This window comes from Anolis sagrei, chromosome 1 (genome assembly GCF_037176765.1).
Source record: "Anolis sagrei isolate rAnoSag1 chromosome 1, rAnoSag1.mat, whole genome shotgun sequence".
Lineage (NCBI taxonomy): Eukaryota > Metazoa > Chordata > Lepidosauria > Squamata > Dactyloidae > Anolis > Anolis sagrei.
The window spans coordinates 317,659,754-317,731,842 of NC_090021.1; the positions used below are offsets into that span (position 1 = coordinate 317,659,754).

The following is a 72,089-nucleotide window of genomic DNA, read 5'->3' on the forward strand; positions in this document are numbered from 1 at the left end:
GAAGATTAAACACTTGGTTCACTATCTAGAGCCCTTTTCCTTCTGACTACCTGTCAGAGACTTAAACTACTTGGTCTAGCTCCATATAATTAGAAGCAACCATCCCTTGGCTCATCTATCCACCAACTGACTCTTTTCAAACTGTGTTCGTTCTTTCAGTCGCAGTTAGCTCCACCTCTTTCTCTTCTGCCTGGAGGGCTATGTCGACACAGCAATGCCCCAGCTCAGGCCACTCACCAGCTGGCCTACTGCTACATCACAATATCAATAAACATATGTAAAACCTACATTTTAATTAAACATTTCATTACACCTGTCTCTCATCCTTACCAATTGCACTTGCAAAGGGGGTGGGACCAAGAGCTGTGCCTCTTCGGCAAATCTTAAAGCTATAGTAGGCTCATAAAGGGAGATACATTCAGACAGGTAAGTGGGACCAGAACAGTTTAGGGCTTTATAGGCCAAAGCCAACACTTTGAATTGAGCCCGGTAGCAAACTGGCAGCCAGTAGAGCTGACATAACATGGGGGTTGTACACTCCCTGTAAGGCGCTCCAGTAAGAAGGCCTTAACTTTCATTCCCAACAATCGCATCTGGGAATGGGGCAGGACTGAGAGCAGGGCATCTCCAGACAATCTTAAGCACCTAGATGGTTCACAGGGAGAGATGCATTTGGGCAGGTAAACTGGGCTGGAACTGTTTAGGGCTTTAAAGGGTAAAGCCAGCACTGCTCCTGTAAACAACCTGGCTACTGCCCGTTGGACCATTTGAAGCTTCAGAACAGTCTTCAAAAGTAGCCCCACATAGAGCATGCTGCAGTAGTCTATACGGGATGTAACTAGAGCATGGACTACCATGGCCAAATCAGATTTCCCAAGGTATGGGCGTAGCTGGCGCACAAGCTTTAACTGTGCAAAAGCTCCCCTGGTAACCTCCGAAACCTGGGGTTCCAGGCTCAGCGATGAGTCCAGGATCACACCCAAGCTGTGAACCTGCGTCTTCAGGGGGAGTGTGACCCTGTCCAACACAAGCTGTAACCCTATGCTCTTGTTCGACTTTTTGACTGACCAAGAGTACTTCTGTCTTGTTGTAAGGAATGAATGTTTGAATGCATGTAGAAGAGAAGAAACAGGCCTAAAGAAAAACCAACATGGAGTTCTCGCAAGGCATGATATAGGACGGCCTTGGCAGTTGATGCGAGGAGGCAGTAAGGCATAGCTGAACAACAATAGACAATAAGGTGTGTGACCAAGCATGTAAGGAGTGTGCAGGTGTACCCCATAAGTCATGAGGCCTGGAATGCGAATGTACTGAACTTGAAAAGAACAAGGACTTGAAAGGGACAGAACAGACTGATTATTATATGTGTGTGCATGAATATGCGTGAATGTGTATGTGCACGAGAGCTCTCCCTTGATGTGATTCTGATATGATTCTGTGATGATTGTATTTCAATAAATGTTACATGAATAGTGTTTAAACCAAATTTGGTCTCTAAAGTGTCTCATTGGTCTAAACTGCCTTACTATTCCTTGAACACTCTGCACAAAAGAACAGGAACCTCTTTGGGTTCATAACATTGTCTGGATTCAGTTTCAATTTGTTCGCCCTCATCTAGTCTGACACAGCAGCCAAGCATCGGTTCAGGACCTGAACAGCCTCCTTAGTAGTAGCTGGGAAGTAGGTGGGAAGGAATTACAGAGTTGGACGTCATCTGCGTACAGGTGACACTCCACCCTGAAACTCTGGATGACCTCCCCCAGCGGCTTCATGTAGATTTTGAACATGAGAGACAGTATTGAGCCCTGAGGAACACCACAAGACAATGGTTGTGGGGTTGAACAGGTGTCTCCCAATAACACCATCTGGGATTAACCCTCTAGGAAGGACCAGAGCCACTGCAGAACAGTACCTCCAAGACCCATTCCCATGAGGCATCCCAGAAGGATACTGTGGTCAATGGTATCGAAGGCTGCTGAGTGGTCCAGCAGAACCAACAGGGACACACTCCCCCTGTCTAGTTCCTGGCATAGATCATCCATTAAAGTGACCTAGGCTGTCTCGGTACCATGTCCCAGCCTAAAGCCAGACTGTGCCAGATCCAGATAATCTGTGTCTTCCAAGAATACCTGGAGTTGTGAGGCCATCACACATTCCAGGACTTTGCCCAAGAAGGAGAGATTAGAAACAGGCCGATAGTTAACGAATTGAGTGGGGTCCAACGATGGGTGTTTTTTTTCAACAGCAGTTTTATCACAGCTTGTTTTACGCTCGCTGGAATATTACCTTCCCAAAGGGAGGCATTAACCACCACCTTTACCCACTCAGCCAATCCCCCTCTGGCTTCATTTAAAAGCCAGGATTGGCAGGGGTCTAGGATGCATGAGGTTGCTCTCATTCCTCCAAGTATCTTGTCCACATCCTTGGGCTTCACCAATTGAAATGAATCCATCAAAATTGGACAAGCAGGTGCTCATGTTACATCCTCAGAGACTGCTGTTAACATAGTGACCAGGCCAGAACGGATCAAAGTGACTTTGCCCGCAAAGAACCAAGCAAATGCTTCACAGCGGGCTATCAAATTGTTAGGGCTCCCATCCTGAACAGTGGGATTTAATAGGAATCTGACAACTCGGAACAGCTCCACCAGACGGTTCCTTGCAGATGCAAAATTGGCTGCCAGAAAGGATTTCTTTGCAACCTTTATTGCTGTGGCATATGCCCTTAGGAGGGCATCAAGCTGTGCTCAGTTTGGTTCACCTGGATCTGAACACCACAGGCCCTCTAGTCTCTTCTTCCTTCACTTCATTGCTGCCAACTCTTCATTGAACCAAGAAGCTGATTTAGCTCAGCTACTTGAGAGGGGACATTCCAGTGCAATCATGTCTATTGCCCTAGTCATCTCCCCATTCCAGAGAGTGACCAGAGCATGATCACCAACCGACATGGCGGGAAATTCTGCAAGAGCCATCAGGAATCCATCAGTCCTGATAGGATGGACTCGGCATGGATGTTGACATCCCCAGTGCAATGAGCCATTGGGACTCCAACAACAGGCTCAAGACCACCCTGGCTAGCTCAGGTTAGAGGGGACGTGATTTTAAAAAGGGAATTTTCTGAGATGTTCCCAATGCCTATATGTCACAATTTACTGCCATATTGGCCTATTTCTGCAGTAGGCCTATGTTTATTTATTTGTTTATTTACTTTATTTGTATACCGCACTCTCTCAGCCCGTAGACGACTCAGTGCGGTTTACAACCAAACCAATATACAAAGTGCACAACATTAGCAATTAAAACAGTAACTAAGGCAACTACATCAATATAACAATACATCAGTACATCAATATAACATCAATACATCCATATAACTAATCCATCACGTCTCATCAGTAAAGTCGTAATCCGATCTCCTCGTCGATTATTCCAAGTTCCAAGATCAATCAATTAATTGCACTGCTTAATTAAACGGCTGTTCAAAGAGCCAGGTCTTCACTCTTCTCCTGAACGCCAGCAGGGAGGGGGCCGATCTAATATCTGTGGGAAGGGCGTTCCACAGCCGAGGGGCCACCACTAAGAAGGCCCTGTCTCTCGTCCCCGCCAGCCGTGCTTACAGAAAATGCTGATTGTTTGAGAAATCAGTGCTCCAAAGAAGAAATTACTATTCAAGGATAACAATATATCCGGACAAAACCAGCTAGCTGATGGCTAGTTGGAACCCCCAAGTTTCCCAGTCGCTCTGGAGCCATGTTTGCAACAGACTAACGGATGAGATACAGTCATGGTCAGAAAACAATGGACTATAGTTATGTTATAGTTGTGCCATTGTTAGGATCCCACGTGTGCTATAATGTCAATCAAAATCATAAACAACAAATGAACAACTGTATAATCTAGATTAGACCAATGAAATTATTTGTCTTTGGGAACCAATGAAAATGTATGTTCCATTTACTATAAAAGCTCTGCAGCCCCATTGTGGGTTGCAACAAACCCTTTGATTGCATCCCTGTATGCTTGTTTGTCGTTATTGCTAGTTCTTTGCAGTTTAAAAGATTCAGCTTTCATGGTGTCCATCCTTGCCCTCCCTATTAGAAAGGGGGCTTTTGTCTTTTTTGGGGGAAATATTTTGGTTTCTTTGCCTCTACAAGGTAGAGAGAGTGTAGTGCAGCGAGGTGGATGGTATACTAACAGAATCACTAGAAATGTGGCTCCCAATTTTGTAGCATAACATAAACAACCTGTTGTTGTGGAGCTATATCAACCTTCTACTTTGTGGAGGTTGGTAAATGTAAGTAAACAAAAGCATTACCACAGTTTTTGAACCAAGATATGCCCTGCAGTATAATAAAGTGTCACTCAGGGTTGTGTAACAAGAAACAGTATCTTTACTTCAGTTCAAAAGTCAAACAGGGCAACAAATATAGCAGTCTCTCTGAGTTCACACAGATAACAGACGGAATGAACAGTCCTTTTAAACAGTCTTTAAATTACACTTCATGCCTTTAAAATGACCAGGCTTGAGAGAGTTGGCAGCCATTTCCTTCCTTGCTGATTCCAGTCTGTGCTCTTCACTCTCCAAAGTGACAGTGGCAGTTAAAACCATTTGTCTCAGCAGCAAGCCAGAGACAGCAGCTAATTAGAACTCTGGCCCCTGGCATGCTCAGCCAATCAGCTGCCGACACATGTCTTTCCAGTTAACCCACCATGTCATGGCATCTCTTTTCAAATCCTCATGTACTTGGCCTAAAGAGTTGCAACTTGCTGTCATTTCCCCATTACGCACTATGCTCACCTATTTTACCTAAAGGTAAAAATTAAAAATTGCACTCACTCTCCAACACCAGAAAGAATTTCTCTACATTTTGTGTTTTTACAACTCACAAAAAACACATATGTGGTAACACTTCGTGCATCTGTATTTTAGTAGGATATATTTTGAGAAGTTTACCTTTGAAACCTTCAGATTCCGTGTCCAGGAGATTCCAGACAGGCCTGCATTGTTTGTAAATACTTCATTAATTCCCAATTTTCTTAACATCTTCTGAACATCATAGCTACCATCAAGTGAAAACCTTGGTAGGGTGAGATCTATGATCCTGTTGATGGAAGAATCAATCAAGAGTGTAGTAATGAGTCATTCTGAGGCAAGGTGGAAAAATGTGGTCTTTTAATTTTTATTTTATTATAACAAATCACTTGGGTTTCTCCCAGCATGGGACCCGAGGCAACTTAAAACAGATCCTTTGGACTGCAACTCACATAATCCTTTGCTATTGGGCTTTCTGACAAAGGCTGATGGGAGTTTGAATCCATCCATACCTAAACCCCCTAGGGGAGATGGGGGGAATACAAATAAAGTCTTCTTCTTCTTCTTCTTCTTCTTCTTCTTCTTCTTCTTCTTCTTCTTCTTCGTTCTCGTTTGCTTAGTCCTACTCTAAGACAATATATTTTACAATTTAGCTACAGAAAAAGGGGGCGTACAGAGAAATTCATTTTGCCTCAGAGCAGAGAACTTTAAGAGTAATCTTGGCCTTCCCAATAGGATCAGGCAAAAAGAAACTGCTGCAGTCTCTCTTAACTCGCATTTTCTTCCTCATTAATAACCTTTGGAATGGAAATTCCAATGCTGTTCGTTTTCAATTTTATTCAGTACAGCACATTTACTTACTCTGGTCTCAGTGACTTCTCCCATTTTAGTAGAACTTTTTCCCCAAGGGTATCTTCCATGAGTTACAGTTTCCCCGGGTCAGGCAGAATGAATAATGCTGAAGCATTCCCCTTGTATGGAAGCTGCACCACCTGGCAGCCCAGATCCTTGTCATAGTAGGCATTAAAAAAACTGTTTCTGCTCATCATAGGAACTTTCACAGTGGTTTGTTCATCCACAAAGAAGTTGCCTTCCTTCGTAAACTTGTAATTGAAAGGTTTTTCCCAGTAAGCTTACAGAGAGAAAAATACGAGAATGAAGATTATTTTGGCAACATATCATCATGTCATTTCACACAAAGTCTAAGTTAATTCCTACGTCAAAATCTGAAACTTGAAGCATTCCAACTTTCAAAATGCCGTGTGATATTCAAAATTTAAGCATTTAAATGAACAAATGTGCTACATTGTACATAGGATTTCCTTGGCTGAACCCTGTTTGGAAAACCTTCCTGAGGACTTTATTCCAGAAAGATGAAAATATATCAATTTAGTGAAATGGGAGCATGTCCAATCTAATTTCAAAACAAGATAATTGCTGATGGGGTGCTTTTCCAATTGTGGGAAAGGTATAAAATGAATTTTAATTGTCTGGTTTTGAACATAATAGAAGTGAATTTGAATAAAGAAGACCTCACAACCTGGGGATGCCTGCCATAGATGCAGGTGAAATGTCAGGAGAGAATGCTTCTGGAACATGGCCATACAGCAGGGAAAACTTACAACAACCCAGTGATTCCGGCCATTCTGGGGATTTTTCTGGAGATTGGCAATCTGGTGATTCCAGGGATTCATGGGGAGACCTAAGTCTTGACAAGAGGTGGAAGAGTTGGAGGGATGGGTGTTGGCGCTCAGCTGTAAAGGGTAAGGCAGCTGACAGCGATGAGGAAAGAGTGGAGGGCAATTCATCAACGGATGATGAGTTGTAGGATAAATGCACTGAAAGAATGGAACTTTGCAGTAGGCAAAGTGTTGGTTACGTGCCTTGGGTCTTGTTGCTGCTGCTTCTCTTGTTGGGCTTGGGTCCTGGAACTGCAGGTTGCTGTGTTCTTCGTGTGCTTGGATTCTCGTAAGTGCGGATTTCCCCTCTACTTGACCACGGACTGTTTTTGACGACGATGCTGCTTTTTGGACTTCGGTATTGTCAACTGGGACTTCTTCAACTTTGGACTGCTTTTGGACACCGGCTTCTCTTCACAGCTTTTTGTTTAAGCTTTGTCTTTGAACTGTGTGATTTTGGTGCATTTTGCTAGAACTCTTGTTTAATTCAGATTTTTTGCCAGTTTAATCCGGTTTATTTGCTAAATTCATTTTTCAAGCTGCAAACTGCTGCAAACTTTGAGCTTTGGCCAGAGACACTGAAGGAAGTGTCTCTGAGTCTTGTTTACTTTGACTTAATAAACTGTTGATTTGATTACATTATTGTGTCTGGCTCTTTAAGGCATCTGAGTTCCGACACATCCTTTATAAGGAATTCCAAAATTTTCCAGAATCATCAATCTGCATGGCTGAAATATCATACTTTTGCTTTTTGATGCTTGTGTATAAATATTACTTTATACACAGATGCACTGAAATGATAAAATGATAAGGTGTATATGAAACATACATTAATTTTGTGCTTTGACCTGAGTCCCATCTCCAAAATGTATGTGTGTGTATACACTAGTCATCCCCTGCCACACGTTGCTGTGGCCCAGCCTGTATATATGTTTTGTGTGTACTTAGGCGATCCCTCGTTGGACGAGTAAGATGGTCTTCCATCATGTGTTTCCTTGTGGGTCCGCATGTGGCTGTGGAGCCCTATTCTTGCTCTGCATCTTCTTCCGCAGTGAGGGCATTGGTTTCCAGGTGGAAGGCGGTCCCGGTCGGGGTTGGCTTGACGCGCCTTCCTCCTGGCACGTTTCTCTCTTTCACCCTCCACTCGTGCCTCCTCAAATTCTGCAGCACTGCTGGTCACAGCTGACCTCCAGCTGGAGCGCTCAAGGGCCAGGGCCTCCCAGTTCTCAGTGTCTATGCCACAGTTTTTAAGGTTGGCTTTGAGCCCATCTTTAAATCTCTTTTCCTGTCCACCAACATTCCGTTTTCCGTTCTTGAGTTCGGAGTAGAGCAACTGCTTTGGGAGACGGTGGTCGGGCATCCGGACAACATGGCCTGTCCAGCGGAGTTGATGTTGGAGGACCATCGCTTCAATGCTGGTGGTCTTTGCTTCCTCCAGCACGCTGACGTTTGTCCGCTTGTCTTCCCAGGAGATTTGCAGGATTTTCCGGAGGCAGCGCTGATGGAATCGTTCCAGGAGCTGCATGTGATGTCTGTAGACAGTCCACGTCTCACAGGCATAGAGCAGGGTTGGGAGGACAATAGCTTTATAGACAAGCACCTTAGTATCCCTACGGATGTCCCTGTCCTCAAACACTCTCTGCTTCATTCGGGAAAATGCTGCACTTGCAGAGCTCAGGCGGTGTTGTATTTCGGCGTCGATGTTGACTTTGGTGGAGAGGTGGCTGCCAAGGTAGCGGAAATGGTCGACATTTTCTAATGTTACACCATTAAGCTGTATCTCTGGCATTGGAGAGGGGACGGCTGGTGACTGCTGGAACAGCACTTTGGTTTTCTCGATGTTCAGTGACAGGCCAAGCTTTGTGTATGCTTCTGCAAAGGTGTTGAGAGTGGCTTGTAGATCTTCTTCTGTATGCGCACAGACGACATTGTCATCAGCATACTGGAGTTCTATAACAGATGTTGTTGTGACCTTGGTTTTGGCTTTCAGTCTGCTGAGGTTAAATAGCTTGCCGTCTGTCCGATAGATGATTTCCACTCCGGTGGGAAGCTTCCCATCAACAAGGTGAAGTATCATGGCGATGAAGATGGAGAATAAAGTTGGGGCAATAACACATCCCTGTTTGACACCCGATTCCACCTTAAATGGGTCACTTTGGGAGCCATTGCTGTCCAAGACTGTTGCCATCATGTCATCGTGGAGGAGCCGCAGGATGTTCACAAATTTGCTTGGGCACCCGATTTTTTGGAGGATGGTCCAGAGAGCGCTGCGATTCACTGTGTCGAATGCCTTTGCAAGGTCGATGAATGCCATGTACAGAGGTTGGTTTTGTTCCCTGCATTTTTCTTGGAGCTGTCGTGCAGTGAAGATCATGTCCACAGTTCCTCTGGAGGGGCGGAAGCCGTTCTGGGATTCTGGGAGGGTGTCTTCTGAGAGGGGCAGAAGGCGGTTTGCAAGGATTCTTGCGAGGATTTTTCCAGCAGAGGTTAGAAGGGAGATACCTCGATAGTTTCCGCAGTCTGTTCTTTCCCCTTTTTTGAAGAGGGTGATGATGGTGGCATCCTTGAAGTCTGCTGGGATTTTCTCGGTCACCCACACTTTTTCTATGAGCTGGTGGAGTTGGTGTGTCAGCGCAGGTCCTCCCTCTTTAAAGATTTCAGCAGGGATCCCATCCGGTCCGCTGGCTTTGTTGTTCTTTTGTTGGCTGATGGCATTGCTGACTTCTTCCAAACTAGGCAGTGCTGCAAGCTCATCCCTGGTTTGTTGTTGCGGGATTTGTGAGAGAACCTCTTCGGCCACACTGGAGCTGCGGTTCAGGAGGCTTTGGTAGTGTTCTTTCCAACGTAGTGCAATTGACTTTTGGTCTTTCAGGAGCTTGGTTCCATCTGATGAGCGTAGAGGCTGTATGCCATGGTTTCTTGGCCCATAGATGACCTTTGTGGCTTTGAAAAATCCTTGAGCATTATGGGTATCTGCCAGGTGTTGGATTTCTTCAGCCTTCTTTGTCCACCAGATGTTCTTGAGTTCTCTTGTCCTTCTTTGGACCTCAGCTTTTGCACTGGCGTAGATCTTTTTCTTAGCAGCACAGTTGATGTCTCTCTGCCATGTTTGGAAGGCTTTCCTTTTCTTGTCGATTAGCTGTTGGATCTCGGTGTCATTTTCGTCAAACCAGTCTTGATGTTTCTTGGCTTGGTATCCAATAGTTTCTTCGCAGGCTTGGATGATGGAGGTCTTCAGTTTGTTCCAATGTTCCTCAACATTTTCGGGGTGTACTGTGGGTAGATGGTCCTTGAGTGCTGTTTGGAGATGGGCTCGCCTGGAGGGCTCCTGAAGGGCTTGGGTGTTCATTTTGCGCCTTGTCTTTCTTCCTTGGAGTCTGCGCTTGGGGGCGATCTTGATAGCCATCGTGGATCGGATTAGCCTGTGGTCGGTCCAGCAGTCGTCAGCACCTGTCATGGCTCTTGTGAGGAGTACGTCACGGCGGTCTCTGGCACGTGTGATTACATAGTCTAAGAGGTGCCAATGCTTTGACCGGGGGTGCTTCCATGATGTCTTGAACTTGTTTTTCTGGCGGAAGAGCGTGTTGGTGATGACAAGGTTGTGCTCCGCACATTTGGTGAGAAGCAGGATGCCATTCGAGTTGCTGTTTCCAACCCCGTCTTTTCCTATGGTGCCTGGCCACAGGTCGAAGTCTCGCCCGACTCTTGCATTGAAGTCCCCCAGGAGAATGATTTTGTCCTCCTTAGGTATCCCCGATAGGACGGTGTCCAGCTGACAGTAGAATTTCTCCTTGATGTCTTCATCAGCGTCTAGTGTTGGTGCATAGGCACTTATGATGGTTGCCCGTTGGTTTTTGGCAAGATCAATTCGGAGGGTGGAGAGTCGTTCGTTGATGCCAGTGGGTGCTTCGGACAGATGTTTCATCAGGTCATTTCTTATAGCGAAGCCAACTCCGTGCATTCTTTGGTCTTCTTCGGGCAGTCCCTTCCAGAAGAAGGTGTAGCCCCCTTTTTCTTCCTTCAGCTGTCCCTCTCCTGCTCTCCGGGTCTCCTGAAGGGCTGCTATGTCGATGTTGAAGCGTCCCAGCTCCCTTGCAATGATGGCAGTTCTGCGTTCGGGGCGTTCACTGCCACTGTTGTCCATCAGAGTCCGTACGTTCCACGTACCGAAGTTCATTTTTCTTTTTTGGCCGCAGGATGGTGACCCCACTGGACGCGGCAGTCCAGTCAGGGATAAGTGAGGCAGACTATGTTTAGGGCACCTTTTCTAGCCCCCTCCCCGTGTGGGGTGAGCAGAGTGGGTCCTCAATAGGGCTGCTCAGTCGCGGATACAGCTGCCGAACTACTCAACTGCCTCGGACCTTGAGGTAGAACGACTGAGTCCGTACCTACCGCCCATGTGCCAGTCTGTGACTAGGGGCTTCCAGATTTCACAGTCCTGCCCCCGTCGCCACTCGCTGATCGCCATGGGACTTTGGTTGCTTGGTTTTTGTTTTCTTTGGAAGACGCCTGTGCGTGGGTTTTTTTAATGTGTGGAGGTCAGTGCACAACTGAACAACACACAGTCTTCACAGATGAGGTTCCACTGGTGATGTAGTTTAACACAATGACCATGGCTTCTCAGTCTGTTGCAGCCTTCTTCCGCCTTCGCAGCCGTTGTAACATGTGCCATGTTATCCTCCGCCTGCTCCGCCGTTGAGGTCTTTGGGTCTTCGGACTGTGCTTGGTCTGGGACCTCCCCCGCGGCCACTCCTGGGAGTGCACGACTCCAGTTGTTGTGCCCACAGGTTCATCGGAACACGCAAGCCCCCTCACCACGACAAGGTGACAGTCCATCGAGGGGGGTTTGTGTGTATATATGTTTTGTATGTATATATTTGTGCATATGTGTATATTGTGTATATATGTGTGTTTGCATATATATGTGTGTGTGGTTTTTTTGCATGCGTTGTAATGTTGTTGTTTTTTTGTTGTTTTTTTTTGGCTTTCTAAATCTCTGTGTGCTTTTCTGTGTTTTTATGAGAGATGGTCACTCATTGTCCTGATAGGTGTATTGTGTCCAAATTTGGTGTCAATTCATCCAGTGGCTTTTGGGGTTATGTTAATCCCACAAACTAACATTACATTTTTATCTGTATAGATATAGGAACACAGTTAATTCAAACTCTGAAAAAGTCTGAAATCCAAAACACTTCTGGTCCCAAGCATTTTGGATAAGGGATATTCAATCTGCATGGAATTAAATTTTTTGAAAGCTGTCTCAAGCCCAATGATTAAGGGATATAAACATTTGTCCAACTTCCATTTCTCTAGCTGTCATTAGTGAAAAAGACATCCCACATCAAGAGGGAGGCACAGTTGACTGGGACAGGAGAGAGACCTCACTATAATCCTGGGTGGTTTATATTCTGATCTCCAGGGAATCAACTAAGCCTGAGGACCATGTCAATAGCCCAGCTTAACATGAGGACATGCAAGGTGACAATGTAACTCAATGTAACAATTAAGAGATTTCCTTACCTTTTAGGAAAACGTAGTTTACAATAACTGTCACTACCAATGGATCAAGATTCTTGACTACATCTTTTAATTTTCCATTGGTTTTCTTCTCTATGTAGCTATTGATTTGCTGTTCTGCTTCTTTAAGCTTCTTGAAGTTAGTAGGAAGTATCTCTGACTGATAAAATGTTTGGCATCCTTCAAGACCTTCTGCAGAAGTTTGAACTGATCGTGTGTGAAGAGGGCATTTCCGACGTTCAATTCAAGTTCCGCCTGAGAATGGTTTAGCGCAAGGAGAAGATGACGAAAACCATTGTGTATTTCTTGCTCGCTGATCTCCTTCGGGTTAAAACTAAGCCCTGACAAAAGCTGGCTTAAAGTGTTTCCTTTAGCCCCCAGTGACAGCAAAGCAAAGGCAATGGAGATGCTCATAGGAGAAAAAACAATATTCTTATTGGCAGCCTCTGAAGCAAGCTGGTGGTAGAATTTAAAGGCAAAATCGGCATTGAACGGTGCTATTTTCAGTGAGGGGGAAGTCTTGGGTGGTTTATGTTCCATGACACCACAGCTGCCAACAGCCAGGAGCCCAGCAAAAATCAGCCATAGACTGAAATCAGACATCTTGTTCCCTTGAAAGAAATCTGTAAAGAAGGAAAGATATTGCGTAATCCCATGATATAAGGTACAAGCTGGGTTAATGTGAGACACTCAAGCTCTTAACTCAAATCACTCTTATGTCAAATCAGATTATCTATTGACATGAATTGAAATGCTATTAATCCATTCCAGCTCCCCTAAAAGTACACCATTAAATTTTTGTTACATGTTTTTAAATAAGAAAAATGTACTTTATAAATAACAAACAAGGTATAAAAATGATACAAAGAAAAGAGAATGTAAAGACATATTTCTTTATTGACCTTATTTTGACTAGAACTGTTTCTCTCTGCTTTAAATGCTCCAAAGTAAATTCTAGTATCTATCAGCTGATGTTGTGCTACTTGTGTGCCACTATAATAATAAGCTTGAAGGAATGCGCTTGAATCCCAACAGGCAGTTGTTTCAATGTCTTGACTTCATTCCCATCCTTAATGGGAATCCCATCCTTAATGGGATGAGGTCCTAAGTTTGGCACAACTTTACATGTCATCCTTCAATGCTATGGAATCTTGGGATTTGTAGTTGGTAAGGCACCAACACTCTATGGCAGAGAATGATAAAGACCTTGTAAAACTACAGCTGCGGTCTCATTTATTCACCACAGATGGGGGTGGGGAGAGGTCATACTGTATATCTTTATCTGCATTTTCTAATATTTTGGGTGCATTTGAAAGCTATTTTCTAATGAATGTGGGATTTTTCTGCACATTGTGAAAAACACACATTTTGTGTAGCCATTAATACAAAATTTCAATTTTTGAGAGCAGAAGTTTGAAAATGTATGAAATTTAAATAGCCAATTACTTGCTTGCTTGATCTGGAAATAACAAATGTATATGTTCAAAATAACCAATAAAATTAATGCAACTCCAAAACATCTCTATCAATGAATAGTTCTTATTGGGACCTTGTTCTACTTACATCACTTTTTCTTTTATATGAGCCTGAAAAATAGCAAAAACCGCATTGCTGAAGAACCAACAGGTTCATTAGCATGTTTTGTTGCAAACAGATAAAATAAGTATTGTAAATCTGTCTTATTAAGTAGTTTTGAGCTCATGAGGCAGATTTTCTATGAACCAGTTAATTGGCCTTGGCAATAACTTTTATTATTCCTGCTTTGAATTTATACCAATCTGTAATGGTATTTAAATACATGCTGCATCAATTCAGATTTATTGCAACCTAACAACACATTACGCATGACTCAGTTATGGGATGTGAAATTCTATGAGCTCTTCAGTCTCCTCTCTCAGAGAACTCTGGTGCACCAGCAAAGAATCCATGGCAATTAAAATGGTATCAAACTGCCATAATTCTGCAGTGTGGATGATCTCAAGATGACCTGTAGTTTTTCCTTGGGAGATAAAGATTTCCTTATCTCAGGAATGCCCCAACATATAGGAAACAATAGCCTTCATAGCTCTTTTTAGATTATGATGCTCAAGAATAAAACAGACCCACAACATTTTTCAAAATAAAAAAATTAACGTCTTTGTCAGTAGAATATACTAGTTAGAAAGAACACATACAATTCCAGACACAGACTTATACTTTGCTCACCTTGGTTTTGTCAGATTGTTATTCAGTCCAGTAGAATGCAATGAAGATGACTTGGACACTGAAGTAAGAGACAGACAAGACTGAGCTTGCTGCTCCTTCAACAAGATGCACAAAGTAATGCTGAACCAGTGATGCACAGCACTGCAAACACTTTGGAGAGTGATGTCTCTCACCGAGAAACTGGGCTTTTATAGAAAGAAGTCCTCATGCCAATCCTTGGTTGCATTTAGTTGGTTTCCCAAATGGCCAATCCTATTCTGTAATATCCTGAAATACTTTTGTAAAGGGAAGTAATCTTATTTCAAAGTGCCCTTATCGTAATTTGTGTTGCCCTTGCATTATACAAACCGGGAACTGATACAATCAACTGGTATGATTCCATTTTCCCATTTAGGCTTTTACAAGGTTTCATCACTTCATATCATTTTGTTATACAGATTTCCACTTTGCTCCTGCCCCATTTCAGTTTGCTTTGAAGTAGTCTTGGGACACATCCACACTGACCACTTAGGCCAGATGAGCCCTGGATTAGTACCATTGCAGCCAAATGCTATGTAGAGCTGGTCTGGGCTAATGCAGGGCAAGGCCACCTTAACCTGGCCATTCCCTGCATTAACAAAAGCTGAAGAATGTTAGTCCTGGAACATAAATGGCTTGATTTATGGGTTCTCAATATCACTCATGTTTCGCAGCCTGGGGACATGGGATGGCTATTACCATCCTCTTCTGCTCTCCATGCTGCAGGAGTCTCCAGTTGAGACACAGGTCCTACCTGTCGGCTGTCAGCTGCAGTGATGTTGGCCAGGGAAAAGGGGCAATGGGATTAGGAAAGCGAGGGGGATAAGAGGGGAGATTTTTCTCCCCCACTTCCCCCTCCCTTGCCCCCCTCATCACTTCAGATGATGTCAATACAAGCGACAGCTAGGACTCATGTTGTGACTGGAAACCACACCAACTTGGACGACAGCAGAAGATAATAAGGGTGACTGTCCAGTAGCATTTAGCCATCAGCCCCAGTTTACTGGATCAGTGCAGATCTGCCCTTAGCATTATTGAGACCTACTGAGGATGAAATCTGCTAAGATAGTAAGTGTGATTTTGACCTAGTTTAGTTTCTGAGGAACAGAAGCCTGCTAGTTGCAGCTTGTTTTGGTCTTTTGAGCTTGCTGTCTTGGGCTAGCTTGTTTAGGTCTGGTTAGGAAGTGATGGTGATGGTCTGAAATAGAAAACTGGTGTGAATAAGCTGGTTTTTCAGTGATAATAATCACTCAGATATGGGCAAAATGTGGCCTACAGCCACATGCAACCTTGCAAGGTGGTTTTTGTGATCCATGGGGACTCCAGGAGGACCAAAATGTCTTTTTCAAGACCTAAAATGGCCCAATACAGCCCCAGAACATGGCAAAAATAACTATAGGTGTGTACATGTGTGTATGTATGTTGTGTTCATTCGTTCAGTCGTCTCCGACTCTTCGTGACCTCATGGACCAGCCCACGCCAGAGCTCCCTGTCGGCCGTTACCACCCCCAGCTCCCTCAAGGTCAGTCCAGTCACTTCAAGGATGCCATCCATCCATCTTGCCCTTGGTCGGCCCCTCTTCCTTTTGCCTTCCACTTTCCCCAGCATAATTGTCTTCTCTAGGCTTTGCTGTCTCCTCATGATGTGGCCAAAGTACTTCAACTTTGTCTCTAGTATCTTTCCCTCCAGTGAGCAGTCGGGCTTTATTTCCTGGAGGATGGACTGGTTGGATCTTCTCGCAGTCCAAGGCACTCTCAGAACTTTCCTCCAACACCACAGCTCAAAAGCATCGATCTTCCTTCGCTCAGCCTTCCCTAAGGTCCAGCTCTCACATCCGTAGGTTACTACAGGGAAGACCATGGCTTTGACTAGGCGGATCTTTGTTGCCAGTCTGATGTCTCTACTCTTTACTATTTTATCGAGACTGGACATTGCTCTCCTCCCAAGAAGTAAGCGTCTTCTGATTTCCTGGCCACAGTCTGCATCTGCAGTAATCTTTGCACCTAGAAATACAAAGTCTGTCACGGCCTCCACGGTTTCTCCCTCTATTTTCCAGTTGTCAATCATTCTTGTTGCCATAATCTTGGTTTTTTTGCCGTTTAGCTGCAATCCGGCTTTTGCGCTTTCTTCTTTCACCTTGATTAAAAGGCTCCTCAACTCCTCCTCGCTTTCGGCCATCAGAGTGGTGTCATCTGCATATCTGAGGTTGTTAATGTTTCTTCCAGCAATTTTCACCCCAGCTTTGCATTCATCCAGCCCCGCACATCGCATGATGTGTTCTGCATACAAGTTAAAAAGGTTGGGTGAGAGGATGCAGCCTTGCCGTACGCCTTTCCCAATCTTGAACCAGTCTGTTGTTCCGTGGTCAGTTCTGACTGTTGCTACTTGGTCCTTGTACAGATTCCTCAGGAGAGAGACAAGGTGGCTTGGGATGCCCATCCCACTAAGAACTTGCCACAATTTATTATGATCCACACAGTCAAAGGCTTTAGAATAGTCAATGAAGCAGAAGTAGATGTTTTTCTGAAACTCCCTGCCTTTCTCCATTATCCAGCGGATATTGGCAATTTGGTCTCTCGTTCCTCTACCTTTTCTAAACCCAGCTTGAACATCTGGCAACTCTCGCTCCATGTATTGCTGGAGTCTTCCTTGCAGGATCTTGAGCATTACCTTACTGGCATGAGAAATAAGGGCCACTGTACGCAGGCCCGTAGCCAGGATTTCGTTTCGGGGGGGGGGGGGGGGCTAAAAAATTTTCAGGGGGGGTTTCGGGGGGGGGGCTGAGTTTCGGGGGGGGGGGGCTGAGTCTGAGTGAAAGAGGGTCTAGCCTAGCAAACCTTTTGTATCATTACCCGAATACCCCCATGCATATGGGATATATTGAGTATGGTGATCAGATCATGATATCAATAAACATAACAGTTTAAATAATGCACCAGTAAGGCCTTTTCGCGAACCACCATGAGAATTTTGGGGGGGGGCTGAAGCCCCCCGAGCCCCCCCCCCCCCTGGCTACATGCCTGACTGTACGGAAGTTGGAGCAGTCTTTCGCATTTCCCTTTTTTGGTATGGGGATATAAGTTGATTTTTTCCAGTCTGATGGCCATTCTTGTGTTTTCCATATTTGCTGGCAAATGGCATGCATCACCTTGACAGCATCATCTTTTAAGATTTTAAACAATTCAGCTGAGATCCCGTCGTCTCCTGCTGCCTTGTTGTTAGCAATGCTTCTTAAGGCCCATTCAACCTCACTCCTCAGGATGTCTGGTTCTAATTCATTCACCACACCGTCAAAGCTATCCTCAGTATTATTATCCTTCCTATACAGATCTTCTGTATAGTCTCGCCACCTTCTCTTGATCTCTTCAGCTTCTGTTAGGTCCCTGCCATCTTTGTTTCTTATCATACCAATTTTTGCCTGAAATTTACCTCCAATGTTTCTAATTTTCTGGAAGAGGTCTCTTGTCCTTCCTATTCTGTTGTCTTCTTCCACTTCCATGCATTGCTTATTTAAAAATAGTTCCTTATCTCTTCTAGCTAACCTCTGGAATTGCGCATTTAACTGGGCATATCTCCCCTTATCCCTGTTTCCTTTTGCTTTCCTCCTTTCTTGGGCTACTTCCAGTGTCTCAGCAGGCAACCATTTTGCCTTCTTGGTTTTCTTTTTCTTTGGGACGTACTTTGTTGCCACCTCCTGAACAATGTCTCGGACTTCTGTCCATAGTTCTTCTGGGACTCTGTTTACTAAATCTAGTCCTTCAAATCTGTTCTTCACTTCCACTGTATATTTGCTAGGAATGTTAGTGAGATCATATCTAACTGGTCTGTGTATTTTCCCTGATCTCTTTAGTTTTATTCTAAATTGGGCAATAAGAAGTTCGTGATCTGAGCTACAGTCAGCCCCAGGTCTTGTTTTCACCGACTGGATGGATGTCCGCCACCTTTGGCTGCAAAGGATGTAGTCAATCTGATTTCGGTGTTGACCGTCTGGTGAGGTCCATGTGTAAAGCCGCCTTTTAGGTTGTTGGAAGAGAGTATTCGTTATACACAGCGAGTTTTCCTGGCAAAATTCTATCAGCCTGCGTCCCGCTTCATTTTGTTCTCCCAGACCATGCTTGCCTGTGATCCCTGTTGTAATTTGACTTCCCACCTTGGCATTCCAGTCTCCTGTAATGAAAATAATGTCTCTTTTTGGTGTATTATCCAGTAGGTCCTGCAGATCCTCATAGAACTGATCTACTTCTGCTTCTTCAGCAGCTGTGGTTGGGGCGTATATTTGGATCACTGTAATGTTGAAAGGCTTTCCTTGCACTCGAATTGAGATCATTCTGTCATTTTTTGGGTTGTATCCAAGCACCGCTTTAGCGAATTTCTTATTAATTATGAAGGCTACTCCATTTCTTCGATGTTCCTCTTGTCCGCAGTAGTAGATCTGGTGGTCTTCTGATGTGAAGTGGCCCATTCCAGTCCATTTCAGTTCGCTGACCCCCAGAATGTCTATCTTTAGTCTTGACATCTCACCAATAACAACATCCAATTTGCCCTGGCTCATAGATCTTACATTCCAGGTTCCTATGGTGTGTTGATCTTTAGAGCATCGGATTCGTCGTTCACCTCCAGTACCGTCGGCCGCTAGCCTTCCTTTCGGCTTTGAGCTAGCTGCGTCATCACATCTGGGGCTAGTTGAACTTATCCTCTGCTCCTCCCCAGTAGCATTTTGGCCATCTTCCGACCTGGGAGTCCCATCTTCCAATGGCATACCGACATATCTCTGATTGTACTGGTCCATTTAGTTTTCTTGGCAAGGATACTGGAGTGGTTTGCCATTGCCTTCCCCAGGGATCACGCTTGGTCTGACCTCTCTGCCACAACCGTCCCGTCTTGGGTGTCCCTTCACGGTTTCGCTCATGACATCATTGAGGTGCTCAAGCTCCAGCGCTCCGACAAGGCGGTGATCCTTTGCTGGAGGTGTATGTATGTACACTGTTAAATTTCTCCTACAGTTTGTTCAAATTATAGTCCAACAGGAAGCACCTAAGGTAAGGTTTTGAGTATGATCTCAACATCCCTGTTTCACAGTGAATACACTTTGATAAAACAATTTGGGTGTATCTTAGGCAAGGTGACCAAAAAGATGGCTATGGTGCAGATTGCTGGGCCATTTTTTGGTATCAACTGTGTCCAATTGCATGGTCTCTTATCCTGGGGATGGTTCCCAAACAGAGATCTGGTGAACGCATCTGATCAGTTTATCTGACAAGTGAGTCATCCTTGGACTTCTTCATATGCACCGCTGGGATTGCGGCGATCATGGCAGCACCCACCTAGGGATGTGGGGACCTATTATAACACGCCCTGCATGTCTCAGCTTTCCCCCCACCCCACCACATCACATGGGGGAAAGCCTTGGTAAGCCAGCTCAACCCATATTTCTTAATGGAAAAACGGGGAGCCTCTGGTCAAACATTACCGCCAATTTTTTGCAGGTTTTTTGTGGCAGTTCAGCCATGGAGCCACCCCAGAAGTCTTTTTGCATTATGTGATGGAAGCATTTTGGCTCCATGACAGAACTAATGAACACCTGCTGCCGCAGCCACCAAAATAAAGCCTGTGTGAAGAGGTCCCTTGTTTGATTATGTATGGTGTGGTACACATCATTCAATGCTTTGGTGAACAGAGCCCTGTGTTGAGAAATATGGGCTAAAAAAGTGAAGTTCAATGTCATATTGAATACATCCCCTCATCCTTTTTTTAAAAAAACCTAAAAAGATTTATATCCAATGACATCATGGTCAGCGTAGATTTTATCTACAGGAAATACAGGAGAAAATTTCACATTTGAAATTGCCACATCAAACTGGTTTCTCGAGCTTCTCTGATTTTATGCAAATGCATTGCACTGCCTCTTGATAAGAGAAGCACATTTGTTACACCAAAAAGTCCCAGAAGATTTTATCTCCTCAGAAAAACTGCAATTGCCACAATCAACCTGCTCTACTTCATTCTAATATCCTTCTAGGTTTCAGCAGGTTGCATCAGTTTAGACACTTTTCCTTTGAGACAGTCCCACAGCTCAGTGATGTTCCACATGCTTTGAATGAAAATTGCGGTTTTACACAGAATAATTTGGAGATGAAGAAATATGGAGAAATTGCCCTCAAACCATCTAGGAGGCATTGTTGAGCAAAAAAACAACACCAAAATTGTTCTGCCTGTGTCCACTTTATGATGCCAGCAGTATATCTTATGACAGGTATGGCCCAGGTGTTTATGGGCTTGATGGTATTGCCTCCATTGAGCTTGCTTTTGATAATTTTTCTGACCCTTTGAATGTATTCTTTGCTGACCACATACTGAATTAAACTGTTTTCTCACATCTGTTCATAGGCTTTCAGTTTATATTCTGGTAAAGTTTGCAAAGTTTGAAATATGTGGCTGTGTATGTTCCCTCATAATACATCGTGGGTGCATGTGCACAACAATATTTCATTTCACGTATTTGAAAAAGAGGAAAATTTCAGGAAATAAACATATTTTAAGTAAGCTATGGTGCCACCTTGTGTTAGGAAACAGTTAGTGATCATCCTCCACTACCTTGAGAACAGTTTAATGGTTTATATTTTGAAAACTGCCTTAATAACTGCACAACAGGGTTAATGTTGGGGAAAATTTCCAGACTTAAGTGTGCAGTCTTCAAAAGCTTCCTAAAACTCAGACTTATGGTTTGTTGTAACCTGTGTCCAAGCATATTTAGCTAACCAAACAGGGTGAATTTCTCAGTGGATATTAAATAAAATAACTATTTCAATTATTATAACTTCTTTCTTTCTTTCTTTCTTCTTCTTCTTCTTCTTCTTCTTCTTCTTCTTCTTCATCATCATCATCATCATCATTTCAATGTTGTGTGCTTTATATTATGTTATATGCCATTCCTTCCAGTACTCCATATTTTATAAACAATGATACAGGGATGTTTAAGAAATTAGACATTTGTTGCAAAAAAAAATGAGAAAAGAGACATCTGATTTTGTTTGAGTTTTAATTATTTTTTTCATTTTTCATTTCTATTTTTTTTCAAGACAAAGAATGTTTATCATAATATAAATTCCTAGTCATAGAGAAACTGTGACTTAATTTTGTTTCCACTTATACTATCACCAGTTATACAAAAATTAAACCATCACCAAAGCAGCTAAGCTGTTTGCATCTTAAAAGAGGAAAGAAAATATATGGTAGGTTAGAAAATCCAAATAATAAAATATCTTAGATCAAGGACTCAATTTCAGTGCTACCAGAAGCTAATATTATGCTCTTGCAAAATCAATTGTAGTTCTTGTGTGTGAGTGAGCCTTCCACTTGCATATTGACTTCTGATGACCTCATGAATTTCATAGGGTTTCTTAAGCAAGGGAAACTAAGATTTGGTTTTGCCAGTTTCTGCCTCTAAAATATGTCTTATGCCACTTAGTATTTCTTGGCAGTCATCCATCCAAGTCCCAAGCAGGGCTGATCCTACTTAGTTTCCAAAATCAGACAGATCTGGTGTCTTTAAGGGATTAATGCTATTGTTGTCCTTAAGAAGATTCAAACTGATGCCAAACCTATTTTTCTTGGCTAGATTTGTTCAGAGCAGGTTTTCCTGCTTTCTAGCATGATTTGGGCGTTGGATTAGGGCTGGAATTCTTGCTCATTTATGGAAACCCAGTAAGTGACTTTAGGCGAGACAAACCCTCTCAACCTTTGACAGAGGTAACACAAACCCCTTCTAAGCAAATTCTGCCAAAAGTTTGTTTTCCCTAGAATTAACTTGAAGGCACCCAACAACAGATAATTTTCCCATTGCCTTCCTCTTAGGCTGAGAGAGTCTAGCTTGCCCAAGTGCAACCAGTGGGTAATAAAAAGCTCCATAATTCCTTTTCCACATTTTCAGGGAAGTCATAATCTTGCACTTTTAGGAGCCATAAAATTTGTTAGAATGTCATTGTATAAGATTGTCTGAACTCAGAACTTTAATCCATGTAACACTCTTTCTATTGCGCAGACCTGATCCATCTGAAAGTGATGAACGTCATATCTAACCAATGATCTAACTAGATCTGTATTATTTGCTCTTTTGAGTCTTATTCTGAGTTCCTATTCTGAACTATTCAATCTTTTTGATTGAAAGTAGGAAGCATTAAACTTGTAAAGCTTGTATGATATTGTGTCATTAACCTATGATTCATCAGGAGCTGGTGAACAGTGATGACAGTATGCCCACATTTTTTGTGAGTGTCAATGGGTTCAGGATCCTTGTGAAAATGGGAAAACATCAATATAGGGCTTCTTATTTCCTGATAGAACTTTTGGCTGTGTGCACAATTCTCATTCTTCTGAATAGAGGTGGTTTACCAAAGTTGTTCACCATAATTTCACCTAACACCAAGCCTGAGATCCACTCTGAGCCAATAAGTACCAAAGAGCTGTTAGTGAATAAATGAACTGTTTTGAGACTGTTATACTACACAGTCCACTTGCTCATTCTGCACTAAAATGAATGGCTTTTTGTGTATTTGTGTTTAAACCTTAAACACGGCTAAAAGATAAGATCACAGAAAGAAATAAGCAAAAGGCAGCTTAAGCTCCATTATGCCAGAGCTCCAGTATCCATGTTATGAAAAAATAGAATCTCAAGTAGAAAGTAGAATCTACATGTATGCTTCACTCTTAAAGCATGTGCAAGAAACTTAAAGTCATTTCTTGCCGTTCCCATGATGATTTCCAACTTCTGGTGACTTGGATTTTACAGGATAAAACAGACTTTGTTTTACTTTGAGCAAAGTCGGTGATATCCTGGAGTTTACTGGAAACTCCTGTATCCTTCAGTTTGGGGGGAAATCTGGTTCCAAATTGGACCAGTCCACTGTCCAGACAGGCACTGGCACCATTCCCATTTCTCTTTGCTCATCAGTCCGTGCCATTACCACTGCCACTCCCAGCCAAAGTCCCAGCTTTGAGAGCTCCTGGAACATCATGGCAACCTCATTTTGACATTAACAGAGGTGTCTTGTATGACCAAGAAAAAGGAAGGGGAGTCAGTGTTTAGCTTTCTGTTAGTAACACAGGAAACTGTTGATATCAAAACATAAAATCCACAATGGCCGGGAGTTATTACAGAGCTATATGTCTGGCTGGAAATGGCTGCAAGAAAGTGGCGTATCAACTTTGGCCTGGATGGACTTGTGGACACCAACGCAATACCACAGTGAGTTTGACTGTATGCATCTGGTTGCCTCTAGGGCTTGCTGAAAGCATAAATACTCTAGAGTGGTCCCAGATTGAACTGCCAATATAAACAGGCCCCTAACTCTACAGTTGTATGTTAAAATGATATCCTCATTATCAGTTTATTTATGTATTTTTGGTATTATTTGCAAGACTATTAAATGTAAAGCATCTCCTAGGTAAGAAAGGGGCTTCTTAGGGCAGGAAACGCTGCTCTATAATATTCCTTTATGGGGTATTTGCTGCATTATAAGGAGATGTGGGTAACCAATGGGAGAAATGTAGTGCAACTCATGCCTGTACAATTTGTGATTCATCATGCTGGAAAACAAATACTTTTCTCAGCCTGACATTTCCCACCTATGATTAACTATATCTTACATCACTCCCATATTGGCCAAAGACTTGGGAGGTTTCTTTAAATCTCACATTGATAATTTTAGATTAGGAAAGATTGGTACATAGTACAAGCATGCCACGTGGCTGAGGCTGAGCTATATACAATTCAAGGGCTGCTGGTATTGCCACAAATCACACAGGCCTTCTAGAGCAGTCTGTGAGCATACAAAATCTATGTGGTAACTGTAATTTAAATTTATAAAGTATGATAATGAATGTTTGTAACTTTCCAATGGATAGAAAAAGCATCTCTCCTATTGAAAGCATTTTTCTGTCTCTAACTATTTTGCTTATATTTGTACTTAGTTCTCTCCCCCCTCCCCCCTCCAACCCACAGGGAAAAAGATAAGGACTGCTTCTAGCAGAATGTTCAGAAGATGAATCTCTAGTTGCCTCCAATGGAGAAAAGGCTACTGTCTGAAAATGCTTTTTTAGACCCTGCCTTGGTATAGGAGAAGAAGGCAGTTTGAGCAGCAGCCAATAAAATTTGGCTTGGAAGCGAATCATGCAAGTTTGGCTGTTCAACCTGTAGACTCAAGCTGGAATCCTGTTGGTGAACTACACTGGTGTAACTACTTTGGAAAAGCAGCTGACAGCAAGAAGTGCATTGATGCAAGCAGTAGAGCTTTGAAGGAAGTAGAGTACAGGAGAAACAACTGGATGCTGTCTTCTCATGATCACTGTGTGACTCTGGTAAAGAAACAATTGCTAGCACAGTTCACCAACAGGATTCCACTTTAAATCCACATAAATGGGTTGATAAAATCATCTTCCAGCTATTATGTAGTAAGGTACTATGAGAAGCATTCAAATTCTGACTTTATATGGATCAAATGTCTTCCTTGCTCTCCCTAGTTAGTTGAATACTGCCACACAACTGAGGGGACAACAGGAAACTTAGTCTAAAATAAGTCAACATGTTTCTTAAATACATGCCAAATAATAATAATCAGGTGGATTTGGGCTCTCTAGTTCTCATTTGGATTCATAATTGTTGCCATGAAGAGGATACTCTCAGTATTTTCTTCGACAACCATAACTATGAAAGGCATGTTAAACTTCAGAACGGAAGGTGTAGACATTGGTACCAGGTCCATGGAGGATGCTGCAGCAGCTTCTGTTCCTCTCTCATCTATCAACATCATTGCTTTATGAATGGCCTAAAAAAGAAACAGAAACAAAAATTGTGAATAGATAGGACCTGTCAATGGATAGGTAAGACTTCAGTACATTCTTCCAGACTGTTAATGAATGTCTTACAAATAAGTCTGATTATATCACTTGTTTTCTATGCATTTCACAAATTTATCTTTAAGATTCTATCAAGGCAACATTAGTCCACAATTCCTTTGGAGCTGGTGGCTTTCATGTCAGGAATGTGGTAACTTTGATCCAGGATTGGACAGCCAATTGTCAGGAGTGCTTTGATGTATTCCTTCATGAAGGGTTAGATTGTAGAGCCTTCTGGTTTCTCCCACCTGTCTGGACCTTATCGTATGAAGCTGCTGTTCTATGGAAGTTGTGTGATCATCAATTGTGGCAACATACCAGGATTATCACCCTCACGGTCACACCTCTCTGTATTCATACAATTGCTCTGATTCACTGATTCATGACCCCATAATGGTAGTTCCAAATAAAGATTACACCCTGCTTTCCTTCACTTCTACCTCTCCATAGTTTTAAAAATATTTTTAAAGCAATATTGTAATTCTGGTTAAGGTTATTTTTAAAAATCTCAAATAAAAATTAAAATAAAGTGATAGAGAGGGGAGAGATTGGAAGAGGAGGTGAATCTCACCACCTGATGTCACTTTAGTATGTGATAAATTATATTAATATGGTGCGTTCTTTGGCTATAGATGGCTTTTCCTTGGGGATGAATTTATTATAGGGTTGAGTTTGACAGGCAACAGGATGTGCATTACATTATGTAATAATCACAGTTTGCTTCCCTCCTACAATAAAGTTCCATGTTTCTATTGTCTCTATGAGTCTGTGTGGACTTTTTAAGATGTCCAAGGTGTTGATCAATATTGAGGACAGATTTCAGGATCTTAAATAGCATCTCAAAATCAATTTTTTTTATAAAACTCTGAAATAGCTTGGCACATTTTCATTATACAATTGTGGCTGTTTGGTATCACTCTAACTGCTGTGGCTCCATCCTAACATACTTCCTTTTACCACAGCACTAGGAGCCCCCAGTGGCACAATGCCGGCAGGACTGAAGACCGATAGCTCAAAGGTTCAAAGATGGGGTGAGCACAAGTGAGCTCCTGCTGTCAGCTCTAGCTCCCCATGCAGGGACATGAGAGAAGCCTCCCACAAGAATGGTAAAATGTCAAAATAACTGGGCATCCCCTGGGTAACATCCTTGCAGACAGCCAATTTTCTCACACCAGAAGCTACATGCAGTTTCTCAAGTCGTGCCTGACATGGGAAAAAAAAACACCTAGGGTCCTCTAGCAGAAATGTTTAAGTCCCTCATCTTATTACAAATTCCAGAATTCAGAATGATGTAGCTTCACAGTTAAAGTAAGCTCAAGTTGTTGTATATGTAAATACACCTCCTGTGCAGTGAGGCATTGAAAAATCACTTGCTGTTGTGTGAGTAGTCTGTTTTTACTGTTGCTTCTGCCAGCAACACCACTGATCAGCTGCCACTATGTTTTTACTGTACCCAACATGCAAATTAGAGTATTAATATCCTTTCTTAAATCCTGTTTAGTATGAATGAAGTAGCTGTGCTCCTGCAGTGGGCATTGGTAATCATCATGTCATGGGTTGGAAGGTGAATGGAGAAAAGAGGACTTAATTCCCTCACAGGTTTTTGTTCTACTCTTGCCATCATTGAACTTTTGTGTTTCCAGTAAGTATGAGAAAATTAGAGTTCCTTTAGATCATTTGGGGCTCATCTGAATTGCAGTGAGGGAATACTTTAAGACAAATCTCTGAAATGAAACCGAAGGATTAATCAGAGCAAAAGTGATGGGGGTGGAAATATTGTACACCACCACACTGGAATGGCTACAGCTTTGAAAGGTTTTGCAGAGTACAACTGTCAGAATTGTCCATGCAGAGTCTCAGAGAACAGCAATATAGAGAGGTATATTTACAAATGTATATTTATTCTAAAGACGTTATTATCGGTGCAGAAAGAAATCTTGATGTAATTGATTTAATTTTGATGTTCATATTTTGATGGATTTGCTCTGTTTTTAATTTGGGTCCAGCATATTTACGTGACCACATCTCCCTCTATGAACCAACATGAGTCTAAAGCTCCTTGAGCGGGGGGCCTTGTCACAGCCCCACCACCCTCACAAATACGGCTTGTGAGAATGAGAGAAAGGACCTTCTTGGTGGTGGCCCCTCAGCTTTGGAATGCTCTCCCTAAAGAAATCAAACAGGCATCCTCTCTAGTGAACTTCAGAAAAGAACTAAAACACCTCGATGTGGAAACTGGCTTTCGAAAATGGTTGATTACTCTTCATTATGGTAGTGGTCTTTTAGCCTTGTCATCAATACCTATTGGTTTAAAACTGGTTTTGCCTCAATAGTGCAAAATGTTTTTAAACCCAGTACAGTTTTTAACTTGTGTACTTATTTATTGTGGTATCATGTTTTAATTTTTTGTTTATAATTATTGGTTATATATGATGTCTTGTATTTTTGGTTTCTGCTTATGTATGTACATTACTTTATTCTGTGGAAAAGGAGTGGGATATAAATAAAGTTTATCATCATCATAATCATCATTATGCTTGCTGTTGTATGACATAAGTCCTTATATTTTGAGAAAGGTGGGATAAAAATTAAGTAAGCAAATACATAAACAGACAAATTTCCATTCTTATATGAAGTGGGTAAAATACTGTCAATTTACCTCTGAGAGCCTGTGCCGTGGTTGCCCCGTGATTCCAGAAAGATCTGCTTTGTCAGTGAAGACATCCACCACACCCATAGTGTACATTATATCTTTCAAGTGAAGTTCTCCAATAGCCATGCACTTTGGAAGATACACATTGACAGAGCTATTCAGTAATAAAACAGAAGAGAAATAAGGAGTTGTCGACTACATGTGAAAACTGATGCAATCCAAGCTTGTTATACATTATGATCCCCTTATTCACATATTCAATAACCACAGTTTTACTTACCCATCCTCCAAAAAAAAAATCTCCCTTTGCTTGGAAATGTTTGAGAGCCTCTCTAGGTCCTTCTATGCAGTTTTATCACATCCTTCAGGCCCAGGTATAGTCAAAATATAGGGTTTGTTATTATCCATGTTTTTAGGTAACCACAGGTGATCTTGCAATATATCCCCTGTGGATACATTGATCTTCTTGAACACCAGAATGAAGTGATAAAATGGATTGCCCCTCTTTTAGATTACAAAGAATCATTGTATTTTGTATGTTCTCCTGCATTTCAAATCTCTAGTAAAGAAAAGAGGAAGGATATTCCACACAAGCAACATAACAGTTCCACATAAATTTCTTTTCTTCTGAGAGTGATGCAGATAAGCTCAGGAAAGACTCCCAAATAAAACTGTAGGGAGATGCTGTCGGGTGTCAGTCATTATTGGACAGTGGTTTGGAAACATGTGGACATCCAGATTTTGTTGGACTTTCAAGGTTTTTTTGGTGGAATACAACAAAAGTATGGCCCATGATCCAGGATGATGGAAGTGAAAGACTGAAAAAAAGTTGAAGAGCCTCAGATTTTCCACCTTGGCTAGGCAGACCGACAGATTAATTCAGTAGTACAACACAGCTTCCAAACCTTCTGCGATCAGACTGCTGAATTACATTAGCTTTTAGTCCGATCCAAGATAATTTTGTTTTGTACTTTCTGAAAGGTTAATGATTTGCAATAAAAGGCTTGTTAAATTTCAGAACGGAAGGTACTGTAATGCTCCTTCAGGGAAGTCTTCTCAGTTAGTTGTTATGAGCAGAATATTATGTTTGCCTCACACTTTGCCCAGCAGAGCAATCCTGTATATATCTATTCAGAATCAAGACCTAATTTTTCAATAGTGTAAACTCCCATATTAATATGCAAGAACAGAAAAACAAATAATCTTGGTATGTTTTTTTTAAAAAAAAGAAGCCCACACACAATAATTTGTATCACATAATAGGTATGGTATCAGTTTTCCTAATCTTACAAAACCTTGTCTTCAAAACATTGCCATTTTAACCTTCAAACAAAATCCCTTAGCACCAAAGTCCAAACCTGAAGACAATTACCTCTTTGTAAGTATTTTTTTCCATGCCCTCAAAGCTCCACATGATAAGCTTCTGGCCACCTTGTCCAGTTGCCCTTTGTCAGGTAGAATAAAATATGCAGCAGCATGCCCTTCATAGGGCATTTTCAAAACAGTGCAAGAACGCTCATCGTCACGGCCAGCTTCAAACATGCCCATCTGGAACATCGTAGGCACTTTCACTACATTGTAGCCATCTATATAGAAGTTCTGCATTTCAGTGTACTTGGGATTGAAAGGCTTCTTCCATTTAGCTGGCAAAAAGAAGAATGTATTAGTGGACCATTAATTTAAACACTGGAATTCCTACTAGATCTTTTTGTATGCAAGATACTATGAACTCAGAAAAGAATCATTTGGGGAATACAACATTTCCAGACCTAACTTCCACCTTTGACTTGAAGGTGCAACATGGAATTCATTGTTTTGGGTTTGTTTTGTTTTGTTTTTTACTTTTCAGATTCATCCATCCAGCTTTTTGCTTGTAATCTCTAAATCTCGATAGTTCTTTCCTGCTTCCCTCCATTTTTCTCTGTTTGTTGCTTTTGTTATTGCTGCTGGGGCTAATGTTTCTGCTGTTGTTCTCTACCTTCCTCTTTCTCTCTATATCTCTGTCCATTTCTAAGATAGTAATACAGCTTGTTCATGTGACTCTGACTGTTGGAACATGTGCCAATTCATATGACCATAACAGCTGAAGACCAGAAGTTTGAGGGATGAGGATCAGTTTGCATCATGCAGATCTCATGATACAGAATATATGGGTTTGATGTATTTGAGAGTAACTCGATGTGTGTTGGAAACAATGGAAATATCTTTCCATTGTTTACTATGGAATAAAATTTCACATCCTGACCTCTTCCAGAGTTCATCTCACTTAGTGGCAATTGTACAGTAGTGCCATTGATGGACAGCCTGAATTCAGCTAACCACATGAATTTGGCATTACAAGCTGAAGCTATGAGTATATCTCAGACACTCCTTCTCTCTCTCTAAGTATTTATCACATACATAAATACATGTTATAAGCTAGCTTTCATAAAACTTCCTAAGGCAAAATAAGTATCAATACGAGTCTTGCCTCCTGAAGAATAAGGAAAGACTTCCAAATTTTCACTGGGTTCATGCCAAGAGGGGAAACAGATAAAATCACCTGCTGTTCAGGTATGCACTGGATTCAGATGAAGCCCAAAGTCTGAAATGACTTTGGAAGCCTTATCTCCCTGCTGATTTGTGGAGGGAGAAGTAAACAGAAAATGCTAAATGTTGTTTCTGTGAAAACATTCTCAGGTTGTAGGGGAAATGTAGGGAAAGGAATAGCCTTGGGTGACTGATAGCTTCATATTCTAATCCTAGGATATGAAGCTATCAGTGAGGTTTCCTTAACTTCTGTTCTTTAAGGTGGGGGAAAAGATAAGACTGAGCTGTTTTTCTATTTTATTTGAACTCATTTTCAAGTATTTGAACTCATTTTCAACTCCTTGCAACTTTCCTCCTTGAGCACCTCTATGGGGACACATGTCATTTACAGAAACAAAAACCCATGCTAGGGAGGGAGGTAAACCAAAATGCCTCCTCCTCCACTTGAGAACTCTCCTTACACAAAAACAACTATACAAATTGGGTATTCTTTATCTGAAGGAAGTGTTTTGGATTTAGTTTCTTTTTCAGACTTTACAATACCCATATTTCCAAATATGTGCATAATGAGATATGTTGGAGATGGGAATCAAGTCTAAACAAATATATACATAGCATGAAGGGAATTTTACATAAAATATTTCTAAATAATTTTCCTCATAAAATAAAGTTAGTGCACACCGAACCTTCAGAGAGCAAAAGTGACCATCTCAGTCACCTTTTTAGTCAATTAAAAAATTCCAGATGACGGATGTGCAATCTGTACTTAAATTTGAGGGTTTATTTCATAGGGAAATTTCCATTAAACCATTCTCTGTTTTCGGAACAAATGCCAACAGAAAACATATAGGGAATAAGTACATCTATATGGATAAACTGGTACAAAATGGAGAACACAACATTGAATATTCTTCCATGGAAAACATTATCACCATATAGCTCAGAGAAAGGGAAACTGTTGGACTTCAGATGTTTATGAATGATTATGAACTATATCCCAACGTTATGAGTAGGATTATATATGGCCATTATTGTTTTTTAAAGGCCTTCCTCCTGTGAAATGCCAAATAAATAGAGATGCCAAGTGTCCCAGGGGGTATCTGAACTGTAGAATGAATGCAGTTTGACATCACTTTAACTACCATGGCTCAATGCTATGGAATCATGGGAATTGCAGTTTTACAAGGTCTTTAGAATTTTTTTGGCTTGTGCTTCACCAAACTACAAATCTCAGAATCCATTGACCAATGATAGTTAATATGGTGTAAAGCTGTATTAATTCTGCACAGTAGATGCACCCCTGCTGTACCTGTTCTCATTCCTTGGCATCAAGGCATGACATGAGGCTGATAATAGCCATTAGTAATTCACAGAAATAATGCAAGACATTTAAAAAGCCCTGCAAATAGCAAAACAACAGACAACAAACTATTGTCAAGCCGATCAAAGTCATTCTTGTTTAAAATCTAAAGAGCTATGAATTAAATAAATCCTTCTTCTGACAGAGGCTCTCTGTATAGTCTTGGGCAAGCCACTTAATTTCTCTAAACACCCATTGTTTTCTAATCTGTTATATGGGAATAACTATGGTATGCTTTCATGATTAACAGGTATGTTGCTGGGAATTCATTCATTAGTGCTTTGAAGTGCTATGATACTAGACGTGTGAAAAGAACAAGTAGCTGCATTATGTCTATAATTAATCAATCACTCAAACTATAAAAGCGTTAAATGCCTACTGCCCTAAATAGCTAACAAAGCAACTTTAATCCCATGTTCTCAGATGAAGGTGTCAAAGGAATTAATTTCACCACAATACAAAACAATGAAGGGTGGCATTAAAAACGAAATCCCATTATTAGAAATGGTCCCTATCTTTTCCGGCTTTCCTTTGTCCACTTCCTCCTTTTCTCTTGTTATATATTATTTACAATGCAATTGAAACAAGAGATACTGTAATTTCTATTATTTTAAGTATCTTTGGATGTTTTTCTTGTTGAGTATGTGTGTTTCAAATAAATATTTACTCTAACATGCAATCTTCATATCCAGTCAGGAATAGCATGATCCAGGAAGAGTTTTATTGTTTTGATTCTACTGATGGGTCACCTACTAGGGTGGTTTCTTTGTTTTAATTTCATGTTTTCTCATTTTTCCTAACCATCCTCTATACCTCAGTTCTTGTAACTGAATAACAACCTTTCAGTCCACAACAAGATCTTTCAATTCTTAAATCTACATACCCAACTGAAGTTAGAACTTCAGAATTTGTCTGATTTCTTAAAATCTAATAATTTTTTAATTCCCTATGCTCCATCCAAAGTCAATGCTTCATCCCACTCCCTTAAATGAACTTATTCCAATAGGTTTTTATTAAAGTTAGTAAAGATAAAATCATAGCGTTGGAAGAGACCACATGGGCCATCCGCTCCAGTCCAACCCCCTGCCAAGAAGCAGGAAAATTGCATTCAAAGCACCCCCGACAGATGACTATCCAGCCTCTGTTTACAAACCTCCAAAGAAAGAGCCTCCACTACACTCCAGGGCAGAGAGTTCCACTGCTGAACAGCTCTCACAGTTAGGAAGCTTTTCCTAATGTTCAGGTGGAATCTCCTTTCCTGTAGTTTGAAGCCATTGTTCTGCATCATAGTCTCCAGGGCAGCAGAAAAGAAACTTGCTCCCTCCTCCCTTGGACTTCCCCTCACACCTTTATACATGGCCATCATGTCTCCTCACAGCCTTCTCTTCTACAGGCTAAACATGCCTAGATAATTGTGAGCAATATTGGCTTTCTTTACTTTGCAAATGCAGATCATTAAATATAGCAATAACTTCAATCTTTTTAACCATAATCTCTAATTTTCCTTGTTTTAGTTTAAAACCATTCTTTTCTGAGACTATGATTCAGCTGAAGAACTTCTTTCTGAAATTGTTTGCTCTTATGGCTATTGTATGTTTATCATGATCTTTCATTAAAATCAATGCAAATTAATCATAGAATCATAGAATCAAAGAGTTGGAAGAGACCTCATGGGCCATCTAGTCCAACCCCCTGCCAAGAATGGGGTTGGAAGAGCATGAAAGAGCATGCATGAAACCCATCCCAGTGAAACCCCCAATTGCTCTAACAGTAGTGAGGAGAGAATTCTTATCCTTTCTCATAGTCTCTGGAAATTGTCTCTTGGTAGAGGCCTGTCTGGCAAGGAGACCTTCTACATAGGTCAAAATGGGACATGAAACAGCATTAAAAATTTGCAGCCACTCATTAGCTGGTAGCTGGTTGTTGGTCAGCTCTCCCACGTGTGCTGAATCCCCCCTTTGCTCTCCAAAACTCCATAGCCTCATATTTGAGAATCACAGAACTACAGGGAAGCTTCCTGCATGAGTAAGCATGCTTTTTCTTTAGTTTCAGGGCTAAACAAGGTGCAGAGAAAAGAAAATGGCACATCCCACCCACACCCACACCCAACCCCTTGGCTGCCTGATCCCTGGGAGAGTATCATGGCCATGAAGACTACCATTGGGGATCACCCATGGCAATCTCTGATAGCAATCTCACACTCCACAGCCATGGGACTACCAAAGGTCCAGATCTTGCTGGAGCTTCCTGGAAGATCTGAACCTTTGCTGATATTTTCAAACCTGAAATAAACCCAGATTAACAGATTGATCCCAGATTAAATCACATTTGCATGGGGTGTCATTTGGAGGTCCCAGGCTAATATGCCCTCTACACTGCATTATCTGGCAGTGTAGATGGGCCCTAGGATACTGCAATACTGAAATTATTATTGCTGATATAATTTTTAAGTCTCTAGAGACAACAAGAAGGAATGAGAATTCTTGATGTGGGTCCAAGAGAATGAGAAGAGGACAGTTTGGAAAATTCCAGCATTTTTAATCCCACCCTTGGTCCTTGGTGTTAGAAGAATTGGGGTTTTACTTAGGGCAGGGTTTCATGTAATGATAAGCATCTAACATTATCTGCAGATAAGATCACAATCTTGTCTTACCTTTCAAATACATATAGCTAACCAATAGTATTTCAGTAATTGGGTCCACCCCATCAACAAGCTTGGCAATCTTCCCATGGGTTTTCCTTTCAACATAATTATTGATGTGCTGTTCTGTTTCAACCGTGTTCTTAAAGTTTTCCAGATAAATGTCTCCTCCATAGATATTTCTGAGTCCATATAAAAATTGCTCTTGTGGATGCAGCTTCTTTTCTACAAAGAGGCAATTGCCCATCTCCATCTGGAGGCCAGGTCCTACATTGTTTAGCATGTAGATGAGGTCATGGAAGCTTTCATGGATTGTTTTTTCCTGGATTTCTGATGGCCTAAAATCCAGTCCTCTAAGGATCTGATCTAAGGTGTTGGCCCTGGCACCCAAGGCCAGCATGGCAAAGGCAGAGGAGATGCACATGGGAGAGAAGACAATGTTCTTCTTTCTGGAATTATACTGCTGACCTCTGTTGGAAGAAACCTCCCTGAAGAACTTAAACGCAAAGTCAGAATTACTGTTGACTAGCACCTGGTTTGGCGTCTGGCGATTTCTTTGGTTGGGCTGATTTTCACGATTACCATATATTTCATTTCGGTAGTTGTTGTTCCAATTGTTGTTATTGTTGGGATGACCAGAACTGTCTGGATAAGGATTGTTAGCAAGGCTCCCCGCAATTAAAAAGAAAGGGAAGAATAAGATTTTCATTTTGCCCCTTTAGCAAAACAAGAGAAAGAGAGAGTGTTAATTCTTATTGACACATTATTTTTTATCAAATTCTTCTTAGCTGGAGGTTATCTCAGCTTCTTGGAACATTGAACCCTGGCAACACAGGTTCTTGAACCTTAGCAACATAGTGATAGCTCCTATTTCTCATGCTATGTGGTCTACCACATTTCATTATAGACTACCAAAATGTTTAATCCCAAGGAAAAATGAAGCTCACTAACAATAACCACACTAAATCATGTGATTCATGTTCCTGGCCTGCTGCTCCTCCCAGAACCTTTCATCATGGGATCTGTTCTCCAAGCCTCTCATTTTATTTGCCCCACTTACTGGTATATAGACACACTCTAGATTGCTAATATTATACTTAAACTAGGTGACTTTGGATGTTATCACATTATATTTGGGATTCACCACACATCATGAACCCATTGCCCCACACTCCTTATTGCCCAACATACATGGAACCCCATCCCATCGGGGGAAGCATCTGCCGCTTGGTTTCCCCCCTCCCCCCACTGTTTTAAAGGTAACACGGGAAGCCCCCCATGTTGCTGTGGCAGTGGTATATGCCACTTGTTCTTCCCTTTCACCACAAAGCCTGGCTGGAAGTACATGTGCATTGTGTAATGGGCTCTATGGCAAAAGAGAAGAAGTAGTACACAATGGGCAAAGTAGCCTGTCTGTTGAGGTCATAAGTATTGCAAGTCTGACAAAATAAAGTCAGACAAAATAATTATTCTGTGCTTCTCTTACCCTTTGTTCTTATACAGTATTTTGATAATATTTGCAATAGCTGTCTATAGTAGGCTGCAATAAGGAGACGTTGTTGATATATGTTTTTCATTGGTTCTGTATGGTTTTTATATATATGGTAATTGTTTTAAATTGTACTTTATGGTATTTGGGCATCAAATTGTTGCTGACTGTAAACTGCCCTGAGACACCTTCAGGCTGAGACAGACGGTATACAAATATGGTAAATAAATAAATAAATAAATAAATAATAAATATTATTTTCCCTGGGGCAGGCAGAACATAATCTGAGAAAATATTTTCTGCTACTTCAAAAACTGCATTGTGGACTTCCTGTGCTTACTAGTAGCTAGCTACAATGCTATTACAAGTTCCAACCAGTGGATGACACCCTTGCTCAACATAAGGTATTTCATGGAGCTACTGTGAGATTGAATTAGTTACATACAATTCCATGCCTCTGCCATTGGCAAGAGGATGTAAAAGTATTGTGGTTGTTAACTGCCATAACATATACGCTTGCTCAATTTGTGTAGTAAATGACTGATAGAAAATTGTAGGACAAATTGAAAAAAATATATATTTGAAATGGTTTTCACAATTAAGAGAAATTGTTTCATAACTAACAGGAATAATAAAACATAATAATAGAAGAGCAGATGCCCTAAACATTCTCATAATTAAGAATGAAAATGAAAAACATAGGAAGTATTTCTTCAGAGTTGGAGCCAATGTTTCCCTTTCCTTCTCCATCACAGGAAGCCTTCAAAAAATGCCAGAGGATCTTCTTGATATCCTCTGAAGATGCCAGCCACAGATGCAGCTGAAACGTCAGGAGGAAATGCTGCTACAGCCTAGAAACCACAAAACACCCCAATCTTCATTATGCTTTATCTATATTTTAATTCTGCCAAAGCTAACACTATATCTTCCTTGTTCTTATTTGCCAGAATTCAGTCGCAGCTTATACTTAACTAAGTACCTAAATAAGTTATTTCTCTTGGTCGGACTGTTGCAGACCTGGTGTAAACATCATTCAGCCTAATGGTGTATTTGTAATAATTACTCACTGTATATACTCATGTATAAGTTGAGCTTGTGTATAAGTTGAGGGCCAGTTTTGGGGGCCAGCATTATGGATTTGGATATGACCTGTTGATAGCAAGCCAAAGAAACTGTGGCTAAGTCAAGGGTCATTCTGTGGACAGAAGAAAGCACCAATGCGTCTTCAGAGCACCAGACACCCCTGGCCACCATTACAATTTTCCCACCCATTCTGGCATTCAAAAGGGCAAGAAACGTTATTTTTTTGCCACCTTATTGAAATAAGGAATGCTCCTTTTTAAAAAGGCACATTACTAGCATTTACCATTTTGGGGCATTGATTTTCGGCTAAAATTTCTAGATCTATACATGGGTATATAAGGTAATCATGATTTCAATACTATTTTACAGGGGATGAATTTCTTGGAGGGAAGGTCTATTCTGCTGACAAGTTAGACCACTGTGGAATGATGTTTCAATATGGATTGAGTCAGGCCAGAATAAATTGCTTAGCTAAGTACTTAAACGCATAAAAGATTCTAGCTTCTTTCTATATATATAAAAAAGCCCCCTTCAGATTTCCTGAAATTGTTTTGGTATTTTTTTATAGTTACTTTGATTAAAGCTTCATGCTCAGAATATGTCACAAAATATTGCCTTGTCCAGATCGACTGCTGGAGATGCAAATATCCCTGCTACGCCTTTCTGTATTCTTTACCAATTTTTATATTCCTTTATATTTCCCTCTCCCTCCCCCCTCTCTCTCCCTCTCTCTCTTTCTGAAATCAAAATACATGCCTCTTCTTCCCTTTAATCTCTATTTTATTATTCTCTTTCTCTATTTTTTGTATATTATTTCAGTTATTGTTTATATTCCCTGCTCCCTAACTTTCATATTTTCATTACATTAAAACAGCCATTGTAGGGCTTGTCTGCAATAGACAGAAAACCTGGACTGTCTATCGTCTGCAATAGACAGAAAACCTGAATCCATCACTGTATCCATGCCACACTGCAACTTCCAGTAAGTATCCCAGGTTTTCTTGCCTTAATTTGACTTTGTCCCACTTTAGGCACTCCACTCCAGAATTTACAGGAAACTCCAGAGTTTGCTGGAAACTCCTAAGTATCAGCTTTGTGCCAGTTTAGCCAGTGGATCTGGTCCATTTTGGACTTCTCCCTTGTCCAGGCAGACACTGTAGGCATCATCTTTGGACTAAGGGTTTCTCTGGGCCAGATTTTAACTTTCCAGTGTAGATGTGATCATTGCCTCCAATAATTGAACTCGTCTTAAAATATTGGAATAGCATTAAAATGAAATAATCTTCCTAATATTAGATTAACTGCTATGCAAACTTAGAAATTTACAGATAAGCCTACATTTCAAACAAGCATTTTTGTGAATAGTTAATTGTCCAACACTCACAAATACCAGTCTAGTTGAGAAATTTACTTACAGCACAGTCAATATTGCTCTGTTTTCTCCGTGTTTGCACTGCTCCCTCTTTGATCCTTTTGGTTGCTAGAGTGAAAGCAGAGCATCCTTTTGGTACCGGCAAACTAGTTCTGAGTCTGACTCACCCAGACAGAGAACTAGTTTTACTGGACACTGAGTTCTTCTAAAAGGTACATGTGACTTTGTTTACATTGTGACACGGGAACGTCTGTCTCCTTGATGATTGGGAACTACTTTTCATCTAGATGAACTTCTTCAGAATGCACAATTAAATCATCAATCAACATTTCAATTGTTGCAATCTCCCAACTCATTACAAATGAATTTTTTTTTTAAAAAAAGCAATGAAACCTAAGTGTTTTGAATGAGTTGCGTAAAAACAATCTATTTAGAAGGCATCAGCCCTGTGTTCCACACTTATGCATGTCATAGGCTTATTAAGGGAAAGTTGGCTTTGAATGCAAGCTCAGAGAAAGAACAGCATTGATTAATGAGTGATGAAGATTTCCAGTCGTAGTAGTAGTAATACATTTTATTTCTTACGTGCCTCTCTTCAAGGCTTGAAGTGCAGTACAACATACTTCAAATACACAGATTGCAACATAAACGCACATATATTAAAAGACAAAGATTAAAACACATTAAAATGATTAATTAAAATATGTGTTTTTGTATGCTATCAAGTCAGTTTGTTCTTATGGCAACCCTATTCATAAGTTAGCTTCAAAGTATCCTGTCACCAATAGCCTTGCACAGGTCTTGGAAACTCAGGGCCATAACTTCCATTGTTGTGTCAATTCAACTTTTAGTTATGTCTTCATCTATTCCTATTGCCTTCAACTTTCTCCACTACAATGGAACTTTGGTCTCCTCTAAGGTTTGGTTCCAGGATTCACATGGATATCAAAATTCTCAGGTCCCACTATATATAATACTGCAAGACGCTTCTGATGTATTATATATAGTGGGACCTGAGCAGTTTAATATACATGTGAGTCTTGGAACCAAACCTTAGAGGAGACCAATGGTCCATTGTAGTGGAGAAAGTTGAAGGCAATAGGAATAGATGAAGACATAACTGAAACCTGGGGATCACAACCAGATACAGTGAAAACATCTGCCCTTGTGCTTTGCTGCTGCTGAATATTTATTTATTTATTTATTTGGGGTTCTTTTACCCCGCCCTTCTCACCCCGAAGGGGACTCAGGGCGGCTTACAAAAGCAAGGCACAATTTGATGCCTGCATCATAAAAACAATCATACACAAAATTACATCAATACACAGTTAACACCAAATATACATTATAACCATAAAATCAATAAAATCAATAAAACCAAATACAAACCCAGTTTATCCTCTTACATGGTCAGCGTTCGCTACTCATAGATCTAGTTTTACGTTCCACTTCATCAATCCTGCTGGTCTTACTCACCTGGTTGTCTGATTTAATTGCCGGAGTGCCCAAAGGCCTGGTCCCATAACCAAGTCTTCACCCTTCTCCTAAAGGCGAGGAGGGATGATGATGCCCTGATTTCCCCCGGGAGTGAGTTCCACAGGTGAGGGGCCACCACTGAGAAAGCCCTGCTCCTCATCCCCACCAGCCTCACTTGTGACAGTGGTGGGGTCGATAGCAGGGCCTCCCCAGATGATCTCAGACTCCGAGGTGGGACGTAGAGGGAGATACGGTCGGACAGATACACTGGACCGGAACCGTACAGGGTTTTGTAGGTCAAAACCAGCACCTTGAATTGTGCTCGGAACTGGATCGGCAGCCAGTGGAGCTGGCACAGCAGGGGGGTGGTATGCTCCCTGTATGTCACTCCGGTGAGCAATCTGGCTGCCGCTCGCTGGACTAGTTGAAGTTTCCGAACAGTCTTCAAGGGCTTCAATACATGTGCCCAGTGCGCAGAGGAGGCCCTAGGTAATTTTCAACAATAAGCAAACAGTATTTTGCCCGCCCCCTGCCCCCCCCCCCCCAAACCAATCACTGATATATATTTTTTCTCCATTGTGGGAGTTCTGTGTGTCATACTTGGTTCAATTCCATCATTGGTGGAGTTCAGAATGCTCTTTGATTTTAGGTGAACTATACATCCCAGTAACTACAACTCGCATATGTCAAGGTCTATTTTCCCCCAAGAGCACCTAAAGAGCGCTCTGGGCAAAATCAACTATACTGCAAATGCTTACTTTGCGTAATGGGTTGAGCCGCCCCTGCCAGTGTGGAATATTTCTCACCACATTAAAATAGTGGATATGGTTCTTAATGAGACATGCCACATTATCACAGGATGTCTACACCCAACACCACAGGAGAAATGATACTGTTTAGCCAGTACTGCACTACCTGATATCCGCCGGGAACTAGCATCCAGCAATGAAAGGACCAAGGCATTGACATCTCTGGCCCATCTTCTGTTCATATATCAGCCAGCATGCCAATGACTTAAATCAAGAAATAGCTTCCTAAAATCTACATTGACACTCACAAAAACATCTCAGCAAGCAAGAGCCCAAAAGTAGCAGGCTAAAACCCGGAACCTCAATCAGTGGCTGATACTTCCTCCTGGGTACACAGAAGACTGGGTACACAGAAGGTACACAGAAGACCGGGCAACCTGGAAGGTGCTGAACAGACTATGATCAGGCACCACAAGAGTCCATGACATGCCAGTGTGGAGAAGAGCAAACCAGTATAATGCCAAGATTTTAAAAACTTTGTTTGTGGTTTTTATACATTATAACTGTATTCTCAATTTGCTTCTGACACAAGAAATACAATATATGTAATGGTGTAGTAAAATGTACCCCTTTTTGAATTTGTTTTCTAGTTGTGAATGCATATGGAGGCCCAACTATATCACTACTGGAGAAACTGGTGTGCAGTCTGTACTTTAGTAACTTCAAAGTATTGTATTACAAACAGGTGAGTGTGAAGGCGTTTCTCTTTAACAACTTATTAGGAACTGACTAAAAGGACAAGCTCAGTGGGAGGACAAAGAGAATACCTGAATAGTGATATTATGCAAGCTACTGTCAACATGGTTCATTTCTCCCACAAGGCATTAAAGCAGGTTCAATTTAGGGAGCAATTGGCATGCAAATCTAAGATATATTTGGGAGGTTACAAATAAATATTAGGTGACTGGAAAGCTGGGAAGCATTTCTGAGAATGTGACAGAGAATATTTAATTCAATCTGAAATACCTGTTTTTATGATAATATCTACAGATCCAAAATGCCTAACATGCATGGTGCAGACGTACACCACTAGAATCCAGGGGTCATTCACTGAAAGTATATTTATTTATTTATTTATTTATTTACTTCATTTATATACCACTTTTTTCTCCTAGGGGGACTCAAAGCAGTTTCCAACAAATGTCTTATAACATAAAAAACCTAGTATAAAAGCAGCTGAAACATATAACTATAAATTAAATTAAACCATATTAAATAGAGAAGCAACAACATCTAGACATTTAAACATGGAATTAAAAACATATTAATATAAACATTAAAATCACATAATCCAGAAGCCGAAGTCCAAGGCCTTTCCAAATGTCAATTGCACATATTCTTGTATGTTTCTTGCTTTGCTTACTGCTCAAAGGCTTGATCCTACATCCATGCCTTTACTTTCTTTCTGAAGACCAAAAGGGAGGGTGCTGATCTAATTTTGGTAGTGAGGGAGTTCTACCACTGAGAAGACCCTGTCTCTCATCCGTACCAGTCATACTTGCAAAGGAGGTGGGACTAAGAGCAGGGCCTCCACATATGATCTTAACCTCCTAGATGGTTCATAGCAGGAGATACGTTTGGACAAGTAAACTGGTATGGAGACAGCATTCAAGGAGCATAAAATGAAGAATTGAGTTACGCTCATGAGCAACTGGTGAACTTCTTGTGGAGAATGGATCAACCATTGCTTGAACAGAATGTGGAATTAAATAGACCAGTGGACTGATCCAACACAGGTCTTCTTCTGTTCTCATGGCTTAATAGCTCATTCCTATAGACTCTTGACAAAAATGAAAACCTGTAAGAACTTCTATATCTGTGAACCGGTTCAAAGCTTAATGTGGATAATTATTAACAATAAATAACTGGTTTAAATACTAGGAAGAATCAAATTACAGGAGAATTAAAAATAAAGTTGTTGAAGAACCCCTGGGGTGCTATGACAGGTGACAGCAAACCACAGTTTACAGCTGTGGGAAACATGGAAGGAAGATTTCGTTTCATGAAATACAAAACCCTTTCTTAAAAGTGTGCCAAACCCAGGGATGGCCCAAGTGTTCACATGTACACAGTGAGAATTTCATGCCATGCCCTCCCACTGAAGCCACAGCATCTCCCCAGAGCTCTAATTAAAGAGGGAGGCAACAGCTTCTGGCAAGCCAATCTGCACTAAGCTTCAGCTTCAAGGAGTTGTGTTTTCATGGTGGCATGAAGAGATGCCAAGTCTATTGATAGCAAAGTGCTGTAGAAATAATATACAGAAGTAACACAGGAGCCTTTGGTGTATTTTTTCCAGATGATATAGTTTGTACCACCCTCCTTGCATCAGTAAATCAGTCCTCTTGAAGTCAACAATGCATGGCAATCCAATGATTTGGAGGATGAAAGATGCTCAATGAAAACCCAATTACATTCCATGTGAGTTCGGAAAGATGCTATAAAATGGGCTGGGTCAGGTGGAGAAGAAAGTTCAATCTCAAGGTGTGGTTTCAGTGGTATCTTTGAAGCATTACACAGGAGATAGATAGAACTTTTTATGACACTCCCAGATCTTAAATTTAGTTTCCTCTTTCAACACAGCAGCAAGTGCTAATAACAAACACAAGAGGAAAACTAGATGGATGGAAATAGAGTAATAGTAGTTGTGACAGAAACAGCTGTGGGCACATCAGTAGTAAAAATGGCAGAGTTGAAAACTGTAAGTCCCAGATCTCCCAGTATAAAGTTCACTTTGAACTGGACTATATGGAAGTGTGGACTCAGATAATCCAATTTAAAGCAGATATTGTGGATTATCTGCCTTGATATTCTGTGTTATATGGCTGTATGGAAGGGCCCTTAGAAAAAATGTAAAAAAAACGTTGCCATTTCCTTAATGTGAACAGGTCACATAAACAGCTGGATGTTGGTGTTACCAGGGAACACTTCCCCCATCTCCCTCAGTGCACACTATATTTGCACTTTGAAACATTGCATCAATTGATGTAAGCTAGGGAAGATGGGGGAGAGAGAGACAAAAACTAGATAATTTTAAAATCATCTGAAAAAGTGGGATGACAGAAAATAACTGGAACGGTCCCTGTCAAACTGGGACAATTGGAGGCAATGCCTTCCCTCTTGCTGTACCTGGGGGAGTTTGGATGCATCTACTTCCTCAAACACTCAGGTCCCTTCTACACAGCCCTATATCCCAGAATATCAAAGCAGAAAATCCCACATTATCTTAGCAGAAAATCCAACATTATCTTAGTGTGGACTCAGATAACCCAGTTCAAAGCAGATATTGTGGGATTTTCTACCTTGATATTCTGGAATATAGGGTTTTTTGAAAGGGCCCTTGTCAGGACATCATTAGTATTAACACACTTTTAAAAAATCCAAAACATATTGGAAACTTGTAGAGATAAAATCCTCAAATGTACTATGAAGTCAATAGAGGGTTATCAGCAAATTATTACTTACTTTAAACCTTATCTGATCCATGCAGAACCTACTAAAGCCTACTAGCATGGTAAGGGAAGCTGGTTCAATGCATAATATAGGAGGCTAAAACCCTGTCTATCAGATCAGTTAACAAAATTGAGACTGAACAAATTTATAAAAGCTTGAGAGAAACACCTTCACAATATAAAACCCTCTTAAAAAGGAACTAACTTGAATCTGACAGGCAAAATTGGAATATGGTGCTTTCGGGGCTAAGACCACTGCAACCTCATTTGGAGTCTCAAATTTCAGCTCTTACATGGCAAACATATTTTGGAGGAATTTTCAGTGGCCCAGAGCCTGCTGAGGAAGTGCCTAGAGCTGCTGATTCCCCTGACTGGCCACCAGTTTCTCTGGAGGAAACTGAAGGCCTGCTTCAAAAATTTAAAACAGGAAAAGCTTCAGGAGAGGATATGTTGCCGCTTGAACTATTTACACAGACACTATAATGCAGTCTGAAACTGGCTTGAGAGTGTGGTGTACACTAAACACACACACCCCGTGCACATTGTAGTGCACATTAAACCAGAAAGAATGTATATAAAAAACCTCACCAGAAAATCAGGAATAAGCCAGATAATATGTTGGAGCCGATCAGAGTGTATACCATATGGGACTTGAAACCAGGACTGGAAAATGAGGAGTGCTTGTCAGGACATCGCTAACCTTTACACTTTTTTAAAAAAAAAAGTTCCAAAACATAGCTGGTTGGCAGGGAAACCATGTCATTTCCGTGGGGAGTCTCACTTTCTACTCCTTTGTTATCACTTCCTGTATCCTGTCATGGTCCAACACAGATCCTAAATGGACATGACAATGCACATCAGTGCATCTCCTCAGAAAAAAAAATATTGGGTTCAGTTCTGATCTATAGTTAGCAGATACAGTAACCATTGTCTCAGCTTCAAACCCATTTCTGAGATTTGTGTAGGTGCTTGGCCGTAAAACCCATTCATTTTCACCCAATTCCAAACTTGAATTTAGTGTCTGTGTGGAACTGCCCGAAGACAGTGGCATAGCTTAGAACCCAGTATAAGTTCATAGTAAAGGTAAAGGTTTTCCCCTGACATTAAGTCCAGTTATGTCCGACTCTGGGGGTTGGTGCTCATCTCCATTTCTAAACTGAAGAGCAGACATTGTTCGTAGACACCTCCAAGGTCATGTGGCTGGCATGACTGCATGGAGCAGCATTACTTTCCCACTGGAGTGGTACCAATTGATCTACTCACATTTGCATGTTTTCAAACTGCTAGGTTGGCAGAAGCTGGGGCTGACGAGGAAGCTCGTGCCACTTCCCGGATTCGAACCTGTGACCTTTCGATCAACAAGCTCAGCAGCTCAGCTGTTTAACCCACTGCACCACTGGGGGCATTAAGGTGGCTCATACCACCACCTTAATTGTTTGCAGCAGGTAATATGGGAAACTTAATATCCTCCTGCTGGGAGATGAAATGATAAGATGCAAAGCTATCAGACCACCTGGTGTTTATCGCATTGACAAGGACAGTCCACTGATTTGACAGAACTTTAAGGTTACATCCACATCAGCTTGTACAGCTGGCACTGTTAATGTCTTGGTTTGGTTGTGTGGAACTGGATCATTTGTTTAGACAAATGCGAGGAGGAAAACTGGATCTGAACCCTCTGAAAGGTTGCAGTGTTTTCTTTTCCCACTGAAGGATTTTGGATTTAGAAGAACCTGCCTCTGACTTAGAACTACAAACCTATAATTGTTGTTGAAAAAAAATCCTGCTTGGTATAAGAAGGTTTTGAGATTTAGGCACTGTACATAAATTTAAGATGAAATGGCAGTTTATGAATGCAAAATATTGAAAAATAAAAGAAAGATACTTCTCTCTCTTCTGTTTGTTTAGTTCCTTGTTCATCTGATTCTTTTCTCCCTTAGGTTTTACCCTCATCTCATGATTGTTTGCAGCAAAGAAACACACCTTTGACATCTTTCTTGCTTGTTGACGGAACAAAAAGAAACATTTTTTCTGATTAAGTGTGTTATTAAACGTGATGGTTGTGCACCATTTATTACTGTCCAAGTCATTAAATTCCCCTAAAGCCTTGCATATGCCTGTAGATTGCAGCTAGAGCGCCCTGCTGTGCTGTGTTCTTCCTATCCTTCAGGAACGGTTGGAGACGTGTGAGTGACATGCAGTCACTCTTAGAGCGTTTCTCCTGCTGGAGCATAAGGAGGCGGCTTTGCTAACTCAAATATTCAAATGTCAGCATGGGGGTGAATATACTTTCCTTGATAGCTTTGCTTGATTTTAAACTACATTATCATTTGTCATGCACAACAGGAAGGGGTGATAATAACTTACCACTATGAAACATCCGATTCATGTGTTATAAGGTTGAGTTTGGTCCAGGCCTTCGCCCCCTCCCCTTTACAACCATGAATAAAAAAAATCTACTAAATTACAAGTACGTGTGTGTAGATATGGATGAGTGAAATATGTTGATTTTAGGTTTGATTTTTTTTAATAACTGAAGTACATCTTCAGTTATTGTCTTCCACTTCTGTCAACACCTTCAATAAACTCGTTTTAGAATTTTGTCCTAGTAGAGTTATATTTCTTTTAAATTACAGAAACATACTAATGATATATATTGTAACTATACTGATTTGGCAGGGATTGCCTTCATGTCTGTATGTGTCATTCCACATGCAGAAATGAATTAGCTAAATACTTGCAGGACATTAGCCATTAATGGAATGATGATCTGAAATTGAACTCCAAAATACTGGACTGGTAAACACCATCAGTCCAGTAGAATAGAGATGGACAGAATGCTGTCCTCCAGATGTTCTTGCACTGAAGCTCCCAATATTCCTCATTATTGACTATACTAGCTAGTGCTGTTAGTCCAAAAACAACCTGGAAGTCACACTTTGGCCATTCCTGCTACAGAAAAATACTAAAGAATAGTATACTAAAGAAAATACTAAAAATGTTTTGGTGTTTATTGAGTTTATTTTTAATCGCCTAGAGCATCTTGGATGGAGGGCGATTAATAAGTAATTAAATGATGATGATGATGTTGATAATGTTTGTGAATTACAAATGATATTGAAAAATTATATTGTTGATTAAAGTTTTAGGAATTAAAATAATAAAATACAGATCAAAATGGTACAGCTAACAGCAGTACATCAACCAACCCCACTAAAATATCTATTCTTGTGTGGCAAGGTATGGCCCTTGTGGTCTCTTCCAATTCTGTGAATCTATGACTCTATGATTCTATGAAAGTCCTTTCATTAGGAATACTGAATTCTCTAAAGTCTGTGGAAATAATAAGCCTACCTACCAACAAAAATAGAATCATTCTAGGAAAGGAGTTGCAGCACTTAAGAATGACCACTTCTATCTCATACCCTTATTTCAGGACATGATAAGGTGGTGGGAATGTCTCTTCTGAGGATCTCAAAGCCTGGACAAGCTCATAATATCTTTCAAGTGTTCTGGATTTTAGCAACAGGATATATAGTGTACCTAGATGAAGGTTTCCAGACTGGAAAAAATCAACTTATATCCCCATACCAAAAAAGGGAAATGCGAAAGACTGCTCCAACTTCCGTACAGTGGCCCTTATTTCTCATGCCAGTAAGGTAATGCTCAAGATCCTGCAAGGAAGACTCCAGCAATACATGGAGCGAGAGTTGCCAGATGTTCAAGCTGGGTTTAGAAAAGGCAGAGGAACGAGAGACCAGATTGCCAATATCCGCTGGATAATGGAGAAAGGCAGGGAGTTTCAGAAAAACATCTACTTCTGCTTCATTGACTATTCTAAAGCCTTTGACTGTGTGGATCATAATAAATTGTGGCAAGTTCTTAGTGAGATGGGCATCCCAAGCCACCTTGTCTCTCTCCTGAGGAATCTGTACAAGGACCAAGTAGCAACAGTCAGAACTGACCACGGAACAACAGACTGGTTCAAGATTGGGAAAGGCGTACGGCAAGGCTGCATCCTCTCACCCAACCTTTTTAACTTGTATGCAGAACACATCATGCGATGTGCGGGGCTGGATGAATGCAAAGCTGGGGTGAAAATTGCTGGAAGAAACATTAACAACCTCAGATATGCAGATGACACCACTCTGATGGCCGAAAGCGAGGAGGAGCTGAGGAGCCTTCTAATCAAGGTGAAAGAAGACAGCGCAAGAGCCGGATTGCAGCTAAACGTCAAAAAAACCAAGATTATGGCAACAAGAATGATTGACAACTGGAAAATAGAGGGAGAAACCGTGGAGGCCGTGACAGACTTTGTATTTCTAGGTGCAAAGATTACTGCAGATGCAGACTGTGGCCAGGAAATCAGAAGACGCTTACTTCTTGGGAGGAGAGCAATGTCCAGTCTCGATAAAATAGTAAAGAGTAGAGACATCAGACTGGCAACAAAGATCCGCCTAGTCAAAGCCATGGTCTTCCCTGTAGTAACCTACGGATGTGAGAGCTGGACCTTAGGGAAGGCTGAGCGAAGGAAGATCGATGCTTTTGAGCTGTGGTGTTGGAGGAAAGTGCTGAGAGTGCCTTGGACTGCGAGAAGATCCAACCAGTCCATCCTCCAGGAAATAAAGCCCGACTGCTCACTGGAGGGAAAGATACTAGAAACAAAGTTGAAGTACTTTGGCCACATCATGAGGAGACAGGAAAGCCTAGAGAAGACAATTATGCTGGGGAAAGTGGAAGGCAAAAGGAAGAGGGGCCGACCAAGGGCAAGATGGATGGATGGCATCCTTGAAGTGACTGGACTGACCTTGAGGGAGCTGGGGGTGGTAACGGCCGACAGGGAGCTCTGGCGTGGGCTGGTCCATGAGGTCACGAAGAGTCGGAGGCGACTGAACGAATGAACAACAACAACAAAGATGAAGGTTACATATCTCATTGCTTAAATGTGAGCATGGGTGAAAATTTGGTTTCATTTTTACCATATTTCAATAACATTTCCAAATGTTTTCATTTTTAGAATGCAAAGAACATGGGAATCACATTTGAATATTTGAGTAACCAAACTGGCAGAGCCCACCCATCCAGTTACAGGGCTTTGAAATTTGTTAACATTAAAATATAACCCTAAATTGTAGGAAACACTGGCAGCTTTTCCCAACTAATGTAAATAAAATAAAATAAAAATTATGACATTTGGCCTGAGTTAATAGGCAAGTTATGTATTATTAAAGCTGATTCAAAGAAAAAAAATTGCTCAACAGCATAGAAAGTTGGTTTGCAATTTGATGTTTTTCAGCTTAATATTTTTGCAATAATATGACTAGTAAAAAGTACACAAAAACTTTTTTCCCTTCACTAATTTTTTTGTCATCATACACATCATAAGCTATCACTCATGGTCAAATATGATTGCCTTCCAAGTGTAGAGTCTTGGCAATATGTCCATAGGTGACTGTAGAGATCTATTCTGGATCCACATGTTCTTTTGCAGCAAGGACATCTATTTCCAGATGGGAGGCAGTCCTGACAAGGGTTGTCTTGACATGCCTTCCTCTTGATATTTTCTCCCTTTCACCCTCCATTCATTCCTCTTCAAATTCCACAGCACATATGACCTTCAGTTAGAATGCTCAAGGGCCAGGGCTTTCCTATTCTTGGTGTCTATGCCATAATTTTTAAGATTAGCTGATTGTGATTGTGTTTATTGGAATGTTATTTTGTTACTGTGTATGTGTGTGTGTGTGTTTGTATGTAATTTTGATTATGTTGTTGTTGCTTGTTGTTTATGTTTTGGTTTTATTTTGCTGTACATGTTGTCTGGGCTTGGCCCCATGTAAGCCACTCCCCATTGGGGAGATGGTGGCGGGGTATAAATAAAGATTATTATTATTATCATTATTATTATTATTATTATTATTCTCATCTAAATCTCTTTTGCTGTCCATCAACATTCCGTTTTCAATTCTTGAGTTGAGAGTAGAGTAACTGTTTTAGGAGATGGTGATTGGGCATTCAGACAACGTGGCCAGTCCAGCAAAGTTGATGGCAGAAGAGACACTAGCTATACTGCTAAGAAAAAGATCTACACTAGTGCAAAAACTGAAGTCCAAAGAAATCCAACACCTCACAGTTGTCCATGACGCGTGGGAATTCTTTAATGCCATAAAGATCATCTATGGCACAGGAAATCATAGCATACACCCTCTACATTCATCGGATGGATCTAAATTTCTAAAGTATAAAAAATCAATTGAACTACACTGGAAAGAGCACTACCATAACCTCCTTATTCACAGCTCCAACATGGCTTCTTGCAAATCCCTCAACTACAAACCAGGGATGAGCTTGTAGCATTGCCTAGTTAGGAGGAAGTCAGTAAAGCCATCAGCCAATTAAAAAATAACAAAGCCAGTGAGCCTGATGGGATCCCTGTTAAAGAGGGTGGGCCTGAGCTGAATCAACAACTCCACCAGCTTATTGAAAAAGTGTGGGTGACCAAGAAGGGCCCAGAAGACTTCAAGGATGCCTCTATCATCACCCTTTTCAAGAAGGGTTAAACTATTGAGGTATTTCCCTTTTAACTTCCTTTGGGAAAATCCTCACATGAATCCTTGCAAACTACCTTCTACCTATGCCCCAAGTTGTCATACAAACATTGAGAAGGGAACTGGGTCAGCAAATGCAAAATAGTTTGAAAGAGAACCTGTCTGTATTGAGAAAACATCCACACCACCTACACCTTCTTGACTCCAATATGCTTTGAAGGAAATACCATTGTCCAGAAACATTGTTTTCCCAGACCTTAATGAGATTAAAACCTCCCACCTACCCACACATACTCATTCTTTTCATTTCCTTCACCTTGACATATGAGCCAACCATTTAGATCCCTCATGTGTCTTAATGAAGGGCTGTGGCATAGAAGAAAATAAGAAGCTCATAATTAGGACTTCACAGTCATCTTGACAGCACACTTTGCAGCATCAGCAATCACAAAAGATGGGGACCTTCAGGAAAGGATGTTTGGGTGGAGATGTGGAAAACAAACCATTACAGGTTCTTTTATCTGGTTCTCCATTCCTTGGCTTTCTCTATCTCCTCCCCCATCCCCCATGAATTTTAGATTGTAAGCTTCATGTAAACCAGTGGTTCTCAACCTATGGGTCCCCAGGTATTTTGGTCTACAACTCCCAGAAACCCCAGCCAGATTACCAGCTGTTAGGATTTCTGGGAGTTGAAGGCCAAAACATCTGGAGACCCACAGGTTGATAACCACTGATGTAGAGTGCAACAAAGATGGACACTGGAATGACAAGGTATGGCTCAGGCAAGGCTTTGAGGGGATCAGAGCACACACACCCTCACACACCAAGGCCAGACAGTGGGAAGCCACCACTGTATATTATATTTTCCTTTGGTGCCACCAAATATTTATTAAGGTTTCTTTTGCTGTCATCCATTTACTACTGCATAGGCCACCTCCTTCAACAGAATATTAAAGAAGTCACACAAACTCTTGAGGTGAAATAAAACAAGAATATGTTGTTTATTTTGTTCTTGAACAGTAAATAAGCATAGTGGTTTCAACAGATTCACAGGCTTTACTTGGACAGAGAATAGTCATATAACTTGTTTCTTAAAAGCAATTTTTCTGACATAGGAATGCAAACAGGTTATTTTGAACCTTTTGAATCTTCCTTCCCGACCAGCCCTCTAATCACTATAGAGGCCTACTATATTTCTTCTTCTCCCTGAAGGCTTTAACTATTTTCCTCAAAGAGGTATCTTTCTAACAAACAGTTCCCAAAACGCTTTCTTCCTTCTTTCCCCTTCAAAACTCCTATCTGACTTCTTTAAACACCAAACTCCAATTCAACAACTATGGCTGCTTTAGCTCCTTCCTTTCCCTCTGGCTCCATCCATCTCCAGTTGCTAAGCAATTTCCTCCAATTTCATCAGCCGGACTGCACTTCTGACTATGAGGCTGTCTGATCACTCCACCCCCTGCTCTCCTTAGCTTTTGCAAGCCAGGCCTGTTCACTGCCTTTACACCAAGCCTACAAGGTAGGTCAATCTGTTACATAGAACAACCAGTTTTCTTGCATCCTATAAAATATTGTGTCGAACTTTATTGCACAGAGGTGGAAACTGGCACAGAAGTATGACCGTCACAAAATAGCCATTGCCAGTCTGCCACCTCCCCGTCAACAAACCCTGTTTGCATCTCAGTTCAAGGGCATACCTCATATAATGGGGTCTCAGTGCTTCTGTGAAGGCATGATGTCTTCTTAAAAAATTGCTAAGCATTTTGGAAATGTTTAGTATTATTAAAGAACTTTTTTAAAAGGATGGGAGTGGAACAGCAGGAGGGCAAAGTTACACTGCTTACTTGGAAATGTGGCTTTGCACTATCAAAGTGTTGCAGTGGTGCAAAACCAACAGCTGTATTGTAGCAGCTGGTTATAATACCAGTAAGTAGCCAATATTCCACATGTGGGAACACTCCAGTATAGCAGCTTCCATGAGGTAATGTCCATCAACACTTGTGTCAAAATAGATGACAGTTGTCACCACAACCACCAACTAGAACTGATAAAGAATTGCTATATTGTGATTGGCTCCTGCTACCTTAGGATGTATTTACACCACAGAATTAATACCATTTGACATCATTTTAACTGCCATGGCTCAGTGCTATGGAATCAACGGAGTTTTACAAGATCTTTAGCCTTCTCTGCCAAAGAGTGCCAGTGTCTCACGAAATTACAAATTACAGGATTTCATAGCATTGAGCCCTAGCAGTTAAAGTGGTGTCAATCTGCACTAATTCTACAGTGTAGCTGCACCTCATGCCCTCTTCTAGGATATTCCAATTCATCATATGTGTATGTTCTTTAAAAAAACAACTAATCTTACAAAATTATGAAACAGCCTTAAATAATATTCAGCATACATTTAAAATAAACTTTATTGGATACCAAGACTGAATATTGGTTGCTGGGATGTCTATATGTGTAGGCATTTTAGAAGCCTACCTTATTAGGATTCTAATATGTGAGTAGAATATATTTCCCAAAAGTGACCACTCCTAAATAATGCTGATGTTGATCACTGCCCCATCCTGAAAACTTCACCATCAGCACTTTTGGTTTTATATCTCACTGGGGCTAGACAGAGTTCTAGATAATCAATCAACACCCCTGATAGCCTATTTTTCCTGATGGGTGCAATTTTGTGTTGCAGAATGTTGCCTGGATACCTCAAATGAGTTGCCTAAGTCCATAGACAATGGGGACAGTTTACACCCAGTGATGTTTGTGAAGATTGCCCAGAGATGTATGGCATAGCCAGTTAGAAGCCATGCTACAAAATCTGTTGTGGCACAGAGGATGAGCCTACTGAAATATGAATTCTCACTCACTCTGATTTCAAGTTGGTTTTGGAGGAACAGTCACATCAAGCCTGTACACTAAAATATTGATTTGGTACCTTATTGGGAAAGGTATATTCTTCTGAAATAATGGCACATTAAATCCATAAAATCATTTATATGAAGTGATGTCAGTGAGAATATGAACTATGCAATGATGATAAAGCTCAAGGGTTATTACGTTATGGTTCATAGTTACCTAACAGAAGGGAGATGAGCAGGGTCCATTTCCTCATGGGATGGGAGTCATAGTTCAGAAGCAGAGCTGATGCTTTGTCTCTGACCATAAGTGTTTCAAATAAACTAATTCCAGGAGATTTTGTATTGCATGTGATGAATTTGACTAACAGAGTCACTCTCATTCCAGCTTGTATATATTTGGGTAGGAGCCTCTTCATGCAGAAGTAGAGGAGCATGGATATAAATGGCCCTGCAACCCAAGTAATTCATGACTATTTATGTGTTCAATAACCATACAAAGATGCCACAATGAACCAATTATAAGAATGTAAAATCAAAGGTGACCAATAATGCTTACTTTATTTGAGAGCTAATAGTTTAACAGATTTAACAGATATTCAAAAAGCTCAAAGAGAAAAAGAGACCAAAGACAAAAAGAAGTTCAATATTTCATGTTGAAATAGTCACTACTGGCTCCAGCCAGATGCAGGGGTTCTTTGCTTTTCTCCTGGCCTTGGTGCTGCATTCTGATTGCTGGCAACTTCTTTAGCACTTCCCATTGAGACGTGGAAAAAGAAGCAGTCACTTGCTTCTGCTTTTGATTTGAGTGGGTGGATGCCATGCCACATCTGCTAAAGCTCTGAGCCAAAATAGCTGCTATTGTGGGAGCTTGGGCAAGATACTTTAAAGGAACTTTCTGACTTTCTCCAAGCAATTGCATAGGTAGGGAATGCTAAGGGGACTGGCACATTGCCTTGTGCTTAATTGGTTCTCAAGATTCACTGCTGTCAAAGATGAAACCAATGGCTTCAGTTTCATCTTTGGGTTAACTTTCTTGTCAACAGCTGTGGCAAAGCAGGAGGTTTGAAACTTGCTTAGGATTTGACTTCTGTGTGATCGTGTCTGTGGTCACACACATGTTCTGGCACCCTGTCATTGCCAGTCATTCCTTTCATGGTTTGTTTCAGTTTTATCCCATTCTTTCTCTAAGAATACATCCAGACTGATTGATAAGTTACTGAAGTCATTCCTGTTCTTGCCAATTGTATACTGGGTTATACTGTATACTAGATTAACTGGGTTAAAATAAAGTGACCCGAAGAGCTGCCATAAAAAGTCTCCAGTGACAGTGGAACTTACAAAAATATTCTAAGATAAACAGAATATGTATGGATCTGCAGAATAAAACAAAAAGGAAAAGGAATAAAATCTGGATCCATTTGGGGGGAGAGAGAGAGAGAGAGAATGAGAGAGAGTACCATGTATTTGTTTTTGTTGTAGATTAACCAGAGGCAAAAGGTTTCACTGATGATTTAGAGAGGATTGTGGCATGTTCTGTGGGATTTCCTGGGGAACAAAGTGATGAAGTTTCAAGCCAGGGAAACGATGGTTCTTTCTGTGAACAAGCTGGCTTGGAAAGTGCAGGACTTCAAGGTTAGTCAGGGGAGCCAGAAACCGCAACATTTAAGGAGTTGGGCAAAGAGCTAAGTGACTCAGAAGGCTCCCAAGAGAAAGCACCTGGAGCTACGGAGATCAACAAAAGTTGTTGTTTACAGATCAGAGCAGAAAACAGACTCCGTAGGTCAGAGAGATTACGTGGAAAACGGAATGATTTAATGAGTGTCTATTAAATAGCAAGTTGTTTACCTTGAGGTTAGTTTGGGCAATACCTGTGGCTGGAGTGCCTCAAAATAAACCAATTTTGGCTTAGCGTTATTAGTGTTGTTTATGAAATTATAAAATAAAAATAGGCCATTGCTTACACTCCTTTTATTTACCATCTGGTGAAGATGAGTATGGGATATTTGCTTGATGATGGTGGTGGTGGGGGCGGGGGACAGGACGTGAGGACAAGACAATAAATGACGGGTTATAATAACATTTTGTTTATTGAAAAGTGACTTTCCAATTTTGAATATGTGAGTGTATACTCGCAAAAGCTCTCAGCTCTTTCACAGGATCAGGACTTATAAAAAGATGTTCTGCATAATGTCTAGATAGCATACTTGTAAACGGTTTTTAATTAATACGCTGATGGAGAATTTATCTTATCAGGGGATTTTTATTGTTCATATTTATTGATTTGCCAGTTAAAAAATATAAACCGACTCTTATGACATAACCCAATTTTTTGCATCTTTAAAGTTAGGAGTTTTGAACTTTCCAAATGTTATCAGTTTTGCAGATGATACCATCATGACTCAAAATGACCTCAAGAAATGGGAAAGCTGATCCAAAAATGACTAAAGTGAGGTACTATACAGGAAAAATGAAATGCAAGTGATACAAGTAAAAAAAAGACTCTGGGGCCAATAGATTGCCAGAAAACTCAAGTTGAAGAATCAAACTGAGAACCCTAGCTCAAACTGGGAGCCCATTTCTATTACAACAAAACACAGAAACTCGGGTCAATACAGATGCATTTCTTGTTATCCAATATATAACATATATACTGCTCTGAACGTGCATTCCACCGTATCTGATATATTCAATGTGCTTTCCAACTTTATTAGTCAAATTGCTTTTTGACTATCTGACCTACTTTTCCCCTACATCTCTATTTCTAATCCAAGCACTCAATCCATAATTCAGTTTGAAATGAAATCATATGGCGCAATTAGCCCTGAGTCATTACCTATATAGCCTGACATGTCTGCAAACCCTATTTGCCTTTTAGTATGAAGCCCTTTCCTCTAAGAACATTAGAGCAATTTGCAAACAAATTAAAATTTGAAAGAGGAAATGAAAACACCCTTGTTTATAGTATTCATTTTCCAAAACATTGATAACTAACCTGTGTATCTAAAACGTAAGGACTACATTAATGGAAGCTAAATGGATGCAATCAATTTTTTTGCCATGATCTATAAGCCGCTCTGAGTCCCCTTTAGGGTGAGAAGAGTGGGGTATAAAGATAGTAAATAAATAAATAAATAAATAAATAAATAAATAATATGAGAGATTGCAAAACATGTTTACTGCTCACTTGAGATGAAACTGCTAACTGAGGACCCCATCGTACTACACTGTTATATCACTATTATTCCTCTTTCTTTAAAAAAAAATGTTTTTATTTGGAATATGTTGCTCCTCCGATTGGAGCGGATAGGAAAGAGAAAAAATAAAATAAATGATACACTGTTATATCACTATTATTCCTCTTTACCTGTCATGGCAACTTTATTTGGACTTCTTGTATTATAGTTTAGTGAATCCCAAGAGTTTTCTGACTGAGAATTCTAAATGCTCTTCCCTGAATTGCAAATTCCAGGATTCGATATGATGTTTCCCTGACAATTGAGATGGAATAATAGCACCATAACAAATAGTTCAATCTTAAATAGTCCAGAGTAATAAATACCCACAAAACTCTTTGTTGTTATAGGCTTTCGAGTTCCAATTTATGTGAGATGTGACCTAGCATTTCCTTCTGATATTTGTTTAGATGACGTTTGGCACTGTAAATTTGAGGGACTGGGATTTACACTGTATTTCCATGGCCACTGTATTTCCATGGCCCCATCTACACTGACCACATAGGCCAAAGTCCTTCTGGGGCAGATCCATTCTATGGTAACACAGGACAAGGCCACTTTAAGGAAACCTTGCCTTGCATTCCCAAAATTGCGGGAAAGTCTGATTTTGGGCTCAGAATTCGGGCTTTACCCTGACCGAGGAAAAGTTGGGTTGATTCTCAAACCCAACTTTTCTGGCTGCAATGGTTCCCATTGCCACCCAAGCTGGCCCAAGCTTGGGTGGCCTGGGGAGACAGGATGGGAGCCCCCTTCTCTCATGCCTTCCATATCACTGCCATGGGACCTACCTGTTCCACCTTATTTGCCCTGAAATCAGGGCAAGTGATGGCAAATAGGCAGGGTCCATGTCATGGTCAGAGAGCACTACAACAACCGGGGGGAGGGGTGCTGAGTGCCCCTCCCAGTGATGCCAAATTGTGTTTTCATGTGGCTGAATGTTGGGGGCTCTATCCCATCTTTATGGCAGCTGAGGGACTCTCTGTAGGGACACTTACTGAGGTCAATTTGGTGTTTAGCATGCTGGATCAATCATGAAATAAATGTTAGTATAGGTGTGCTCCACAGCTGACTGATAATTCAAGCCCTGGTTTCCTGGAGTTCTAGTGCAACGTAAACAAATGTACCCCACAACCTCTATGTCCTCTGCAATCTAGCTCTGATAACAGCAATCACTTTACATCTACTAGTCATTGAGAATTGTGTGGAATGCACCCTGGCCATGAATATGTACTGTGTGGTGCAGCTAATCCATAAAAATCTAAGCTGTGCCTGAAGCTAGACCAGGATAAAAGTAATGTGCATGCACCGTAAGAGTTTCAAGGATTTTCATAAGTATGGATGGTGTGGCAAAAAAAGAAACTCTGCCCTTGTCTTCCTAAACTCTCACATTTCATCCCACTCATTTTTTTCACTCTCTTCATCTTATCACTGTGATTTATGACATCCTGTATGTCTTTGTTGCTGCCACCCACTCTTCTCCATCTGTTGGTTTCCAGGCTTGGAACTCCCCAAAACAGCTGTATCCATTCCATTCAAATCTCTTTCCCAAAAATGCCCCACCCAGCAAATGTCAACTTCAACACCATTGTTACACAACAATTGAAAGAAAAAGAAAAAAATATCCCAGTTCTCTTTTGATAACCATCTCAGGGCGTTTCTTTCTCCCTTTCTCCTTCTATCACTGAAGTCACAAGAAAGGTCGTGTTGCCCTGGTAATAGTGAGAATAAGCAACAAACAAAAGGGCTTGCTAATTGACACTATATATAATTAATTTTTTAAATAAATTTTTATTTGAGAAAAAAAAATCAGTTATATATATATATACTATACATTTCCCCCTCTTTTATTTACATTCACCCCTGTGCTCCCCTTCTTCAAAGCGATCTTTTCTTCTAAAGTCCCACCAAAAGTTCAATTCTTTATTTGGAGGTAAAGTTTTCTTTTTCCAATATGTTTTTTCTAGAAATTTTCTCCAAATACTTTCAAAGTTTGATGTTAGCTTATCCAGGCCCGTAGCCAGGATTTCGTTTCGGGGGGGGGGGGGGTGAATTTTTTTCAGGGGGGGTTTTGGGGGGGCTGAGTTTCGGGGGGGGGGCTGAGTCTGAGTGAAAGAGGGTCTAGCCTAGCAAACCTTTTGTATCATTACCCCAATACCCCCATGAATATGGGATATATTGAGTATGGTGATCAGATCATGATATGAATAAACATAACAGTTTAAATAATGCACCAGTAAGGCCTTTTCGCGAACCACCATGAGAATTTCAGGGGGGGGGGGGGCTAAAGCCCCTCAAGCCCCCCCCCCCCCCCGGCTACATGCCTGAGCTTATCGTTCAGTGTCATTTTCCAGACTTCTTTATATAATTCATTAATCTGTATTTTCATTACCCCTTTCCAATATTTTGCAATTAATAATCTAGCTGCCTTTAATAGCATGTCTATTCATTTTTCCCTCTTATCTTTCCCATCCTCTTTTTTAATTAAGAGTAATATTTCTACTGGATTCCTTCTAATTTTTATATCCATAATATTTCCTATTTCCCTTATAACCAATTCACAAAAATCTTTTATATATTTGCAATCCCAACACATATGCATGTAGGTTCCAATTTCTTGGCACCCTCGCCAACATTTTTCATAATTGTTCTTATTTATAATGTTTAACTTTCCTGGTATTAAATACCATTTCCAAATTAATTTATAATATTTTTCTTTTATTCTAATTGACATTTTTAACTGTCTTGCTTTCCATATCTCTTCCCATTCTTTTTCAGTTATCTTTGTTCTACTTCCTCCTCCCATAATTCTCTTAATGTTAGTCTTTTCCTTTTTTCCTGTGTCTTTAATTAGTATTTTATATATTTTATTTGTTGTTCCTTTTAATTGCTTGCTATTTTCTCTTTTTAATCCTTTTATTATTAACTCCTCAAATTCTGTTATTTGTTTTCCAGTTTTATTTCAGACCCACTAATTTTTATTCCATTGTTCTAATTGAATCCAATGGAGCCAAGAAATATTTATTCCTCTCCATTCTTCTCTCATTTTTACTTTTTCTATTTTTTGTTCGATCCAATTTCCTACCCTTTTTAGTTCCATTTTTTCTAATTCTTTATCTAAATTTCCTTTTAGTTCCTTTGGGAAATCTTTTCCCATTGTTATTGGTTGCATTGGGAGCATACAACTCCTCTGCTGCACCAGCTCCACTAGCTGCCGATTTGCTACTGGGCTCAATTCAAAGTGCTGGCGTTGGCCTATAAAGCCCTAAACGGTTCTGGCCCAAGCTACCTATCTGAACGTATCTCTGCCTATGAACCCACCAGGACTCTAAGATCTTCTGGGGAGGCCCTGCTCTCGATCCCGCCTGCATCACAAGCACGGCTGGCGGGGACGAGGGACAGGGCCTTCTCTGTGGTGGCCCCTCGGCTGTGGAATGCCCTTCCCATGGACATTAGATCAGCTCCTTCGTTAATGGTGTTTAGAAGAAAACTAAAAACCTGGCTGTTTGAACAGGCATTCGGATAAACAGTGCAATGAATACGATGAATATAGGAATGGAATTATGGATAACGAATTGGATCACGACTCTAGTTACGAGACGTTAATGTGTGACCTCACAACCTCTGAGGATGCTTGCCATAGATGCAGGCGAAACGTCAGGAGAAATGCCTCTGGAACATGGCTCTATAGCCCGAAAAAACCCACAAGAACCTAGTGATTCCAGCCATGAAAGCCTTCGACAATACGTTAATGTGTTGTTATTGATGTGTCATTACTTTGTATACTATGCTGTTAATGGTTTTTATAAAGCCCTAAACGGTTCCGGCCCAAGATACCTATCTGATCGCATCTCGGCCTATGAACCCACCTGGACTTTGAGATCTTCCGGGGAGGCCCTGCTCTCGATCCCGCCGGCCTCTCAAGCACGGCTGGCGGGGACGAGGGATAGGGCCTTCTCGGTGGTGGCTCCTCGGCTGTGGAACGCCCTTCCTGTAGACGTTAGGCTGGCACCATCGCTCATGACATTCCGTAGAAAGCTCAAGACCTGGATGTTTGTGCAGGCGTTTGAGTAATTCAGTGCAAGTGTGGTAATGTGAACATAGGAACGGAACAATGACGACGAATTTGGATCACGTTTGGATGATGAGGCGATTGGGGGGATGGGTTTTGTGATAATTGTGTATTGTTGATTTCTTATTGGTTATTAATGGAACTGTGTAATTTAACTGTTTTGTATATTGATTATTGCTGTTTTTATTGTCTTTGCTGTTTGGAAACCGCTGTGAGTCGCCCTCGGGCTTGAGATACAGCGGTATACAAGAATAGTAAATAAATAAATAAATAAATAAATAAATTTTAAATTGTATGTTGTTATGATTGACTTTCTGCTCTTGTTGTGAACCACGTTGAGTCGCCTACTGGCTGAGAAACTGAGGTATACAAGCAAAGTAAATAAATATACAAGCAAAGTAAATAAATTAAGACCAAATTCTTATTAATTAGTTGTCCTTTATGTTTGCTCCATATTTCCACTATATTTCTTAATGATATATTTCCTATCTATTTTATCTCTTTGAAATTTTCTTAAAATATATATATTGTCTTTTCTCCACTCAATTGCCTTATTCCCTGCTTCCAGCCATTCTATACCTTCTCCAGCCATCATCTTTTTTTTTTACTACATATCTTAATTAGTTTGCCTCATAATGTTTTTGTATATTTGGTAGGCCTAATCCTTCTTCTTTTTAGGGCTTGTACCAAAGTTGTTTGTTTAATCTGTTCTTTTTTCCATTGTTACAATATTTGTTTGTCATTTCTTGCCATTTATTTATTTCCTTTTTAAAAATCTTTAATAAACTCATTCTGAACAAAAAAATTGTTTTAGATAAGACTTTCACTTTTACTAAGGCTATTCTGCCGAACCATGATAATTGTAAATATTATGTTCCTTTAACTTCCCCTCTACGTCTTTTCTTAATTCTTTTAGGTTGTTTTCTTACTATAGCCTTTAGATCTTTGGTTATGGTTATTTCTAGGTATTTTATATTCTCTTTTATGCATATTTTCATATAATATGGGAGGCATAGGACATTCTTACCTTGTGCTTCGTGTTATTTTTATCTCTCCAGTCATTCCATCAATTATCTTCTCCATTTTCCCTTTGTATAATAATATAGCTCCCCTCTTCATCCTGTCTTACATTTTTAATTTCAAAATTACATTTGTTTGTTATGATTACTGCTTCTCCCCTTGACTTGAAACTTCCATATGCCTTTTCATAACACTTAATCAACTTTGCCTTTATTTCATTCAATGCCCCCTTTTTTTGCTGAGTTTCTTGTAGAAAAATGACATGCGCTTGTTCCTTTTTCAATAAATTTACAATTCTTTTAGTTTTGCATATTGTTCCCAGACCTCTAACATTCAGCGTTACTATTTTTAATATGCTAGACATTATATTCAATATTAATTTCCCTTAGTGGTTGTCTTATATGCATTCTACCCTCAAAGTCCTCATTCCATTTCCTCCCTTGTCCCCTTACCATCTCCCTTTTTTCTTTCTTTCTGTCCACTTCTGGGACTTTACGCCCCAATCCTGGCCCCATGAGCCAACTTGTGGAGAGCGGTAGTATGGTGATCCTAAGCCCGCTGTTCTCCCTCCTCCCAAGTGTTCATATAAAAATGTCTATTTCCTCTTTAACTTGATTTATGGATTCTTCTATTTGTCTCCTACTTTACTTCTTCTCCTTTCCCATCTCCAGGATGATGGTATGGTCACCTCATTGAGTCATATTGGCGGAACTAAAGAGTTCTAGTAATAAAACATTTTTAGATTTTGTGGGTCTTCCAATGTGTTTCTTTAGGCAACTTCCAGTGGAAATTGATCATAGAGTTACACTGCAAGACCTAGTCATTCCTTGGTCCATGGGCCCAAATGATATATCTGTTGTCACTCTGCCCTATTTCTGTCTATTGTTTAGTGCCAATCTTTTTGTTGCTCTGATGATGCACAAGTGCAATGTTTTTTCCGCTGAGCAGGAAAGCCCTGGAATCAAATGGGAAAGTAAATGGATGCCCATTGAAAACCTGCCTGATGTCTCATGAGAGTGTTGAGTAATTTCAGCTCTGGGTTGCTCTTGAGTTTTCAGCTCTGCTAAAATCACAGATTCAGGTGGCCTAGTGTATCTAGCTTTCCAAAAAGCCAAATCAGACACAGATGGGTAGAACGCAAAGTCAGAGGTTACTTTTCAATTACCAGAGAGGATGTCAGTCAATTTGCACTCATTTAACATGTCAAGGGGAGGAGGACCAGAGTGGGTCCATCTACACTGTAGAATTAATGCAGTTCGACACTGCTTTAACTGCCATGGCTCAATGCTCTGGAAGTCTGGGAGCTGTAATTTTGTAAGGCACCAGCATTCTTTGGCAAAAAATCTAAAGACCTTTTAGAAAGAGAAGTCCCAGGATTCCATAGCATTGAGCCATGGCTGTTAACTCTACATTGTAGATGTACCCAGAGTCTTGCACCCTTCCCAGTAAAAAGCAAGCTACTCCTACCTTGTGGCTTTGTTTAGATACACTTTGTTTGGTCTCCATCTGTGAAATGTTGGAGGGTATGCAATGCTAGCACTGGCTTTTCATAATTGGCTGATTCACACATAGCCTTCCTTGCTTAAGGTTTACAGCAAAAGAACTGTCTGTCCACAGGCATGGGCAAACTTCAGCCCTCCAGGTACTTTGGAATTCAACTCTCATAATCCCTAACAGCCAGTAAGATGCCAGAGATTTCTGAGAGTTGAAGTTCAAAACACCTGGGAGATTGAAGTTTGCCAGTTGCCTGGTCCAAGATGTTGGTCTTCCTTTTCTCTTTGCAACAAGAAAAATACATCTGTTGGAGCTGCTGTTGAACACACCAAGGTGAGTTGGTGCTAAACTCCAGACTAATTGAAAGGGTGGAGTGAGAAGAATGAAAATGAGGCAAGGAATCTGTTTGGGAGGAATTTAAACTATGCAAATCTTATCCAGTGAATTCAAAAGGTGCTTCCACTATGAAACTAAGATATGACGACACTGGAATAGTTAATATGGAAGACAGCTGCAATATATATCTACAGCAAACTTTCACCCACTTTTTCAAATAAAATACAGGTTTAGTATCCCTTATTCAAAATACTTGGGATCAGAAGTGCTTGGGATTTTATATTGGAATACCTGTTTTTGCATATATGTACACAATGGGATATCTTGCAGATGGGATCTAAGTCTAAACACAATATTCATTTGTGTTTCATAAAACCTACACACATCACCTAAAAGTAATTTTATACACAATATATTAATAATGTCATGCATGAAACGTTGTTTGTATACATTGGATCATCAAAAAACAAAGGGGTTACTCAGCCACCCATATAAACAATTTTGATTTTTTTTGCCGGGGGGGGGGGGGGGAGGAATTAAGATTGTGGAATTCCAGGTAAGGAATGGTCAACTGCTACTGACAATAACTGCTTTATCACACTAAGGCTTTAGAGTGGGCAGCCCCACATTTTTGCTGTCTTCTGCCACCGGCAGAATTCTAGGAAATGTAGTTTGGGAGGCCAAGGATCTCTATAGCTGAGAATTCAAAAGACCCCGTGCTAAACTGCATTTCCCAGAATTCTGCAGGTGGCAGAAGATGCCCAAAATGTGATGCTGTGTGCTTTAAAGCCCTAGTATTATAAAGCAATAGGTATATTTTCTGTGTTTGGTGAAAGGGTAGGAAATGTATGGTCTGTCAAATGGTGGAGGATAGACTGTAACTCATATTAGCCCTAGCTCACTTAGGACCCATCCAGACAGGCCTAAAAACCGGGACCTGTCTCAATTTTACTGGAGACAACCAAACAAAGTCTCCAGTGAAAACAATTTAATTCAGGAAACCCTGCTTTGTTCTGAATTAATTAAAAACCTGGTAAGATCTGGATCTTTGGTGTTCTAACACTTTCGTTTTTAAAGAAGAAATTATAAGCATGCAGCTACTGTAATGCACATTTTTGGGGTTAAATTACAGAGTGCACTTTTTGCCACTGCACCATACATTTGCCAGCAACCCCCCTTTTTTTTGTTTTGGTTTGTTGTTTTTTTGTTTCAGAGTTTTGAAAATTGAAGTGTGCATTAGACTCAAGTAAAAATGAGTATGGCATTTAAGAATGAGGTTTTATCACTGTACATAACATCAAGCAAACTTGAAACTGCTTTAAATATTTTATGTTTTGTCTGATGCCAACTAAGACTTCAGGAAGACCTGTGCTGAAGTCATTGGGTGTGGAAGGTAAGAAGACAATAGTCAAATCAGGATGGTGCTCTTTAACAATGGTTTTGTAAGTCAATCAGGCCTGAATACCAATGAATAATCAGTGTGATTATTAATCTGGTTTATGGGAGAAGTGAATTAAAACTTTAGCAAGAAATAGACTTATACTTTCAGATGAACAGGTAAAAAAGTGATGTCAGGCTTGAAATAATATTTGTAAAAGGCCAACTCCATGATATATATATATATATATATATATATATATATATAGTTTTAATTTAGGCCCTTCTGTGGAGTCAGATTCTGTAGATGTAATATGTGTGAAATTAAGTAAAAGCATTCTGGGTTAAAAAAAATGAACACATGAACTGACATTGTAAGTTGTTCTCCTAATTTTTGATATTCACATTTAAGGTTATCAATGACCAAATGCAAGCCTGAAAACTTATTTCTTAAGCCAACGACCTCTAGTAGTGTTTTCGAGGGCCCTTCCAGGTAGAGCCAAAATCCAGATTTAAAAAGGGAGGTAAAAATTTTTGGGATCTGACTGCACTGGACCTCATATGCACATATGCAAATATCTGAATGTACACACAAGCACTTTTCATATCTCTCTCTTTTCCTAATTCTTGATGTAAGATCTGTTTAATATTATAAACTGTGAAATAAAGAATTTCAGAGAGTTCTAATAGATCTTTGATTATGCTTCCTTAAAACCAGTTGTGTGTCCATTTGACAGCCCCATCAGCTATTTTGGGCTTATTAAAAGTGGACATACACTGGTGCAGTCTCCATAGTGGGAGAGAATGAAATCATGTGCTTTGCAGAACTTCAGGATTATACAATAATGCTAATATGAGCCTTTTTATGGACAAAATCAGGATATAAGAGAACCTTTTATGATGTGTTTTTCCTCTGTTAATGCGAATTAGCATGGATTTTGTGCTAGCGTCATTTAGCCTTCCCCCTTTTTAACCTGGTCAATTCTGCATTTTAGGTGCTGTGTAGAAGGGCCCTGAAATGTTGCAAAATGCAGAACCAGGAGTAGATTCTGACAAGTAGATCATTGCATGGATGATTTAGGAAGCTGAAGGTCAGTTTTTCAAAGGTTGTCCAGAGTATGCCAGGGTAGTTGATATAGCTTTCATGGGCTATGGTGCCTTGCTTTCTCCGGTGTGCTAATATTATATTTAGATCTCATAGGGGCTGTACGGTCATGCACAACTTTTGGACCTACTAAATATTAGCTTAGCTTCATTTTAACGCTGCCTGCTCTGATTGTGTGCTGCTTTTGTGATTTTCAGTCTTTCCCCAGGAACTCAAGGAATCAGTCATGGTTGTTTTATCTCATCAAAGGTCTTGGAAAGGTCTTGGAAAGGTGCAAATCTTATCAAGAGTAAGCTTGATAAGATTTGGCATAATTGGCTTTCTGTACTGTTTATTTATGCAGGAGTGAGTTCAATCCCGGAGGGCATATTCACTCATTTGATATATGGATATTAGGCCTGGGCGGTTTCGTTTCGTTAATTTGTAATTCGTTAATAATTCGTTAATTTTTCCAATTACAAAACGATAACGAACCATTCTGGAGCAATTATTAAAAAAACCCGAATTTTTAAATACGTTTTGTAAATGCTTCGTATTTCGTTATTGTATTCGTTTCGTTATTGTTCCGAGATCGTTTCGTTATTATTTCCGCATGTCTGGGCCAGTTTTATGGTTTAATTAGTGAAAAAAAATTATAATATCACACCAACAGTCAAGAACAGAGGGAGAGGGAAGCTTCAGAAGTTTTTGGAGGTTTTTTAGCGTATTTCGCGGTCGCGTCCGCCATTAACGAATCGATTCGTTATTGTTTCGGAAATCGATTCGTTAATTTTTTACCATTTACGAAATATCGTAAATATCGAACTTTTTAAAAGGAAAATTTTGTAATTATTTTAAATATCGAAACAAAAAAACCCCCCCAAATACAAATCGATTTTAGAAACAAATTTTTCCGTTGTTACCCAGGCCTAATGGATATTATACACTAAGTTTTTTCTTGGCATCCATGGCTACTATAAGATAGGGGTCTAAGAATGGTGACTGGAATGCACCCTATTTTGAGATGGGATGAGGTACATTCAGAGCAGTGGTTGTATTTTATCATCCCCGTATCTACAGAGCCTGGAGAGTGATCACACTATGGTCATATAATTCAGAAGGGCCAGGTACATTCAACTGGGCAGTTCTTCACAAACAGATGAATCAGAATAACTGGATTAGATGTTGGAATTGAGAAATGTAACATTAAGTCTGCATTTTGCCTTCTTTCTGTTTATCCTGTTTATCCGGATGATTTTGAATTGTTAGGCTTTATTTTGAAGACTTATTTCACATGGGCCTATAGGATGCTTGATGTCATGCTTTTGAAATGTTTAATACTTTTCATGAGTGGTTCCCATTCAAGATGGAATCAGGGCAGAAAGGTGCAAATAATTACCTCGATAATTTTTCATTTATTGGCCTTGTGTGGTTAGGGCAATGTGCCAGTCTGGCAAAGGTGTTTGTTTCACTAACTGAGGAGCTGGGTGTGTCCCTGGCACATGTGAAAACAGAGGCCCTACTACTTGTTGGCTTTCCTAATATTGAAATTGATACTATTGCTCAATACTGCAGGTTGCCTGCAGAGAAGCTTAGGAGGAATTTGTACACTAGGATGTCTGCCTTTTTTGACTTAAGGGTGCTTTGAATGTGATTTTCTTGTTTCTTGGCAGGGGGTTGGACTGGAGACCATGAGGTCTCTTCCAACTCTATGATTCTATGATTCCAAGGAGGGTACTCTTAGGTTATTTCAAAGGGTAATTGCCATTTGAACTTTATCTGTTGGTTTGCAGCTTCTGGTAGGAATTTTTATGGCATCCCTGTGATGGTATTTCTGACATGCATCAATCCCATCATAGAATGTGGTTTACCAGGGGAATTAAAGAGGATTAGCAGGCTCTGTGGAGGTTTCTTTTCTGTGTCAGAAGCGACTTGAGAAACTGCGTTACTTCTGGTATGAGAGAATTGGCCATCTGCAAGGACGTTGCCCAGGGGATACCTGGATGTTTTACCATCCTATGGGAGGCTTTTCTATCCCTGAATGAGAAGCTGGAGCTGACAGACGAGAGCTCACCCCGTCTAGTGGATTCGAGCTGCTGACCAGGTCAGGAGTTCAGCTGGCACAAGGGTTTAACTCATTAAGCCACCATGGCTCCTTCTTGGTTTCTTTCTTCTTCTTTTTTGAAGGGATGAATCCATGATATATTGAAGATCTCCTCAGGTATAGTAGCATCCATAGAATTTGAAGTTTAAATTTGTGGACACTAGTATGCCCAGGTTTGGCTGGTGAAATGGGAAAAGGATCCTTTCCCCCAACTCTTTTGTCCATTTCTGGTGTGAATAACGTGGTAACAATTCAAATTATCAGTGCTGTGTTCTCCAGGTTCCTCAAGGTTATGCATCTGGTTATGGCATTTGTTTTGCAGCGTTTATGTTATAATATTTTGTTCATGGCTCTCCATGTGAGTGATATGGACAATTTTTACCACCAATAGATGGAGTGCTTTGGACAATGGACTCCAAAATAAGATGCCTGTAGTACTGTGGAATCTCAGAGTAAGGGATTCTGGGAACCAATATCCAAAACTTGCCATACATCTTTACAATCGACAAGATTACTATTTTTCCACTTGCTTTCTAATCAAGACAGGTCAGAGAATGGGACAGATCAGTTTTTACATGCCTTTCCAACAAAAAGATAAGTACGATATTGGGAGCATATTACAGTAGACTCTCGGTTAACCAGAACACAAGTAACCAGAATTTTCAAGCAATGGGCAACAATCAAAGACACAATACTTTAAATAAAAATTAAAATAAAATTAAATTTAGGAAAATAGCTGTTATTATAATACGGTAAAACTAGTTTAGGTTTGTCTATTTGTCTTAATTTGCTTTTAATTATTGTATTTCAATACTAATATCAAGTAGGCTTGTACATTCCGGGGAAACCGTGATCTGTTTTGGTGTCCTAGAATTCAATGGGGGCCCTGATTTATTTTCAGGAGCCTCCCGATTTTGGGAGGATATATATATGTTTGCGCTCTGGAGTGCTGAAAGATTCATTTTCTGCCTGGACCATTATATGGTTGGGGGGCTTCCCAGGTTCCCCTTCCCATCATTTTAGGCAAAACAAATCACAAATTTTGTATTTTGTCTGGATGTGAGGGTGATCTAGCTGCGGCATCTGTCACCCCATTGATCGCCAGGGTTGATTCGGCTGATCTGGCTGGCTAGGCGGGTGTCCCCTTCCTCCCTCACTGCTCCATGTGTGTCCCTCCCGAAGCTGCGCGCTTGGTGGAAGAGGATGACATCCCAGGTATAGAAGGAGTGTACTGAGGTCTCCAGTCTTCGGTCCCGGGTTTACGCTCCCCTGCTAGAACCTCCAAACAAGCTCAAGGTCCATCATTTTAGGTGTTTAAGCTGTTTCTACTCTAGAGGAGAGATGCTGCAGGCAGGCACACACGCTTTCTCTCCCGGGCCTGTATCACGCCTCACACTCTTTCCAAGGCATTCAAAGGAGGCTTCTTAATGCTGTCTACTCTAGAAGAGAGGTGCTGCAGGCATGTGCACTTTCTCTCCCAGTCCTGCACCATGCTATGCACTTTTTCCAAGGCATTTTAAGGAGGCTTCTTAAAGCTGTTTCTACTCTAGAGGAGAGGCAGCTACCGTTACAGGCTTCCAAAGGTACCAAAGGAAAACAGATCAGCGCACAAGTCTAAAATCAAGTCAATATAGAGTTTATGGTATGATATTGTATAGGAATGTAGTCTTAATTGGGCCTATTTTTAATAGTAACTCTCAAGCAATTTACATGTCAATTACCAAATCCTATGTGGGCTGTTTAATAGAGAATCTACTGTATTACTCTGTTTTACTATAACATGTAACTTTATCACACTTAACTAACACATTTCTCACTTTATTCAAAGTAATTAATTTCCCAAACAACATGAAATGCTTTGCATTTTTACATTGGAAGAAACTTCTTTGAAAAAAAATCTTATGGATTTACCTAATTGGGAAACTGACTCTGAGAGGACTTGTTTTCTATGCAAATGTCAAGTGTTTGTTTTTTTTAAAATATGAAATCCCCATACTTTAGATAATAAAGAATAAAAATTTTCATAAAATGTTTTTAAAAATAAAGTCCTTAAACTTATACAGATATGCAGTCTTGAGATTATTCTGAATATCAATATCAATGTTGTCAACATCAGACTATTTCCCATAGCAAGTGTCATTCTCTTCAATTGCAATATTTTACCTAATGTTTGTGACACCCATAGTTGTAGCTAGCTAGCATTTTGTGCCACCTGCTGGTTAAGTACTGAGTTTTCACGTTTGGTTAAAATCCATTTACATTGTGAAAGGAAACCAGCTTCCAAGAGCAAAGAAGAATTCCAAGATGCAAAGGTGCAATGAGCTTGGATGAGACAGAGTACAGAGATATGGATGGTGTCTTTATTCTACTTGCTTTATTTATAGGTACAGACATATGTCAGTTGACAAACCTTCTGATAAGGAAGCTTCCTTTTTGACAAAGTTGTTTAATACCTGCCCAAACTTTCCTTCCCCTTTGTTCTCTGTTTCAATACATGTTTTCAGCAGCATGGCATTTAGAGGATAATAAGGAGGGATTGAGAAACACAGACTTTTGACATTGGGTTGCAGCACAATATCTGCAATGAACAATGCAATAAAGCTTGAAACATGAAAGAATGGGGTCTTATTCTATCCTGCTGTATATGTCTTATACATGCCTACCACAGGTAAAGTAAGCAGCTGCCAACAGTATTCCTTACTGAGCATTCATGAACAGCAAAACAGGAAGAAAAGAAGGAAAGCACATTAGCCTGCCTCACCAGCTAACACAAAAACAAAAACAGAACTATACATCTGATTTGAATCAGCATAATGTTATAATTTGATTGCCGGACTAGGTTTCTGAAAGACCAGGTTTGTATCCGTGCTTAGCCATGGAAACTTACTGGGCATTTATTTATCGCATCAGAAGCGAACCGAGGGTACAGTTGTAATGTATTTAAAAAACACAAAGTTTTTAAAAAATGACTCTACCTAAACATTAGGAAGAACTGATGAGAAAAGCTGTCTGGCAGTGGAATCTGCTGGCTTGTAGTGGAGTCTCTTTCTCTGGGGGTTTTTAAGCAGAGGCTGGATGATCATCTGTCAGAAGTGCCTTGATTCTATGTTGTTGTTGTTATTATTATTATTATTATTATTATTATTATTAACTGTATTTGTACCCCGCTAGCATCTCCCGAAGGACTCAATGCGGCTTACAAAGGCCAAGGCCTCAAAACATAGCATAACAATACACAATCTAGAGCAAATCAAAAACCTCTAAAGCAATATTAAAACAACAAACAATAAAACAATACATATGTTCCGGCATGGCAGAAATTGCACTGGATGGCCCTTGTGGTCTCTTCCAATTCTGTGATTCTATGATTCTATGTATGCCATCACACTTTTAATGGGAGGTGGTATTTTTAATGAAGTTAATGCTCTTAATGTTTAATGTTTGTTTTAAAATTTGTTTTATATTTGTGCTTTATTAAATGTTTTGCATTGTTTTGTCCTGTATTGTTTTACATATTATGCACCTTGAATCTGAATGTTAAAGGATCTATCCAAAGCACTGGACTGTTGCCCCCAGCTACTTTCAGCACCTTGGAGAACTCCATTGGAGTTCAGTCTAAAACCTCGGAAAAGATTGACTACCACCATTATTAAGGGTGCCCCCAACCACCACTAGGTGAAGCTGTAAGAACGTTATCTTGCAAGCTCAAACACAGGACCATATGAGCTGGTGGAAAAACTGAGATTTGCAAGCCTGGGATTCCATTTTTAGTTTCTCTAACCATCCATGCATTCTTGTGTCTCTTTACTAAGCATTCTTCAAATATTACTGTGAAAGATATATTTAACGTCTTACCGATTGGGGCTTCATAAGCCACATCACTTACTCTGCTAAAGATGAATTTGGACAGTGCTGGTATGTATGCGGCAAACAAATTATAATACTCTGGGCAAAGTCATCTTCTTACATTTGCTT

At 40.4% G+C, this 72,089-nt stretch overlaps 2 protein-coding genes across 2 annotated transcripts; both read right to left on the reverse strand.

Annotated features, from left to right (window-relative positions):
* Positions 1-5,051: 5,051 nt before the first annotated feature.
* LOC132762877 (alpha-1-antiproteinase 2-like) lies at positions 5,052-14,381 on the reverse strand. The gene is given in 4 exon segments (XM_067462974.1): positions 5,052-5,944; positions 12,012-12,179; positions 12,182-12,631; positions 14,214-14,381. Coding segments are annotated over 3 exon segments (807 nt in total). The 5' UTR covers positions 12,612-12,631; positions 14,214-14,381; the 3' UTR covers positions 5,052-5,735.
* A 6,876-nt stretch (positions 14,382-21,257) lies between these two features.
* LOC132762872 (alpha-1-antitrypsin-like) lies at positions 21,258-38,440 on the reverse strand. The gene is made up of 5 exons (XM_060756086.2): positions 38,295-38,440; positions 34,320-35,023; positions 29,150-29,420; positions 27,784-27,931; positions 21,258-25,054 (listed from the first exon to the last, which is right to left on the reverse strand). Exons 2-5 carry the CDS (start codon positions 35,014-35,016, stop codon positions 24,863-24,865), a joined length of 1,308 nt encoding a protein of 435 aa, XP_060612069.1. The 5' UTR covers positions 35,017-35,023; positions 38,295-38,440; the 3' UTR covers positions 21,258-24,862.
* Positions 38,441-72,089: the final 33,649 nt, after the last annotated feature.

Bases quoted from the DNA above. Each gene is read 5' to 3' on its own strand.
- LOC132762872 (XM_060756086.2), bottom strand. From the start codon at position 35,016: ATGAAAATCTTATTCTTCCCTTTCTTTTTAATTGCGGGGAGCCTTGCT. The intron at 29,421-34,319 runs GTAAGACAAGAT...TCTTTTTGCCAG, and splicing joins TAGCTATATGTATTTGAAAG to CTAAATGGAAGAAGCCTTTC. The intron at 25,055-27,783 runs GTAAATTGACAG...TTTCTTTTTTAG, and splicing joins CACGGCACAGGCTCTCAGAG to GCCATTCATAAAGCAATGAT.